Genomic DNA, 71,918 nt, shown 5'->3' on the forward strand with positions numbered 1-71,918 from the left:
TCATCTATTTAAGAATGTGCACACCTATGTTTCTTTACATTTACTCTCAAAAAGTACAGAGGCTGAGTAATCATACTGGGAGTGCCCAGAGGATGGGCTTCATGTTTTTAACTCTGATTTTTTTTAAAGATTTTATTTATTTATTCATGAGAGAGAGAGAGAGAAAGAGAGAGAGAGGCAGAGACACAGGCAGAGGGAGAAGCAGGCTCCTTGCAGGGAGCCCGACGTGGGACTCGATCCCAGGACTCCAGGATCATGCCCTGGGCCGAAGGCAGGCACTAAACCACTGAGCCACCCGGGCTGCCCTTAACTCTGATTTTAATTTCTACAGCTGACCTCTTGCAAAAGCCAACTGCCCACTAGACAGCTCCACAAAAATGTGTTGTAGGCACATGTGTTGTTGTTGGACCTATGTTCAAAACAGAACTCTTGATTCTCCTCCCTCTCAAACCTGCATTTTGTCCTCCTCTATCTCCCCATTTCAGGAAATGCTATCTACCACCTGCTTAGGTCCAAAACCTCACTTCTTTCTTTTTAAAAGTGGAGATATAATTTGCATGCCATAAAATGCACCCTTAATTCTACAGTGTACAATTCAGTAGTTTTAAAAATATTCAGATTTTTGCAACCGTCACCGTGATCCATTTGAGAATGTTTTTAACACCCTAGAAAGAAACTCCCTATCCACGAGCAGTCACTCCCCACTTCCCTCTATCCCTACACCTAACCCCAGCCCACATCAACCACTAATCTACTTTTTCTATTGTTGAATAGAAATAAGACGATTATTGCTTAATCGATTATAGATTTGCCTATCCTGTACATTTTATTATAAACGCATCATACAATATGTGACTCTTTGTGCCTAGTTTACCCATATTATAGTATATATCAGTAATTCATTCCTTTTTATTGCAGAATACTCCATTGTATGGATACATCACAATTTTTTTTGATCCATTCATCAGCTGATAGGCATTTGGGTTGTTTCTACTTTTTGGCTATCGTGAATAACACTGCTGTGAACATTCGTGTGTCAGTTTTGCGTGGGTATATGCTATCAATTCTCTCTAGTATATACTTAGGAGTGGAGTTGCTGAATTCATATGGTAACCCTGTTCACAATTTTTTGAGGAACTGACAAAATGCTTTCCAAAAGTGGCTGCACCATTTTACATTCCTACCAACTATGTACAAGGGTTCCAATTTCTCTACCCTTTCACCAACACATTACTTATTTACTTATTTTTTTTTAATTACAACTGAACTGCCCCGGGGGATGTGAAGTGGTATCTCCTTGTGGCTTTAATTTGCATTTCCTTGATGACTGATTATATTGAGTATTTTTGCCTATGTTGTTGGTCATTTGTATACCTTCTCTGGAGCAAGATCTACTAAAATATTTTGCTCACTTTTATATTGGATTACTTGTCCACTTTTGTTATTGAGCTGTTGAGTACTTTACATACTCTGGATATAAGTTTCTTATCAGATATACGATTCAAATATTTTCTCTTATTCTCTGGGTAGTCTTTTCACCTTTTCACAGTGTTCTTTGAAGCAGAAAAAGTTTACTTTTGGTAAAGTTCGATTTATCAATTTTCCTTTTGGTTGCTTGTGTTTTGGATGTCATATCTAAGAAATCAGTATCTAATCCAATGTCACAAATATTTACATCTATATTTTCTTCTGTGGGTCTATACTTTCAGCACTTAAGTTTAGGTCTTTGATCTATGGAGCTAATTTCTATATATGGTGTGAGGTAGAAATCCAGCTTCATTTTTTTTAAAGATTTTATTTATTTATTCATGAGAGAAAGAGGCAGAGAGAGGCAGAGACACAGGCAGAGGGAGAAGCAGGCTCCATGCTGGGAGCCTGATGTGGACGATCTCAGGACTCCAGGATCGTGCCCTGGGCCAAAGGCAGCGCTAAACCACTGAGCCACCCAGGGATCCCCAAGCTTCATTTTTTTTTGCATGTGGAAATCTACTGTCCCAGCAGGATTTGTTGAAGACTCTTCTTCCCTCACTGGCTGGTCTTAGTTAGTATTTTTTTTCAAAAATCAATTGACCATAAATGTATAGATTTATTTCTGTACTCTGAAACTATTCCATTAATCCATAGATCTATCCCTAAGCTAGGACTACACAGTCTTGTTAGTATAGCTTTGCAGTCACTTTGGAAATAAAAAATTTCAACTTTGTTCTCTTTTCAAGATTGTTTTAGCTATTCTGGGTCACTTATTTTTTCATACCAATTTTGGGATTGGCCTATCAGTTTCTGGGGGGAAAAAGGGTGGCTTTTTAATAGGGATAGTGTTAAATCTGTAGATTCATTTGGGGAGTACTATTATTGTAGTAAGTCCTCTAACTGCATTTTTTGACATTTGCCTCACCCTCTCTCTGGTGACAAAGACCAGGAGTGCTCTCCCTTAGTGTAGGTGGGAAGTTCAAACTATACACAGAAACTTCACCCCAGTCCCACCTTCTAGCCGTCATTAAAATCCCAAGCCAGTGTCCCTTCCCTGCCCTCAAGCCAATTGCAGCCCAGTTTGGGAGTTACCCTTATAGATTTAACTGGTCCAAGTCGGAGTTTAGATAATTGGCATTTTCGACAGGAATGTAAGATTGGCAAAGGGCCAATCCTGCAAACGGCCCTTGGTCATATGTCTTGGCACAGACTTAGTCGTGTATGTCAAATTGAATCCTGTGCTTTAATTCAATTCTAGCAGATCACTGTCCCTCCTCCCCCACTAGCACAAGACCCTGAAACCTCCGCTAAATCCCTAAAAAATTTTTTGATAAACTGAAAGCCACTCTAGATCTCTGACACTGAAAAAAAAAAAAGCTACCGTCTTTCTCAGCATCCAAATATTAAAACTAGCCTCACATCTTCTAGGACTCTTCTGGGTTCTGGAAGCAGCACATTCTGCATTTGCAAATTTTGTTAAACTCACTTGTGCTGTTACTTGCACATCGCCCTCCTCAGGTGGGGGCCCCCCAACAAAAGGCTCTAAATCCATCGGAATTGCAATACAGACATTCCCAACGATGTCCCCAGAGAGTCCTTCACTACAGAGGCTTCAGCAATTTCCTCTCATGACTCCTGGGGCCTCTGGACCCTCTACGTTACCCATGGGCTTCAGATATAAGAAACTCCTTGGCCTCGCACTATAGGCCATTAGAGCTGCAACTGCAGGTTGCATACCATGAGATGCTGGAAATAGAAGCCGTCAGAGGCCCTGGCCTGTGACCTCATACCCAGCTGTCCATATATCTTGGGTCATAAAAGCAACACCCCGGCAATAATTTCGGCATGGCCACCCAGGCTATTTTTTTGCCACAAAGCAGAGCTAACCCTGGGCCCTCTCACATCCCATCTACAATAGGGGGTGGCCTTTCCTGTCCTCAGTCCCCTTCCCAGATGCCTCGGTGCTGAAGGTCACCCCTCTCTCGTACCCCTTGAAGTCACTTGCCATCAGCTGAGTACATAGCAAGGGGAGTTCATATGCTTTACAGATGGCATCACCACCGTGACACCTGCTAGAGTTCCATGGGGAGCTGCTGTTTCTTATCCCTTAACCAGGATCTCCCTGAAGAATACTAGGACCCAGGGTTCAAGCACAGCTGACCCTAAACTTCAGACTCATCTTAGCACTGAAGGCCCTGACCAACAAGTGACCCCTGTGTATATTCTTTGACTCTTGAGCCAGATTGCCCCTTTTAGAGTAAAGAACTCTGGGAATCTCTTGTCTCACGGATACTCAAAACATAACTCAAGAGCATAAATATCTCTCTTACTTGCTAAAGCCACAACACAAGATCTCTTTCCAAGATACTCCTCTCCTTCAGAGTTCCAGATCTTATTAATAATCAAGATGATTATTGATACTCATTGATACTCATTAAGATACTCATTGCACTTCTCAAATACATAGTTCTGGGCCCTTGAACGGGCATTCAACCAAATTCCCACCTCCCCTACCTGCTTCAAGCTACAGACCTCATAATGACTTCAACAAGTTCAAATTCGATTAAATGCAACATGGCATATGTCAGCCATCAATCAAACATCTGAGGTGAATTGTAATAACATGCCTACAGTTTTTGATGTTTGACTGCTGACAGCTTTTAAGCCTCACCTCTCCTCTTCCTGACATGCCCCACATCTGGGTGAGTAATGAGAGCCTCAATTCTTTTTCCTTTAGAAAAAGAGGCTGGAGGGGGAGGATGTACAAACCACACAGTGAAAGCATCACTCTGGTTGTACTCCCTAACCACCAGAAGAAACCAAGCCTGTCTTCATTCTCTGCTCTCTCAAGACATTTTCAGACCTATGTGGGCACCACCTTGGTCTCCCCAGAAAGTCTCATTATAGGATCCACCTTTTCATACCCTCTTGGGGTGTGTGGGGTGTCATCAGACTGGATATTGGAATCAAATTTATCCCACCACGTGTCCACAACAGCAATCCTGATGGTATTAAGTCTTAATCTACGAACACAGATATATTTCGGTTTTTTTAGGCCCTCTTTCTCTCAAATTATTGTTCTATATTTTAAAAAAGGAAAATCAAATAATAATAGTGTTATGGAACTTTCAGTGTACAGATGGTCCTTGGCTTACAGGGGCTTGACTTAGAATTTTTTTACTTCATGATGGTGTGAAAGCAACATACATTCAGTAGAAACCATTTTGAGTTTTGAGTTTTCCGGGGTGAGCGATACTGTATAATACTGGTGATGCTGAGCAGCAGCAGTGAGCCCTGGCTCCCAGTCAGCCATGCCATCATGATGGTAATCACAACAGGGGCAAGGCTTCCAGAGCCACAGGCCCACTTGACCCTTAACTAGCCATGTGATCCAAGTCACTGTTTAATCGTTCCAAGTATTCATGTAAACTGGGATTCCCTTTCAGGGGGCTCTTTGGAGGAATGAACGGGGATGTATGGTAGAACACAGAGTAGGTGGCAAACAGATGTCAGGCCTGGGGCAGGGAGGTGTCATCTAGGTAAGTGTGATTCCTGGTTGAGAAGACAGTGGCCGGCTGGAGACTGGGGGGCTAGGCAAAACCTGGGGGACATCTGCAGTCTGGGCCTGGCATTGATCCGGGCCTGGCATTGAGGAGGGAAGGGCATGACTCCCTCCAAGCCCGCTAGTGGTCCTGGGTCCACCAGGCACAGGCGCCAGACCTGCCAACTGTGGCAGTGCCCCACCCCCGTACCCTCAGCCCCAGACACAGAGCAAACAGAAACTGAGGCATCTTCCATTGCACTTTAATCAAAATTCCACCATCAGAAGAGTTCTTGTAGCATACAACGTTAGGATGGGCATGTCAACTTGGTCCTACACATGGAATTTCCACAGATTTGCACTTCAAACATGTATGAAAAATAAAATATATAATATTTAGCTTTATAAATTTCCCCACTTTGTCACTTTGTCCTTAAAATAAATTACTATCTCTATCCAATAATTTAAGCAGTCTGGAGTCATTAAGCAAATATCAGCCAAATGACTTCCATTTCCTGAAAAAGTTCTGGGGGAAATACTTGAGACAGTCAAATGCTTACAGGAATCAACGTGAATTAAAACTAGCACATTCCTCACAGTGGGGCGAGACATCAAAAATGGAAGGCTGCTAATGGCTGTTCTTCTCTGTTGGGAAAAAATAAATCCCCCCTGGCCATATCGAATGGTTATAGAAGCTGCAACTGAACTTTTGGCACCGTGGAGAAAAGAGGCTTTTCAAAGAAGCCATTCCCAGCGCTGATTCCATCAAAGCATCAGTCTGAGGGAGAGGTGACGGACTGGGAGGGACAGCTGCCTCGGCCCTCCTCCAGAACTCCTTATGGGTTCTGCTCCCAGCCCCCTCCACCTTGGCAAAGGCAGGGCCATGTCTGGGCACCCTGCCCTCCTCCATCCTCCAGCGGAAGAGTTCCTCACGGCGTAAAGAACACCAAGAGAAAAGTCCTTCTGTGGGCGGCGGGGGCTGCTTTGCTGCGTGCTCAAGGGACAGCAGGGTACACTTATCACACAAGGGACACAGATACTCCAGCAGGATGGCCGCACAGCCTTTAAAAGGGACAGATGGAAGGTGCACACGAGACATCGGGGATCCAGGAGGGCGGGCAAAGCTACAGTGCACTAGCAATTTCAGGGGCTCTGCATGGAGCCTCAGGGGCCTCGATCCCCCTGCGCCCCCGTCCCTCCCCCAGTAGGCAGTCAGATTTGCCCACCTGCAGCTCAGGGCTTCTTCCCCCTCCCCCCTGACCACAACACAATCTCAGGAAAGAACAAAGAATCCAGTGACAAGCGCTGCCACAGAGCCTCGGCCTTTGAGATTCCCTGGGAATGAGCTTTGGGGGCCCCAGCCCATTCTGGCAGGGGCTTTGTACACAGTTTAACTGGGGGAGGAGGTGGCCTTGCACTTCCGATGGCAATAGCCCAGCCCTGGCCTCCTAGACAGAGCAGAAAGTAGCTACAAGTCAAGGAGACGCTCCTCGCAGGTCTCCACAGGCCACTTCGAAGCCCCTCCAAACACATCAACATTGTTGTCCACCCAGGGTATGATGTTGCCGGGCATGTTCGTGGAGCAGTTGGCAATGTTGATAATTTCCTGTGCACGAAGGACGCGGTCCCAGATGTTGAACTGGCTGAGCTCCCCCACGAACGCCTGCGTAGCATCGAACCTGCCCCCAACAGTGTCCTGGAAGGAGGTGAAACAGAACCTCATTGGCGTAGGTCAAAAAGCAGACATCCACTAATTCTGGACTGTGAACGGCCAGCCACTGGGAAGGGATGCCAACTATAGAGGGAGAGGTGGAGCCTGAGGCGGTTTCCCAACTCCCTCCAATGCTGGCCACTCCCCCACCCACCCCCCACCCCCTTCCTGCACATTCCGGAGCTCTGGACACCTCAAAGCTAGAGTAGAAAGACATGTGCCCAAGGTCCCAAAGCTAGCATGAAATTCAGGTGTCCGGACTCCCAGCCTCTCCCAGGGAGGAAGTGAGGCAAGGAGCCAGCTGTCAGCAAATCTCAAACACAGGCTGAAACATCAACTCTTACCTGCCCAGGAGCAAACAAACTCCTTACGGTTTTGTCTCCCAGGGGGGTTTCTTGAGGGCAGCTTCTGAAGTCACTTTCCCACCCCCATCTCGCCCAAAGGGCTGAGCACCCCACAGTATGCCCTAAGTGCCCCAAAACACAGAGCCAGCAGTTCCTGGAAGATGCCAGATCAGCCCCTGGCACCCTGAATCAATGCTGTGCCTGGTAGAGGGCAAATGCCTGAAGAGAACCCAGTCACTCCATGACAGCATGACCCCAGAGACACTCCTGATCACCTGTGTTGGACTCCATTCTGGAATCTCTCTGAACCCACCACACCATCCTGGTCCCCCACCCTCTGCCCCTCAGGCCACAAGACAGACAGCACATGGGGCTCTCAAGCCACACTAGCCACATCTGCCAGGCAGACAGCAGGATGGGGAATGGGGGTGGGGGGGGTGGGGGTGACAAGGAGATGGGTGTGGGGTGGGCGAAGGGAAGAGGGGCAGCCTGCAAGCACAGCCCTGTGGGCTTGGCTGGCTAGTGCATGCCCATCTCACACCCCCTGCACTCACCTGTTCCTGCCCAAGGATCAGTACACCCCCTGGCTTGATGGGGTGCCAGGGAGCCAGGTTCTCCCCAGTGCCGAGTTTCTCCCCATCCTGGAAAGCTTCCCACATGCCGTCCCGTGTCGTCCAGGTGATACAGATATGGTGCCACTTGCCATCACTGACAAACAGGGGCAGCTGTGCAACCTGTGGATACCAACACGCAGGTGAGGGCCCCCATAGGGTCTCCAGAAGTCTGACCTGCAGAGGTCCCAGAGGTCTGCTGCTCCCATCAGGCAGGGCCCCTGCTGGTCTCCCCTTCTCTATGTGGACAACATGGGCAAATCTGTCCCTTGGGAAACAGACTAGGCATCTACACTCTAGGCAGGGGCTAAAATTCTATTACGGCGCTTGGGGACTGTGTGTTTATGTACTCCTGTGCAGGAGACCAAAACCCTGCAATTATGTGGGAGTGTGTGCTGGAGGGTACACACAGGGACCCTCATTGAGAACCAGAGGGAGGGCATCTCTGACCGACGTCATGTCCCGGTAGTACTACAGACCCGCCCAGCTGGGTGCCATCCTGTTGTTACTGCTGGTGTCCTAGCAACACAGGGAACTGGCTGTTTACGTGCCACCTAACCCAAGAGGAAAACAAGGTTCTGGGCCATGTTGTGTTCAAGGGCATTATTTAGAACAATTAATCCCTGGTTAATTGTCAATCCCTGGGACATGGTCACCACTAGAAGGGGCCCAGCAGGGAGATTCCACAGCACTTCCCACTTAAACTACACCCAGGCCGGTTGGAAAATAGCAGAGTGAGGAGCCAGGGTAGAGGCAGCAGGGAACTGGAGCATCCATGCAGATGCTTGGTTCTAGTGAGGATACATTTGTTTGGTGACACTGAATCTGACTTCAGAATGAAGTTTAAGTGGGGCTCCTGGAGGTCTTGCAGGTGCCCAGGGTGGAGTCCTTGAGAAGATCACACTCTTGAATGTCAAAACCAGCCAGTCTGTTAGAAAGGGACATTTACTCTGGTCAAAGCCAGACTACAGGGACAGAAGAGATGAGTGGCTGTCATGGGTGGAGGAGGGGCAGGAGTGGACTACAAAGGGGAACAAGGAGATTTGGTGGGGGGAGGGAGAGGAATGAAACACTTACAGATTTTAATTGTGGTGGTCACACAACCACATGCAGCTATAAAAACTGGTCAGACTGTTCACCAAAAACTCTTAAGTTTTACTGTATATATATTTTATCTCAATAGACCACCCAAAAAGATACACTGATAAATATCCCACAGAGGGAGACACACATATCTGATCCTCTAATCTGTATGGCCCTGGGAATAGCCACAGGGACCTGAGTTCTAGTCCTTCTGTGATGTCTGGCCTGGACCCCATGGCCACTTCTAGGCCAGACTAGGGGTAGCTAGACGGGGTCCAGGGCAGACTTCACAGCTTGGATCTCTACAAGCTATAGATGCCCACCCCTACCTGGTCAGCTGGCCAGGGTGAGGCTGAGTCAGTGCAGAGCTGTCCCCACCCCAAGGAGGATAGCCCTAGCTGGCAGTCAGATGCTATCACATCCCGCAATGGGGGTGGTGGCAGTCCAAGCAGGCCTCACCTTGTCATTGATGAGCAGCTCAATGGGGTTGTTACCCCATTCTATCAGCACAATCTCATTGGCCTGCCCGGGTACCGCATAAGAGAACGGGGTGCCAATGCCCGGCAAAGCGCTGGATCGCAGCCACAGGCAAATGGTGAAGGCATACAGTTCAGGCAGTGTTTTCTTGATCTTGCCATACAGGTAGTTTGTCCGGAGAGGGAGGGAGACCTTGAATGCATCGGGAGACTTGAAAGCACTGTTGCCTGGAGGGTGGGGAACAGAGGCCAAGGGGGTTAGTCTACTCCCTGCCAGAGCAGCCCAGCGACAGTTCAGCTGGACCCCAACTTCCCCCCACGCTGGTCCTTCAAACAATAGGGCATCAGCTACTGGGAAGCCCCTGTTGAAAGTGCTACAAGTCTAGGAATTAACAAGAGCATCCTTGCTCTGGAAAGCTTGAGGAAGGGGGTAAGGCAAGCTAGATCTAACTTTCTGGTTAAATTAAGCCAGAAAACCCTTCTTCACCTCTTTTCTTGAAATCCTGGTCCCTGCAGCTCCTTTAGCCAGGACAGGGGCACAGTCCCGCTGGATTGAGCTTAGAGGCAGGAAGTCTTAGCAGGGACCCAGGGACTCAATGCACACTCAAGCCTGTAAACCCCTGTCACTTCTCACCCTAAAGAACCACTGCCACCCAGGCAGAGTCCACATTGGTGTCTGCACACTACAACTAACTCAGAAGTGGCTTTTTGGACTAAATCCCTCCCATGAACCACTCTGCACATAATTTGCCCTTGCCTCAAGAGAAGATTGTGTCTGTTGAGCATTTCCTACAGTTTGGAACCAGTTAGAGGCAGAGAAATAGAGAGGTAACCTTCCTGGGGAGGTTAATGACCCTGGTCAGAGTCTTGAGCCTTTGGGGCCCACCTAGGACAGATGAGCCTCCCACCCCCAACTGTCCTCAATTAAATGGTGCCTCCATGGTCTTTGAAAGCGACGGATACTCTTAAACAAGTCTAATTTTTAGTAGTTTTGATTTAAGCTCAAAATTAACGACAAAAATAAACACATGGAAGCCGATTCCCTGTCTCCAATTATCATAGATTCTGAAGTGTGCAGAGTATCACCTGATTCTGTGAGCTGTCATAGCAGAAACACCAAATGAGATGCTTCTGATGAAGGAGCCCAAACACCCTTCACTTGTTCACAAGTATTTATCAGCTATCCATGAGGGGCCGGCTGGACTCAGTGTGAAAAACAGGCAGCTCTCTGGACCCAGAGCTGATGGAACCAAAGTGCCTGTGTCTTGAGTGGATGAATCAGCCCCTTCTGTAGAATGGAAGCCAGAATGGATGAGCCTTCCTCCACTGCAGTGGAGAAACTCATTTGCTTTCATAGTAACAAACACATGAGAAGCTCTTGGGTGCCACGGTTCACACCCATCCAAGGAAGACCCGCAAAGAAAAGCCAAGGGCCCAGCATCACCCCTTCAACCTCTCTGAAATAGGCAGTAGAGAAATACTAGAATCTGGGTTCCGTGGGTACTGTTCACTCATATCTGCTGCGTGCACAGTCTTGCCTGGCCCATCCTGACCTCCCAGTCTTCAGAGCCACCGGGTACCTTGCAAAGGCTGGGAAGACTTGGTCACCCTGGGGGAGCCACAGGGGACCTGGCAGGGTACAGGCTGGGACTGACCCCATGTTAGGCTGAGGGAGACTAGAAAGCCCCACCCTTGATCCTGGAGGCTGTACAGTATAGCCAAGGCAGCGAGGCTCAGAGAGGTGGGGTGACTGACCCCTGGCCACAAATCTAATGAATGACAGAGCAGGGAGCTGAAGTCCCTCTTTCGACCACGTGTAGCTGCTAATATTTAATTTGCAAATGGTCATGTTCTTCACGAAGGCATGATTAGCTAATAAAGAGAAATGGCTTCTATCCTTGCAGGTGGGCAGTCCTGCTGATTTAATAAGGCTCGGTGTCGGTAATATCATTAGCTAGGTGACAACAGATAGGTTTAATTAGACCTGGGAGAGCCAAGGGGCAGAGGACGGGCCCACACCCCGAAAGCTGGTGCCCTCTATTTATACCAACAGCTTGGAGGTTCAGAGGAATCTTCGTCAAAACCAATTAAGGCATTAAAAAGCCTGACCAATAAATCAGAGGCTGCAGGTGGCAGACAAGTGAAAACGGGGGGCAGCTGGGGCCAAAAAGAAAAGGGTTTTCTCTTCTCAGTGGCAACGTTTATGTCAACTTGAAGGTGGGCTGTGCCTGGCCAGCTGGCCCGGAACCTACAGACCCCTGCATATGAGCAGGGTCCTATGACAAAGAAAACAAGCACCCCTGGGGTCAGGCAGCACAAGCATTCACATGTAGCGCTGGCTGCTCACCCTGGGCTCTGGGGAGCCTCCTGCTCAGCAGGGCTGGAGCCAACATGCCGCTCCAGGCTGTAGCTCCCGGGCCTCTCATGCTCTGGGGTCCCCACCAAGTTCAGCCCCAGCTCTGTTGGACACGTGAATACACGTATCACTTAGCTCTCTCAGTCCTTCATCTATAGCTAATACCGACCTCACACGGTTGTTGTAAGGGTTACAAGAAGATACAGAGTGCAGAAGTCACAGCCTGGTGCCTGGCCCAGAACAGGCGCTTCCCGGGCCGGAGATGCTGGACAGAGGCCAGAGTCCCCAAAGCCCCCTACTTTGCATATGCCTGAGGTCCATTTCCTCTGGGCTCCGCAGAATGCTTTGAGGAACTGTGTATGTTCCTCTCATGGTCTAGATTTAGGGGCGGGGAGTTTATATATCCCTTTACTCTCTCCACAAATAAACTCAGAATGACCCAGAAGACAAACTGGTTGGCAAATGATCACTTTGCTCATCCCAGGGCTGGATGGAGCACGCTGAAGGATTCCAGAGTTCTCAAGGTGGGTGAGTACCGGGTCCTGGCGGCTCATAAGCAGGCCAGTCAGAGGCCCTGGCCTATGGAGCCAGGCCCTAGTGAGACCATAGACCACCTCTCTGTGCCAGATGAGCTGAGAGCTCCCTGTAAAACCTAGGTATCCAGAGTGTGGGTGCTGGAATCGGTCTGGGCATGGGAGGGACAGTCACAAGGTGGCAGCTCCTGGGTGGTCAAAGCCATGTGGCTGCTCACTAGCTGCCAGCCCAGGCCCCACCTCTGTTCCCCTCCCCAGAGGACACCCTCCAGCTGAAAGCTTTGGAGCATTTTTCTCATCTGCGTAACAGATATAAGAGAAGCCCTATCTCACAGGGGTGATGTGCTTGGCACGCTGCCTGGCACCACTCCACTCTAACTCAGCAGGTTATTAACCTACATCCTGGTAGCAATTAAGCCACCATGCCAAGCAAGGTACACAGCCACCAAGTTCTCTGGTGAAGCTCTCTTTTCATTCTACAGCTATCCCAGGCAAGATACTAAGGGACTGTAGTGTGCCTGTTCGGGACCCCTGCATGTCCCCAGGTTCCACTGTGGGGGAGGCAGGGGAAAGGCAAGGCAAGTGCCACCCTCACCTTGGACCCAATACGGCCATTCTGTTCTCCTGTCTGCAAGGCTCTGCCTTCAGGGAAGGCTCTTGAGACCTAATGAGTTTCCTGAGGTCACCCAGCAACGGAGGTGAGGCAGAGAGGACGTTTTTTCAGAAACTCAAGAATCCAAGTCTAACAGCTAAGTCACCCACCCCTTTCTGAGAAGGACAAGGAAGGAAGAAGAAACTTTTCTGGAGGAAGAAAACAGGAAAGTATGAAGGAGACCCTGTGACTTCTGGGGAGCTGCTCTAAAATGGAACAGAAATACCTTCCCCTTGATCATCTGGCTGTCCTCTGCAGGCATCACTAAAGGCCTAACTGGACGTTCTCCTATCAGTTCATAAAATGGAGTAATGAGAAACTGTCTTTGTCACATTGGTGAATCTGAAAAGATTACAATCTCATAGCCACTACCAGCAAACTTAAAACTTCACTCCTGGGCCACCTGGCAGTCTCGGGGGTTGACGATGCAGTGTGGATTACTTAGGGCCCTTTGATCCCTCCTTTCCTGTGCCCTGTGGAAGGAATTTACCCACCATAGTGTGATACTCAGAATCCACTTCCAGGACTAGCTAAAAAGTGGCTGAAAGGTCCACATGGCAGGAGGACAGGGTTAGATTGTTTGTCCAAGCTGGTCCTGAGGGCACTGGCTTTCCCGTGGATAACACCAGCGGGCTGGGGGTGGGGCTCATTCCTGAGAGGACCATCCTCAATCACGCTTATTGTTTGTTCAAACAGCCACAAGTCACCTCCTCGAGGTGCCATGTCTCTGCAGACACCCCCTGGGTCTGCCTGCAAGGGATGGAAGCCAGGCCACTCCCAGCAACAATAGGCCCCTTAGGGTGTCCAAATCGGAAGATGTGTCGACATGGCCGTTAAGCTGGGCAACTGTAAGGCAGAAACCCTAAACCTCTGTGTCCGGGAGATGCTTCAAGCTGAAAAAACAACACTTAATTTGAGAAGCAGAGAAGGCAAAGTGGAGAGCTGCCGGACTGGTAAGGAACGCTGTGGTTTTCCGCACCTAGGACAGGGAGGTTCAGAGCGGACCCAAGAGCAGCCTCAGAGCTGGTCCCAGCAAACAGCAGCAGAGCTGAGTGCCAAGAGTCAGCAAGCAGGGGTCATGACTCCCAAAGGCCCTAGCGGCCAGTCTGTAAGGCCACCCCCACAATTCCCCCTTCTCTGCTGCTGCCTATTTGGCCCTCACACTGCAGCCCAACACCAAGACAATGGGGTGGGGGGCTGGGAGGGACACCAGCCAGAGGGCAACAGAGGAGCTCACCCAGAACTCACCCCGCTCCAGCTCCGTCACCCTCTGCAGCAGAGCGTTCAGGGCGCTCTCGGTTTTCTGTCGGTGAGCGGAGGTCTCATTGTGGAGCAGGGACTTCTCATCCTCTAGCTCCGCCACTTTGCGCAGCAGCTGCCTCTCCAGCTCCCCCAGCCGCTGCTGGAGCACCTCTCGGAAGTCGCTGGGCAGCACTGCATTGGACACATTCACTCGGAGCTGGTGCTTTTACATGGGGAGAGGGACACATAAGGGAGAAGTATTAAGGCCATTTAGAAAGAAATTGTGAAATGTAGCTCTGAAAGCTCAACCACACCAGGGAGAAGCTTCCAGAACGGGAGTACTAAATCGTGCTGTTGGCACGAAGGGGAGCACTACATTGATGCTTTTTTCTTGTTTGTACGGGAAGGATTTCAAAGTCAAACAAGAATTACTTTGTGGCAGTATCTGAAACTTATGAATTTCATTTTCCTTCCCTTGATAAAAAGTAAAAAATTTAAGCACTGTCTATCATTCTCGGGTAAAGACAACACAGTTGAGATTAAAAAACAACAACAACAAAACAGTTAACCAAATGGTACTCAAAGCTTCCATCTAGATGTGAAAACAGCCCCCAAGCCCTGACATGGCACAAAGGTGAATAACTACGCTTGCAGAGATGTTACTGGGAAATGAGAGACCTAAAACACGACAGTTCTGAATTCCAGGAATCTCTGCTTTGAATGCTGTTTCTAAATCCTCACTTCCTATGTCTTTTACTCCTCGACCATCATGCTGGCTCTGGAGGCAGTCTGCCACTGCCTCGCCATGAATCCTTGGCAAGCTATTCACCCCCCTTTCTAAGCATTCCAAATGGTAAAATGCAGTTAAGAGGATCTGCCTCAAAAGACTGCCGCAAGGGTTAAAATTAGATAACACGCCCGGTGTATATTTAGTAAACTAGAAATGTTAGCTGCTATTAATCATGAGGATTCAAGCAATAATACAGATGCTGGAAATACTGTATTTAGCCTTCATGCCACAGGAAATCCTCAAATAATTTCGCAATAATCACCACCTGTAATTGAAACCTAGTTTTGCTAATGAAGCATTTTGGTAAACGTTTCTGATAGAAACGTCCCCGCTTCTTAAAAAGGGTTCGAAAGTACAGATGGAAGTTAAATGAGGATTTGTCTTGCAAAGTTCCAAACTGCAGACACCTTCCAAGAGGGAAACGGAATGAGGTCCCTTCCCCCAAAGCAGCCAGTAAGGGCACCTTAGAACCGCGCGATTGGCGGACAGAGCGGCTTTGAAGTTAAAACCAGCTTTCCATCAAGGCGCCCACCAGTGTGTGGCCCGGGACCCGCCCGCGCTCGCCTTCCCGCCGACACCCTCTGGTCTCAGCCGGCTCGGGTCCAGCCCGACCTGATGTATTCAAGGAAACGCGGGACGCCCGGGGCAGCTGACCGCACGCGGCAGCCTCGGGTCACCCGGCACAGCCTCCGGGAGCGCGTCCGGCCCCGGGGGACGGGGAGATTTCCCCGAAGGGAGAAGAGGCCGTCCCGGTCCGCTCACCCGGACCTCGGGAGGTGACCGGCCACTCGGCGGACAGTCCGGGGGTGGGGGCACGTTTAACCCTTTCCGTCCAGCTAGAGGCGCGGTGGGGGCGGGATGTGAGCCCCGCCAGTGAGTTCTGGAGCCCGACCGAGAAACCGCCTGAGCCCAAGACCAGCTCGCTAGTGGCCGGCACCGCCTGGCGGGCAGGACCACGCGCCCCATCTCCGCCCCGCGCCTCGGACCCTCCCCACCTCGCATCCCCGCACCCGGCTACCTCGAGGCTCTCCAGGCGGTCCTTGAGGGTCTGCAGCGAGCGGCTGAGCTGCTCCACGACGTGGCCCGGGTCCCGCGGCAGATCGCCCATGGTGTCCTTGCCCGTGGCCGCCCGCCCCGGCGCCTTGCCGCCCGCCAGCCCCTCGCAGCGCGCCAGCTTGCCCGTGAGCTCGCGGATGGCCTCGCGCTGCGCGCCCAGCGTCTCCTTCTGCTGCACGACGGTTTCGCGCAGCTGCAACACCGCGGCCCGCAGCTCCTCCTCGGGGCTCAGCGCGCCGCCCTGCATGGGCATCGCGGGCAACGGGCAACCGGCGCGCGCCGCCTCCGGGGGCAGCGCGGTGCACACGAAGCGGCTGCCGGGCGCCGGGCCGTCCTGGGCGGCGGCGGCGGCGGCCACGGCGAGCGCCACGCCGGCGGCCAGCAGCACCAGCATCCCCCCGCCGCAGCGCTCACTCCAGCATCGGCCGTCGGGGCGCGCGGCGTAGGCGGCTCCTCCGCGGGCTGCGGCGGGGCGCGCAGCTCGAGGGCAGCCCTAGCGCGGGAGCCGCGGCCCTCACGCAGCCCGCCCGGCGCAGCGCTCTGGTCCGAACGGGCCCGCGCGCCCTTTCTTAAGCTGGGGGTGGGGGGGGCCGGCGCGTGGGGCGCAGCGCCGCGAGCTCTGATTGGCCCGGCTGGGCGCGCGTCAGCGAGGGGGCGGGGCGGGGGCGCCCTCTCTCGGCTGGCGGGCGGGCGGGCGCGTGTGTGGGCCCGAGCCGGGGGCGCGAGCGCGGGGTCCCGGCTCCCCGCGCTCCCCAGGAAGAGAGCACGGAGGTAAAACGAGAAAAAAAAAAATAATGCCAGCAAAGCCGCCCCAGGTGCCTTCTCGAGCCCCGGCCGGCGAGTCCAGGTGTCCCTCGGACCCGCCCGAGGACGCGAGCGTCGCGGTCTGAAGAGAAGCCGGCGGCTTTCCCGGAGCGGCTTCTGGAGCGGCGCCAGGCCTCGCTTCAGTCACTCCCGAGTGAGAGGAGTGGGGGGCAGCCCCAGAGGACCTCCAACTCGCGGCTGCCGTCGAGAGCCCCCCGCGGGCCGCGCGGGCCTCCTTGGCAGGACCGCGCCCGCCGCCTCGCCGTGAAGGCGGGAAGGAGACGCGCGACGGCCGCCCTCCCCCCGCCCCCCCGCGTGCACGTCCGCCTCCCGGTCTCCCGCCGCCCCCGGCCGCCGGGGAGGACTTCTCAGGGCGGCGGGGACCGGAAACGCGCGGAGGGGGCGCCCGCACTGCCTGGCGCGCACGCCGCCCCCACCTGGGGAGACTGGGCGGGCGGGGCGGGGCGGCCCAAGTCGCGCGGCCGCCCGCGGAGCTGTCCGGGGCTGGGCGGCCGGCAGCCCGGCAGGTGCTGACCTTACCCTGCGAGCCCTGTGCCCCGGGGGCTCCTTGAGCCCGGCCCTCGCTGTGCTCCCGCGCTGTGAAGCAGGGCCCCACCCTCGAGAGCTCGCCGCTCGAAGCTCCGGTTTCCCAAGGCGAGGCCCCTGTCCCCACGTTCTTGGAGAGCCCAGATATGGACAGAAACCCCGAAAGGCAGGGGCAGATTTGTTTGAAAAATCTTGGCGGTGGCTTGCCAACAAGTTCGGAGAGATTTTGGTGCACAGCTACAGACTGAGCTGGTTGACTTGCACATTCTAAGTGGAAACTTTATTTTTTTTTTCCCTCTGTGTTTTTCAGAAATCCTGTTTGCAAGGTCATTAATCACCTTATCCATTATCCCAGGAACAAATGGATTTGTCGCTTGAGCTCAGAAGCCGAGGTTGATTCTGAAAACAAATTGTATCAAAATAAATGAAATTATTATGATAATATAAAATAGACCACAGTGATTAATCTCCAGAAACCAAATTTTGACCTGTTTTGCACTTCAAAACAATAGCTTCTGTTATGTAAATACTTGTGGGGTTTTCAAGGACAACATTTACTAAATTACAAGAAAAGTTCTTTTCGTGAAAAATCTCCCCGTGGATAAACATTAGAGATAGAAAATCCGGTCTACACAACACCCAAGGCAGAGGACAATGGAAGTGATGGTGGTTCAGGTAAGAATATTCGAATATTCTTTCAGGAAAGGTATGAGGTGGGGATGAGGGGGAGTGGGTAATGGGCTAAGGCCACCGTTGGTCCCTATCACCAGGAAATATAGCAGCTTTGCGTAGTATGTATGACCTTGAACAGGCTCATTCCTCCTACCTCATTTCAGCTCCCTGAAAACTCCAAAAGTTCCCGTGAGCCCATATATCCACAGATTGCAAAATAATGAAGGCAGTAAGGTTGCAGAGCATGTTATAAAATATTACATTTTTGATGATTCCGTAAGGCACTAAATCCAGACACGTTCAGATTTACCCAGATGAAGATTTGACTTTTCAGTTTTCACACATAGGTTGATGTAGGTTGTTTTTGTTTGTTTGTTTTTTGTTTTTTATTTTTTAACTGAGACCTAGGTGGATCTTTTTTTTTTTTTTTTTTTTTTTTGACCTAGGTGGCTCTTAACTGGAAACAGAGTAGCATAGCCTACGTTCTTCCAAATATCCATTCTTGACGCAGACTGATACATTGATACTTGCAACCACTTGAAATAGATGCTCCTTCCTTTAATAAATAGTCAAGTGTATTTCCAGAATTCTAATTTTCTCCTGAACAAAGAAAGCAGCATATAAGAAGATATAAAAATAACAAAGCAGATATCCCAAAATAATTACTCTTAAATTGCTCAAAAGAGATTCTGATATGAGAAATGATCAGTGAAATTGCCTAAGATGGAGAGACCGAGGCATTTTAAAAGATGTTATTTCCTTTGGAGGCAGTATAATTAGAGGGCTTAGTTCACAAGGGTATTATATGCTATTTAGGGTTTGATTTTGTTTTCCTAGCACAGGGGAAAAGTCTGTTGGCTTAGAAACAGAGGGACTGAGTCTTAATGCCAACTCTGTCACTAGCCGGGTGATTTGGGGCAAGTCATTTCTCTTCCTTGGACCTCAGTTTTCTGTGTATGACATAAGGAGCATAGACTAGACTCTCCAAAGACCCCTTCTGGCTATGCTCAAGAGCTGATAGCTTGAAAAAAAAAATCACTGTTCCATGTGACGAATATTCTGGAGCCTTGTCCTTTGTGTTAATGAACCACCTGTAGCCAAGGATGAGTTAGGGAAGGTAGGGTGTTTGTGAAGGTAAACCTTCACACAAATATGCCCGGTAGCTGTGGTTGAGACCTGTTACTGAGACAGGAAAGCTTGCCCTCGGTTTACTCACAGCACAAGATTGCCTACCTGAAGGATCCTATATATCTGACTCACACTATCCATAAGGACTGTTCTATGAGTGGCAGAGACCAGGGCCCACAGATTTTCCTCCACTTGAAAAGTCGTGCAGATCTGCAGCAGTGAATCAGCTCCACCTAATCTCTTTAGTGTAACTGATGCTGCAGCATAGTAACCACCCACTCATTCACTATGTCTCCTGGCTCCCAGGTCAGCTGCGAGCCCAGTATGGACTTCAGCCGTGTGCTGGAAATCCTGATGAGCTCATTCCGCCTCCATTTTATTGCCCCATCTGTTTGGTTCCCTTGTTCTTCTCACATGCATTTTTATCTTGGTCTTCTGGGAAATGTGCTAATTTCCACCATGGTGTCAGAGGATCCCATCTTATACTTTCTTACATTTCTTCCTCCTCTTTCTCAGTGCCACTTGGGAAGTCAAGAATGGGGGTGTGAGCTCAATAACAGAATCCAAGGACAGCTTTTTGCGAACATGACTCAGGAACTGGCCTCACTGCTGAATTTCAATTGGGAGGAGAGCTAAGAATGTGATGTTTTGGGGGTGTTTTTGTTTGTTTTTTTCTTTTCTTTTTCTTTTTTTGTAGGATTCAGTGCAGATACAACAGAATTTGGAGGCTCCAGTGAATTGTAACAAATACTCTTTAATGCCTAAAATGCTAAGACCTTTTCAAGAGTGAATTTTTCACTAAACTGAACTCACTGCGTGGTAGAGTAGAAAATGCTTGAGCTTGGGAGGCTTGTTTCAGCTCTTGTTTCAATCCTAGTTTTATAACTTGCCATTTGACCTTGAGAGGATAGCTTAACCTCTCTGAGCCTCATTTTTCTTATCTCTAACACCAAAGCTAAGATTACTACAAAGTATTATTGTCAAGCTTAGTGAGATAATGTATGTGAACATGTTTGGCATATAGCAGGTGCACAAGAGATGCTAATTGTCCTTTTCTTCTCCTTTTCCCCACTGTATTCAGAGCTGAATTGTGTAAGTTCTTTTGGAAACAAAGTTTAAATTTTTCCTTTATTTTCTACAATATTCATTTGGAATTAAATAAAGCAAGAATTCTTGAGAAAGAATGGAATACCTGTTTGGAGGAAAGGCAAGGGATGAGAACTCTAGGAAAATTTGCTGGTGTCTCAGAGAAAGTTAACCTATCCTACTGTGTGTGTATGTGTGTGTGCCTGTGTGTGTATTAAAATAAAGCTTTGTATTTTTAAACTTTAATCATAAGATTCAGTCAATATTATAGTGATAATTTATATCACTAGACCATGTGCCTGAACCCAACTGAAAGATTTGTGGTCAACATTTCAGTGACTCTGAGTTTGTATTGTTATGGGATCTCAATAGAGTTGAGGTCCCCAAATACAGCAAATGTTCTTTCTTCAGTGCATCTGGGTTCTTCTTGAATAACATATTTCTGGTTTAATTTGGGGAGTGTGTGATATGAGACATTGAGTTTCCAGCAGTGTTCTTGTACAAGTATATGATCACATGGCTGGAAAGCCATGATTTGGAGATGATTGTGAATACTACCCAACAGATTTCAACAAACAGAAAAGGCTTTTGGTGGTACCCTCTGATTTCAAGTGATAGAACAAGTTGCTGGATAAACTAGGGATATTATCTTAGCTCAGTTTTTAAAAGTAAAGGATAGTAGACTAGTGATGGAAGGAGGGTAGAGGAAGGTTTACTTGAAGAAAATACTTGAAGAATATAGTTTGAATTATTCTGTATTAGGAAATACTTAGAAAGTGCCTCACTTTTACACAAGTTTCACAAGTAGTGAAATTGATCTATATCTGATTAAGATTTGTAGCTCAGGGCAGCCCGAGTGGCTCAGCGGTTTAGCGCCGCCTTCAGCCCAGGGCCTGATCCTGGAGACCTGGGATCGAGTCCCACATCAGGCTTCCTGCATGGAGCCTGCTTCTCCCTCTGCCTGTGTCTCTGCCTCTTTCTCTCTCTGTGTGTCTCTCATGAATAGATAAATAAAATCTTAAAAAAAAAAAAAAAAAGATTTGTAGCTCACTCTTCCGTATAGTTTAGGCACACGGTTAGCTTGCTTAAATCTTTGACAGTGAGAGTCAGAAGAGATTTTATAGAATTTTGAAGACTAGGAAACAGCTTATGAGATGGTAAAAGGTCATATGGCTACCTAACAGCAGGACCAAGCTGGAACTCAGGTTCTTGGGTTCCTAATCAAGGGGTCTTTCTTCTGTACCACTCCCTACTTTACTCATTAACCCTTTAAAATGCTTGACTTCTTCAAAGTCAACACCACACCAGATCCAACATCCATTTTTCTATAATTCTCCTGGAACTCATTACAGCTTTCAACATTGTTGGCTACAGCTTTTTTTTTTTTTTAAGATTTTATTTATTTATTCATGAGAGACACACATAGAGAGAGAGGCAGAGACACAGGCAGAGGGAGAAGCAGGCTCCATGCAGGGAACCCAATGCGGGACTCGATTCTAAGTCTCCAGAATCATGCCCGGAGCTGAAGGTGGCACGAAACCACTGAGCCACCTGGGCTGCTCAGCTATGGCTTTTTTAAAAATTATTAAAACTTTTCCATTGTTGGTTTCTATAATATTATGTTTTTCTGGATTTCTTCTTTGTTTTCAGAGCATGCCTGCCTTCTTTCCTTCCTTCTTTCTTTCCTTCCTTCCTTCCTTCCTTCCTTCCTTCCTTCCTTCTTTCCTTCCTTCCCTTTCTTCCCGCCTTCTTTCCTTCCTTCTTTCTTTCCTACCTTCCTTCCTTTCTTCCCTGGGTCTTTTTCCATTACCTACTCCCTCAATACATGAGCCCAAAGTTGAGTTGTCCTCTCTCTCTCCTTTCTCTCACTATTCTCTCTACCTTAACAAGTTTTATGCTTTTAGCTATGATCTCTAGGTTAGTAACTCTATCTCTGATCTGTACAGAGCTCCAGAACAAAATCAATTGCATGCTGGACATGTCAAGAAAATACTACCACCACTTCTAACTCAACATGTCCTCAACTAAATTCAGTGTTCTCTTCATCATCCCTCTTTCCTTCCTCCTGTATTCCCTGTTGTGATGTATCAGTGCTTTCCAAGTCATCTGAAGTGAAAACTTTGGAGTTACCTATGTCTCCTCTCCCACCCTCCAAGTCCATTCAAATTCTAGTCAGTGTCTAAGTTCCAGGTGTCCTTCTACATTATGTCAGCTCCACATTCACTGCTACAACCTCATCGCTCCTGTTCTAAACTATACAACAGCTTCCTAGCTAGATCCTCCAACTCTTTCATCTCCATTTCAGCATACATTGTGTTGCCAGGTCACCTTTCCTGAAGCACAGTCGTGAAGCATTTAGCTTCTCTACTCAGAAGACCTCTGTGTTTCCGAACACAAATTTGTAAACTCTTCAGTCTCCATTATGTGCCCTCCAGTTTCCTATCCAACCTCATTTTCTGCTATCTTCCTTGATCACTTCATGCTAATCCCAGGAAACTATTTGGTGCTTTTCACACACTATCCACACTTTCCATTCTCTAGATTTGGAGCCCACATTGTTTCCTATGTCAAATGACCTTTCTGCCAATTCTAGAACCACATAACCCATTCATCCTTCACAGCTGTGCACACATTACCTTCTTCACGAAGTTTACTCTGATTTTGCTCAATCCAAAGTGAAATAGTGAAGAACAGTAGTTTATCTTTGCATTCTTTATTTCTTTTACTATTTGTGTCTGTATTATAATTATTTTCTCTGCTGGACTACAAGCTCCTTGAGAGCAACACCTAGGTCTAATATACATTCTCTTTTCAAAAAATATCTTGTTGGATATGCACAACAGTGATAGTGCTGTGGGAGAGAAACAAGATTTTGCTCAATGTGTGGTTTGTTTTACGATTTTGCAGGAAGAAAGTCACTGTGTTAGATTGGCAGGGGACATCTTCATGGAGAAGTTGGGAATCAAATTGGCCCTTAGAAGATATCGTGGAAGGTGTACTTGATAGGAGATGTTGGTATCTGAAGGAGCAGACAAGAGAAGGAAAAGTCAAAGCCATTGGAGAAAAACATAAGTTAGTAATGTCTGACTTTTAGTCCTCTGTTCAAATCTGTTCTCTGTTTCCAAGGATACCTTAGGATAAATTTATCTTGTTTCTGGTAGATATCATTCAGGTAGCCTCCATAGGGAAAGACAGGGTCATTATTTTGGCCAGGTGACCAGAGTAGCTACTTGCAAGAATGAACAAAGTGTAAGTAGTAACAATGTTCAGTTTTTAATTGAGCAAAAGGAAAGTGGGAATTTGTATCTGAAATGTCTACACATTCCAGACTTTCTGAAATTCTCCCAGATGGATACCCAGATGGAAGTGTTACAGAAATGGTGGAGGGAGGGTTAGCATTTTTTTCTGCTGGCTGTATAACACCACTTGGTGGGGGTTAAGGTGAAATTTAAAAGAATGAACCTCTCTCCTGGCACTATCAGATGTTCTGAGCCCTAAGAGCAATTGATGATAGGAGGTCAGAGCTAAAACAAGTTCTCCAGTGTTGTTGATTCTCAACATGCTAGGTGCAGTGCTTCCTTGAGCTTTGAGCTAAAATTCTTATTGCCTCTTTCATTTCAGCTGAATTATTTATTCCCCCTGGAATCTTGATGTTCATACCTGGAACAGCCTCTCCTTAGCTAAATGAAAGGTGCAAAGAGACTGCATGTTTTAGATTGCTAATCAGAGAGGAATTGTACTATTACCACCCTCTATCAGAAAATATGTTCATCCATGTTCCAGATGTCCCATTGCCATCTCCACTCAGCCCTAGACCACATGAAGTGAATTGAACCCTTCATGTACATTGGCTGCTTTTGTTGCAGAGGTGGCAGGTTTTTCCAACCAGATTCTTTCTTCTTTTGCTATGTGATTCAGTCTAGCTAATGAATAGCCCATCTGAGTGGAAGGGGGTGGAGAATATTTCTCTTAAACATAGCAGCCTAAAAAAACAAAACAAAACAAAAACAAACAAACAAAAAAAACATAGTCTAAATAAATAAATTCTACTAAGGTTTTTTTTTCCTCTTCAAGAAGATCCAGTTAAGTGATCTTTATTTCACTGCCCAACTCAAATGAATCCCAGTTGGAATTCATTACAAAATATTTAAAAACTCTTAAAGTGAAGGAAAAATCTTTGGTGGAAAGATACTGTGTTATGATTGGTTTTTAAGTCTAGCTTCCTGAAAACTACATAAGGTAGTAAAAGGGTTATGAGAACAAAGGCGTAATGCTGTATTGCAGCCTTGAGTCTTTGGATTTGACAGATAAGGTCAATTTAATGCCAAAAGAAAAAAACCTCTCATGGCATATGAAAGCAAAAAGAATCGGAGTCAATGTGTAGCATTTTAGGTCAAAACTTAGACTTCATTCTCTTTACTGTGTTTTATATTTTTCTTTGCTATTTTGGCACTAAAAAGAATTCTATTTCCAAACCCTATAACAAAATAAATATGCATTGAGTATGCTACTTGAAACTGCAGCTCATGTTTTGATGTTTAATATTTATTTTTAACAAATAAGCAGTAGCATGAGTCCTGGTTTGGAAAGCACCTAAGACAAGAAATATAAAGAATATATGTGTTTACTAGGTGATATGGTAGGGTCGGTAGTGAGGTGCGAAGACTACAATTTCCTCGAAAATTGAGATCACTGTTAATCCTCAAATTATTACATAAATATAATTCACAATGCTTCAAGTCTTGAAGATTATACTCACAGAGTAAACTGGCCAGGAAATATTATCTCAACTGATAATGATAAGGGATAAATACTTTGTTTTTATTTACTTCTTTTTTTGTTTTTATTTACTTCTGTCTCCAACTCTAGAATAGTGCCTGGCAGACTGTAAATGCTCAGTATTTACTGTGAAAGATGTGTTGTTGGGGGATGCCTGGATGGCTCAGCATTAAGCATCTACCTTTGGCTCAGGGCGTGATCCTGGAGTCCCAGGATCAAGTCCCACGTGGGGCTCCCTGCGTGGAGCCTCTCTCCCTCTGCTTATGTCTCTGCCTCTCTCTCTCTCTCTCTCTCTCTCTCTGTGTGTGTGTGTCTTTCATTAATGAATAAATAAAATCTTAAAAAAAAGAGAAAGATGTGTTGTTGTAGAGGGGCTATATGCCTCACAAAACATCATTCCCATGAATAGGTAGCATACCGATATGGAGTAAAAGATTCCTAATTTCTTGATCTAGATGGTTTATTGATAGCTTAATTTGCTTCTGAAAACTATAGGTGAGACTACTATATTGCAGTTTTAACTATATATTGGAAATATTTGAGTCCAAGAAAAACAACAGAAACTGAAGTCCTTGCAACTTTGACTCCCTCTTGGGGAATTAGAGAATGGAAAAATAGCCTCGATCCAGAGAATAAAAACTTTAAAAGGGCATCCTTTGAGGAGAAGGAGCAGAAAACAGAACAGGCCTGAAAAGGCTTTCCCACTAGAATAAGCCTCAACTATTCTTTCTACATCATTGCAATTAACACGCCTTATCGAACCTCAGTTACCATCCAAGACACATAGATGTACATGTAACAGACCTTGTAAATGAAATCTTGGAAACACAAAGCAAAAGAATAAGAACATTTACCTCCAGCATTGCTTATATTCTGGTCGCCATAATTCTAGAGCTATAATGTTTACTCTAGGCACAGCACTTAGACAATCTTTGGGTTGACCTGGGAGTTATTCTTATGACCTCCGTACCCCTGTGGGCCAATATTGACAATTGGTAGATAGAAGTGATGCCAAGGAAGTTTTGTTGAATCATTCATCATCGTCATAAGCTCATGCCTTTAGGAGGCTATTTTATCAAATCTAAAACAAATGCATTGTGAAGAGCTAGCACATTGATCTGTTTCATGATTAGTATCTGAGCTGATGGTTTGGAAAAGAATGATACTGAAACTCAGTTTCACAATATGCCTTATTGTTGGAAGAAATGAAAGCAACTGGGAAAGTAAATGGCAGAATGAGGAGAATGGCCTGGCTAGAGAAATTGCATCTTTTCTAGTACCTGTGGAAAGACTAGGGAATATGGTTTAAGAATTTCTGGCTGTGAAACAAGAACTTAGAGGTCATGTCAAGCAGTTTGATGATCTAAAAGCTCAGCTTGAGCCCTGTTATATAATGACAGTTTTTGTTCCAGACAGAACATCCAATCCTTGAACATAACTAATACTAAATAAATTCACTGTGGAAATGGATCCTGTTCCTTAGGTCATTATCCCATACATTGGATGAAGATAAATTATGTCATCAAATTCTGTCACTGGAACATCCCTATCTTTTGGGATCTAGGCCAATAATAAATCAATTCCCTGGACAGGCAAGTGTGGCCTCAGTCTACTTCTTATTTTTCTAAGTTCTTGATTTACCTAGTAATTTCATATAGCCTTGTCAGGGTCTTTGGTGTTTTTAAGGAATTTTTAAAAATGCAGCTTTTAGTTGTTTTCAATGAGAGGATTGGTCCAAATAACCAAGTTACCTAACTCTGTTGAGCTCAGATTGCTCAAACTCATTACACTAAGAAGGGAGAAGATGAATGGATACTAGGCATATGTGAGGATCTGATAAGGAATGCATCCTTTCTTTTCCCTTTCCTGTCACCAAAATTTACCCAGAATCAAAAAAGATGATAGTTAAAGAGAACTTCAGGTGTCCTTTAGAACAACTCCCAGATTTCAGTATTGAAAATATTGAGGTCCAAAAAAATAAAGAAGCTAACCTAAAGTTGCATAGTTAACTTTGGTACAGTTCAAACAAAAACTTCTGACTTCTCACCCAGCATAATACCCATCTCACCTTGATTACTTCTCTCTCCATCTCATCTGCAAGGATATATCAAAGATCAATTATATTACCTTTTCTATGTTCCATCTATGGGCTACAGTTATTTATTTTTTAGGTAATCTAAAATAAGCCATTGAGGTCATTGGAGTCCAAAAAGAGAAGACATGGGATGCCTGGGTGGCTCAGCATCTGCTTTTGGCTCAGGACATGATCCTGGGGTCCTGGGATCGAGTCCCACATCAGGCTCCCTGAGAGGAGCCTGCTTCTCCCTCTGCCTATGTCTCTGCCTCTCTCTCTGTCTTCATGAATAAATAAATAAAATATTAAAAAAAAAAAAAAAACAAAGGAGAAGACAGAGAAAGGAAACAGAAAAAATGCTTGGAGAAATAATGGCTTAAAAATTTCCAAAATTGATGAAAATGGTAAATTCATAGATTTACGAAGTTCAATGAACCCCAAGCACAATAAACATAAATGAAACTATACTAAGATACATCATACTTAAATTTCTTAAAATCTCTGATGAGAAATCATACAAGCAGCTGGAATATCTTTAAATTAATTAATGAAAGAAAATCTGTCAATGTAGAATTCTACAATCCAGTGAAAATATCTTTCAAAATCTAAAGCAAAATATAACATTTCAGACATACAAAAACCAAAAAAAAAAAGGAAAGAAAAAAAAAGTTGTCACCAGATGATCCACAGTATAAGAAATATTAAAGGTAATCTTCAGGCATAAGAAAAATTATTCCAAGTGATAATGTGGGTAATGAAAGAATAATGAACACCAGAAATGGTAACTGGAGACTATATGATTATCTACAGAGAAAATCTTGCGGAATCTGTGAAAGAGCTACTAGAACGAGTAAGTGAATTTAAGAAGACTTTAGGATTCAAGAGAAACAGATCCAAGTGTGTGATATTTCTATATACTAGCAGCAGTTAGAGAAATTTAAAAATCTATGATAGCAACAAAACTATGCTTAGAAATATATGTATCAAAAGATGTGCAAGAGTAGTACATTAAAAACTGTGAAATACTGCTGAAAAGAATTAAAACCTAAATAAATGGAGAAATATGCCATGTTTGTGGATTGGAAGACTCACCATTGTTAAGATGTCAGTTCTCCCCAAAATGACCTATAGATTCAATGCAATCCTAATAAAAACTCTAGCACGCTATTTTGTAGAAATTGATAATCTACCTCTAAATTTAATATGAGAATTCAGAGGACCTAGAGAACGGCTAAAACACTTCTGAAAAAAAGAACAAAGTTGGAGGACTTCCATTATGTGATTTCAGGTCTTTCTTTTAATTCATGAGAGACACACAGAGAGAGACAAAACATAGGCAGAGGGAGAAGCAGGCTCCCTATAAGGAGCCTGATGGGGACTTAATTCCAGACCTGTGGATCACACCTTGAGCCAAAGGCAGATGATTCCCGCTGAGCCACCCAGGCATCCCTCAGGTCTTATTTTAAAGCAACAGTAATCAGGATAATGTTGTTTTGGAGTAATAAGCAAAAAGACCAATGGAACAGAATAGTCCAGAAACAGAAACCACATCTATAGTCAATTGATTTTACACAAGGGGGCTAAGTTCAGTGGAGAAGTTGTTTTTTTCTTTAAGATTGATTTATTTATTTGAGAGAGAGAGAGAATGCGTGCGGGTGCGCGCTCAGGCACGTGAGGAGAGGGGAGGGGCAGAGGGAGAGAGAAACTTCAGCTTGATCACAGGGCTTGATCTTACTAGGAGAGATCACCACCTGAGCTGTAATCAAGAGTCTGATGTTTAATTGTGCCACCCAGGCGTCTCAGGAAAGTTTTTTCTTAAATATTTTATATCTAATGCCAAAAGCAAATGAACTTTGACCTGTATCTCACATCATATTAAAAAAAATAATTCAAAATGGACCATAGGTCTAAATATAAAGCCTAAAGCTATCAAACTTCTAGGAGAAACATAGGACAAAATCTTTGTGATCTTGGATTAGGCAAAGATTTAGATATGACTCCAATAGATTTAGATATGACTCCAATTTCACAATCCATTTTTTAACAGTAATACATAGGATTTCACAAAAATTAGGAACTTGTGCTCTTTAAAAGACACTGTTAAAAGAATTTTTTTTAAGTCCTAGAATTGGAGAAAATATTTTTCAAACTAGAGATCTGACCAAGTCCTTATATCCAGAATATATAAAAATTCTTAAAACTTAATAATAAGAAAATAAATGACCTAATTAATAAATGGCAAAAGATTTAAGCAGATGCTTCACCAAAGAGTATATACAGATGGCTAATAAGCACATGAAAAGATAGACAACATCATTAGTCATTGAGGAAATGCAAATTTAAACCACAGGATGCCTCTACGCATCCACTGAAATGTCTAAAATTAAAAAAGACTGACCACACCAAGTGTTGGCAAGGGTGAACTCTCGTGGGACACCTGGGTGGCTCAGTGGTTAAGCATCTGCCTTTGGCTCAGGTTGTGACCCCGGGATCCGGGGATTGAATCCCATATCGGGCTCCCTGCAGGGAGCCTGCTTCTCCTTCTGCCTGTGTCTCTGCCTCTCTCTCTCTGTGTCTCTCATGAGTAAATAAATCTTTTTTTTTAAAGGGTGAACTCTTGTGTACTGGTATAGGAGTGTAAAATGGTACAACCACTGTGGAAAAGTTTGACAGTTTCTTAAAAAGTTAAACTTATGCCTAATATATGAACCAGCAACTCTAATTCAAGGTATTTACCACAGAGATGAAAGCTGTGTTCATACAAAGACTTGTATGTGAATATCTATAACAGCTTTGTGTCTAACAGAAAGTGGAAACAATCCAAAAGTTCATCAATAAGTGGTTGAATAAATAAATAGTGGTAAATACTCAGCAGCAAGATGGAATGAATTATCCATATGTGTAACAATATGAATGAATCTCAAAATAATTATGCTGGCTGAAAGGAGACAGAGAAAGAGTAATACTCATAATCATTTATATAAAATTCTACAAAACACAAAATTAAAACAGGTCAGCAGGGGGAACTGAAGAATGGGGAGAGGCTAAGAAGGATTACAGATGGTCAAAAGGAAACTTGGGAATAATGAGTGTATTCATTATCTTGATTGTGGTAATGGTTTCGTTTGTATATACATATGAAAAACTTACCAGGAGCACCTGAGTGGTTCAGTGTCACTTAAGTGTCCAACTCTTGATTTAGCTCAAGTCATGATCTTAGGGTCATGAGATGGAGCCCTGAGTCAGGCTCTGTGCTGGACATGGAGTCTGCTTGAGACTCTCTTCCTCTCCCCCTGCCACCCCCCCCAATAAAACAAAACAAAACAAAAAACTCACCCAACTGTACAGTTCAAATAACGTGAGGCTTATTTCATGTAAATTATACTGCGATAAAGCTTAATAAAAAATAAATATGCTGGGGTGCCTGAGTGGCTCAGTCCGTTAAACATCTGCCTTTTGCTCAGGTCATGATGGTCCTGGGATTGAGCCCCACATCAGACTCTCTGCTCAGCAGAGATTATGTCTCTCCCTCTCCATCTGCCTCTCCTTCACATCATGCTCTCTCTTGCTCTCTTTCATGCTCTCTCTCTCAAATAAATAAATAAAATCTTTAAAAATAAATAAATATGCCAGTGATCATGTATACATGTGATGCAATACAAATAAATGTATGTGTGAGATCATACTTTCATATATACGGGAATATGTACATCTAAGTAATGTAAGCATCTGATATGTACATATAGGTTAACAGACATGCTTGAGAAGCCATAAATATACATTTGAGATTGCATATCACATGATAGGACATTTGTAATGGCCCATCACAGAAACGTGATTTTAACAGAGGAAAACTCAAGAACAAATTTTCATCCAATAAGCATGAATTTCCTTCCTCCCTCTTGAACTTAGGATCCTGGCTCATGACATGAGTAACTTGTTTCCTACTGTGAACTACCTTGTCTTATTCCTCACTTTGATCTCAATAAGGAAAACACCTTGACCTCGAGCCTTCCCTGGTTCTCAGACACGGAGGCTGAAAATCTAATGCCTTATTCACATAGTACACCATTTGTTCTGGGACATTGCAGGTTAAGCCAAGAGGATTTCTCTCTGAAACAAAATACTTTCAGTAAAGCTGCGAAGAAGCAGCTTAGAGAAGCACATTGGGTAAAGATACAGAATTTTTTTAAAGAAAATAATTCTTTGTTTTCTGCAAGAGGCCAAGGCCAGGACTTGAGTTAGTACAAACCCACAAGGAAGAATAGATGAGCAATGCTCAATTCATTTGGACCTTGACTGATTTTTTTCAAGGTTAAGTAAAACTGATCCTTAGAGAACATTCCTGACATAATACAGAATAAACCAGTTACATAAACTTGTAAAAGTTTTCTCTCTCTCTCTCTCTCTCTCTCTCTCTCTCTCTCTCACACACACACACACACACACACACACACACATGCAGGCACACACACATTCTCTCCCCGCCCCACCCCCTGCCCCCCAGTAAATTTGTAAAGGAATACCTCTGGGCAACATTTCTTCATCTGTAAAATGAAGAGTTGCATTATCTCTAAGGCCCATGAGAGAGCATCCAGCTTGCAAATGCAATGAGATATACTGCTCAGTTGATCACTGTGGTTCTAGCAAAGCCAAAAGTAGGCAATATTTTAAGACACAGACTAAAAAGCTTCCCTAGTGTTGTGCTGTGTGATGTCAGAAAGTTGAAGAGTTTTTAAAATCTAGTAAAGCAACCTGTTTTTAAGATCTGAGTGATATCAGAGAGCTGATCTTTCTGATTTTAAAAAGGGATTAAAATAATATCTCCTTGAGTGAGTCTCAAGCCTTGCTATACATTAGAATCACTTGGGATTTAGTTATTGCAAAGATGGGGCAGTGGGGTGTTCTGTTGTTTCTTTTTTTTTTTAATATTTATTTATTTATTCATGAGACACAGAGAGAGAGAGAGGCAGAGACACAGGCAGAGGGAGAAGCAGGCTCCATGCAGGGAGCCCAATGTGGGACTCAATCCTGTGTCTCCCGGGTCTCCAGGATCACGCTCTGGGCTAAAGGCGGCGCTAAACTGCTGAGCCACTGGGGCTGCCCTGTTCTGTTGTTTCTGTTGCTGCTTCAGCACTCCAGGCAAATCAGTGAGGGTGAGAACGCTTCTTTTATTCCATGCCTAATATAAGGATAGAAGCAGGTACTTGAATATTTGGATCTTTCTGGCTTTGTTCAGGTCCAGCCTAAATCTAAGACGACATCTGGAGGTTAGGGTGATTTCTTCCCTGAAACCTTAGGCCCTCCAACCCCTGGATGGGTTATACAGGTCTCTGTGTAAATTATAAAAGGTCAGTTAGTGCAAAGCAAATACATCTTCAACATTTAAAAACAAATTTCTTACAAGTAATATTTGTTCTTTGTAATAATTCAAATAATTCAGGAGTAAGTAAGTAAAAATGTAATAGTGTCCCTCCCTATCCCCCCCCTTCCCCACCTCCCTAACACAATTCCCCTCAGGTAATAATTAACAGCTGGAAGTATATCCATCCACACCATATATTAAAATACATGTGCAAGGGGCACCTGGGTGGCTCAGTAGTTGAGCATCTGCCTTCGGCTCAGATTGTGATCCTGGGGTCCTGGGATCGAGTCTCCTGCATCGGGCTCCCCTCAGGGAGTCTGCTTCTCTCTCTGCCTATGTCTCTGCCTCTCTCTGTATGTCTCTCGTGAATAAATAAATAAAATCTTTAAAAAAAAATAAAATACATATACAAGCACATGCAAATATATGAAGTCATATATCATGGTTTTGTTCTTTTTTTCCTTTCTTCCTTTGTTGATACTGAAACTAGGGTTTTTTTCCACCCTCAATGTGCTTTATTCACTTAATCTATATCATGAGATTTCAGTTAAGCCTGGTGGATTAAATACCCTCCTGCAACCTCACTTAAAATGGCAGCCAAGGGACTGAAAAGGACATGAGCTGCAAGGATAAAGAGCACAGCAAAGGGGAAGAGAACAATAAAATCTGGGACCTGGAAAGCAAAATGGAGGAGCCGAAAATGTCTTAGGAACCTGGAGAAATGAAAACAGAAGATTGGAGAAAGTCTCCAAATCGCTGCTTTCCAATTCAAAATCTCAGGCTGTGGAGGTCATGGGCCAGGTGCTTCTAGAAAGTGGATGTGCAGGAGATGCCAGAGACCGGATGAGAGCCTGCACATGAGCTCCTGATCAGTAGAGCCCTGTCCCACTCTGAACAACCGTGTGCCCCCCACCCCTGGGCCCCAGCAGAAGCCAGGAGGACTAGTTCTCAAGTGTGAGCAGGCATCAGAATCCCCTGGATATTTTTGCGCCACTCCCAGGATTTCTGGTGCAGTGGGTCAGCCTGGGGCCTGGCAATTTGCATTTCTAACATATTTCTAGGCCATGTTGATACTAGACACTATACAATGAGAACCACTGGGCTGGCTAGAGATTTCCTTTCTGATTCCAGACATGGGCATGCAGGGCAAAGTTAAGGGTGCAGCCAGCCTACAGAAAACAAGGGTCATATTAGTACTGACACTGACTGGGAGACCCTCAGCCCTTTCTTCCAGGAGGGTCTCAGGATGTGAGTAGCCAGATGCCTACCCTCCAAACTGGGAGATGGAGTGTCCTTTCTGAGGAATCTGATTACTCCAGAGGAAAAATATATCCTATATTGGTAGTTGTGAACTCCCCAGTGAAGGGGATGGTCCCCCCACTCCCACCCTCCCTCTGCAGAGGTTCTCCCCCCTGTACAATAGAATCATCTGGAAAGGGAGATCTGGGTGGCTCAGTGGTTGAGCACCTTCCTTTGGCTCAGGGCATGATTCCAGGGTCCTGGGATCGAGTCCCACATCAGGCTCCCTGCATGGAGTCTGCTTCTCTCTCTGCCTATGTCTCTGCCTCTGTGTGTGTGTGTCTCTCATGAATAGATAAAATATTTTTTAAAAAATCATCTGGAAAGCATTTAAAAATATGAATGACAAGGCCCCAACCAATTAAATCAGATGCTTCAGGGGTGGGACTTTGGCATTTGTATTGATTTTAAAGGCCCCCAGGTGATGTGAACGTACAGCGCAGGGTGAGAACCACTTCTAGTGCAGATCACCAGTCAATAAGCTATAGCCACACACACAGAAACACGTCTGAGTGCTTCACTCCTAAGTATGAGTTGGCAGTCACCAAATGTCTGAGGAATCTGTACTATGAAAGTCAGAAACTGAGACAATAGAAGGAAAAAACTTAGAGGAAATAAGTAATGCAAAGAGCAGAAGAAGAGTTTTTTAAAAGCTGTAAATTATATCTTCAAAGATAAAAGAAGACATTCCATTCATGAAAAAAAGAACAGGATATTACCAAAAAATGTTCAGAGACTAAAAAAGAGCTTTTGCAAATTAAAAATATTCTGATTGAAATACAATTTTCCATAAAAGGTGTGGTGGTTTAGTTGAAGAAATATTCCTTGAACAGAACCAGAAAAGAAAGATGGAAAATGAAGAAATAAGACCTCAGTCGGAGAGACCCAAAACCTAAGTAGTAGATGTTCCAGAAAGAACAAAGACAATTGAGGGAGGGTTATTAAAGTAATAATTCAAAAGAATGGCCCCCAGAGTAGATGGGTGGTTACTTAGAGCTGTGGGGGAGACCAGGGAATGATTGCAAATGGGCACAAGGTTTGTCTTGGAGGTGATGGAAACGTTCCAAAATTAGATTATGAGATAGCTGCACAACTCCATAAATATACTAAAAACTATTGAACTGTATCTTTTCAATGGGCGAATTTTATGGTGTGTAGATTATATCTCAATAAAGCTATTTTTCTTTTTTTAATATTTTATTTATTTATTCATGAGAGACACAGAGAGAGAGGCAGAGACACGGACAGAGGGAGAAGCAGGCTCCATACAGGGAGCCTGATGTGGGACTCGATCCCAGGACTCCAGGATCATGACCTGGGCCAAAGGCAAGGGACTAAACCACTGAGCCACCCCGGGATCCCCTTAATAAAGCTATTTTTCTAAATGTTCCAAGAAATCTCAGTGCTCAGATTGGGGGGACCAGCAAGAAAAGAGTGCCCAAAGAGACCTACACTAAGGCACATAATCATGTAATTTCAGAATACCGGAGACAAAGAGAAATCCCTAGAAGCAAAACTCCCGAGGAAACAGGCAATTCACACACAAAGGTTCGGGAATTGGAATGGCGCATACTTCTCAGCTGTGACACTTAACTCTACAAGGCAGTGCAGCATCACCTTCAGAATTCTGTAGAAACATTATTTCCAGCCTGGAACTCTACCTAACAAAGGATGAAGAATGTCTGAAACCCATTGGCTAATGCCCAAGTGAATGAGGAGACACAGACTTTATTCTGAAAGTCCATAACGTTATACATTTCGTTTTGTTCAGGCAAAAGTGTGACTGATGCTCACATTGAAGCAGGTGCACTGCAGCCTGCTAGCTGGAGAGACCAGTCAGTTCTCAGGGGGAGCTCTGTTTTCTATCTCCATGAATCCAGTACCTCTCATCATGTGAAAAATAACTGTGTTTGGGCACCTGGATGGCTCAGTCGGTTAAGTGAAGTGTCCGACTCTTGGTTTCAGCTTAGGCCACCATCTCAGAGTCCTGGGATCAAGCCCTGAGTCTGCTTCTGTGCTCAGCACAGTCTGCTGGAAATTATCTCCCTCTCCCTCTGCTCCTCCCTCTGCACTCTTTCTCTCTGTCAAATAAATAAAAATCTTAAAAAAAAAAAAAGAAACTGTGTTAAATTGTGAATATGATCCTGAGAAAGAAAGCCCCCAGCCAGAAGTGGCATTGTATAGAGTTTAAAAATCCCAGTTTTAGATTACAGAGCCTGTGTTCAAATCCTCATGGCATCACTATCTTCTTGTAACTTGGGGCCAGTTACCTAACCACTGAGATTTAATTTCCTCTCCCCTAAAATGGGATGGATACTCTCTTTTCATGAGGTTGTTGTGAGGATTAGATGAAATACTATGTTTGTTAAATTGAGGGCATGGTGCCTGGTACAAAGCCACACTCATTAGTTACTAGTAGTAATAGTAATCCTATTGCTAGTAGTGGTAGCAATAAAATGAAGATGTCTAATAAAGTGATGCCATTGAGCAATTTGGATTTGGTAGCTCACAAATGCCAAAGATGTGTACATGCTTAGGGTTCAGTTTGCCCCTTATTATACCAATATTCTGTCGAAAACAAAAACAAACAAAAACAACCTATATATATTTTTTCATCCATATTGAGATAGATTTTTCATTCTACTCATGTTCTTTTAGAAAAAGGCCTAATAGCTTATATATATCTCTATCTGTAACTATTTCTGAAACACAGCTTCAAGGTTTGAAAGCCTTCTCTTTCTATTTCTCATTGTTAACATCATACTTATGGCATCTCGAAAAGATTCAAGTACACAGTTTATAGGTGTGATTTGTCTATACCAGGTGTATATATTAAGAGAAGAACAGAGAGGGAGCATGAGTTAGGAGATGATCCTATACTAATGGCAATTCATGGCTTTAGAGTTTGTCCTTTACTGCATTGCAACACTGTAAACATATCAGGCAAAATACCTGGTTAATGTCTGGAAGCAATTCAGATACAAACATCTGCTGTCGAGAGGTAGCAAAAGCAGGGCTCCTGGGTAGTTCAGTGGTTGAGCATCTGCCTTTGGTTCAGGTTGTGATCCCGGGGTCCTGGGATTCCCACATCAGGTTCCCTGCAGGGAACCTGCTTCTCCCTCTGCCTATGTCTCTACCTCTCTGTGTGTGTGTCTCATGAGCAAATAAATAAAATCTTTAAAAAAAAAAGGTAACAAAAACACTCCAAATAAGAGTGAACACATCTGCACATATGATTTTGTGTTTGCTTGGCATCTGGCACCTTGGTGTAAGAAGAGAAGGATTCCTTGTCAACCAGCACATGGCAGGGCACAGCTGTTGTCCTCGAGTGGGGGTCACTGAGGGCCTGTGAGCCTGGGAATGGCAACAGACAAGAGAGGTGTTATCTCTCCTCTTTTAATGGATTTCTATGCCCTTGATCCACAGAGGGGGCGGAAACGCTGTCTTCCTCCCCCACCCCCCACCCGGGTCTGCGCATGGGCTTGTCCATGTCAGTTTGGCATCTCCACCACCCACTCATCCCCTCAGGAAACACATACTAGACACCACTCAAGTGTTGAGAGATTATGCTTGAAAAACACAGACCTACAACATAATTGCTTACAGGAACATGCCCCCCCACACACACACACACCTACCCACAAACACACCCACACACATATTCTGATCTTCTAATTTACAGACGGCACTTTAAAACATCTGCAGAAATTTCTTAGGTGCTTTGTCATTTGATACCCATAACAACCCTGCATGGGGCATCACCTCTTTCTTTCTTGTATATAAAGATGCCAGAGCAGTAAATGGCTGGCCAAGACTGCATTCTTACGTATAGTAAATTCTTTAATCCTCGTGACAGTCCAATTCTACAGAGAAGGAAACTGGGGCACAAAACAATAGATGGCTGCCCAGAGAGGTCATGTTACATTCAGAAGGCATTCTGTGCTCTAAAGGATCCTACTTTGAGTTCCTTTTTTTTTTTTTTTTCCTACTAAAGACCAAAGTATTCTGCCAAATTATTTATGTCTTTTTACTAACTGAAGGACTTGTTAGCAAACACCACCTAGATGCCTACTCTGGATGCAGCCCTGACAGTGTGGAGCTATTGTGAGGAGCAGGTCCAGTGAGAAAAGGGTGATCCCTCTATTCTACAACTCCCACGTGGTCGGAGAGACAAGATAGTGCTGTGACTACCCAGGCTTTCTCAGAGTGATGAGCATCCCCGTTTTTGCCTCTGTCATTTTTGGGAAGTGAAATCTACATATCTGCTTTCTGTAAGGAACTTTCCTTACATCTGTGTATCAGTGTCATGTAGGCTTCCAGAATACCTCTAATTCCAGTGTTTCAGCCTCCGTGCATTAGTCTGGTTCATATCCTGAATTCTGCTGGAGACTTCAACCTGTGCCCTTTGGCCTAAACCTTCAGGGTCCTAACCTGTCCAATCTCTCTCTCCTTCCTCAGGAATCACTTCAATTCCCTGACTACTTGGTTGGCTTTCTTTGAGATTCCTTCCAGATATCTGGCCTTTTCACCCTGGAGTTCCTGCATCCAGAGTGGCTCTTCTGTAAAGGTCAGTGTTGAATCCCATTTCCGCTGGGTGAGTTCACCTTTGTCACATGCTTGATAGATACCACTGGCCTTTGTGCTCAGAGAGGATCTGCCCTTGAAAACTAGTTCCACTCTCTGTCTAAGCCTGTTTGACCAAAAGTGTAATTACCTTTAGTGGTTTATTTCCATATTTTCTTTCTCTTAAATTGTCGACATGTGCCCCCCACCCCAGTGGCCATATATTTATTCATTTGTTTAGGAGACTATGCACCAGGCACCCCACAAGGATCTAGAAATACAACAGTGAACAAGACAGCCATGGTCATTGTCCTCTCAGGGAGACTGAATAGCAAACAATTAAAACACATTATGAACAGCATGGTGGCAGAAGTACAGTAAGTATGAGAACCATAGAAGAGGAACACCAGCTAACACTGGAGAATCAGGGAAGACTTCTAAGAGAAAGTAAAAAGTAGGAAGTAAAGGATAAAGAAGTGAGCCAGTTGGAGGTGTTTGAGGGAGTGGTCATGGGAAGGGATGAGGTGGGGGCAGAAGGGGTGTCCCAGGCAGACACCCTTCACTTCCTCCCACCCTGGGCACACATGAACGCATACCACATGCACAGGCCTGGTACAGCTATAAAATTAAAGGACTTTCCTAAGGTCAGAAACAAGACATTCAAGAGAAGCGTTGAAAAATGAGGCCACAAAGGTAAGCAGAGGCCAGATCATACAAAATTTTATGAGCCATGTTAAGGCAACTGGACATTATTCTGAGGATATTGGGAGGCCATAAGAAGGTTTTAGGTATGTTGGCCATCATGTGATCAGATTTGCATTTTGGAAACGTCCCTAGCTGCAGTGTGGAGGGGCCCAGGGATAAGGGAGGTAATGAGGCATCATCTGCATTAACCAAAGAAGAGTGTGCCATGCATGTACCTTTCGGGCCAGGACACTTGTTCCTCTACTGCTCAGGGAGGTGACCTTCCTCAGTTTTCAGCTGAGAACCTCTCTGGGAACTGTCCTCAGCTGCCTCAGCAAAAGTCACACTGTTCCCCAGGGCAGCCACATTCAATGACAGGTCAATGGGTCAGTCTCAGGGTTTGGGCCTGGTTGTCTCAAGGCAGGTTGAATGACTATGAAAGGCTATCCAGCGCTAGAGCTGCAATGGAGTAGCCTGAGGCCACGTCACAGCTCAGCGCCTTCAGCCTGCAGTCCCCCACATGTGTGGGGTTCTAGGCTCCCCAGTAAATTTCCTGACCACAAATCTCAGACTCTCAGAACCTGTTCCCTGGGACACTGTGCCTAAGACACTGGGATCAGGTCCAAGGAAGAAGACTCTGAAGTGGGATGTTGGCCCTTAGTCACCCACCAGTGGGATGGCCTAAGGCTGTACCAGTGAAAGATGGAGCTCTGCTGGTTCTGAGGTGCCGAGGGTAAAACTGGGAGACATTCATGAAGGTGAATGGGGCTTGGTTGGGGATATGAGTCCTGGCAGGGGAAATATCTCCAGCTCTTGAGACGTGATGGGCTTAGAATAATATTATAGTGAAATGAATGATCCCAATGAAATGAAATGCTTTTTAATGGGTGTGATTGATGCCTTAGAAAAAGACCATAAAAAGCAGAGTATGAAATTTGGAGGGCCTCTTCAACAGCATATAAAGAGACTCTTATCTGCTGCATCCACAAGGTGGGAAAAGTCAGGCCCAGGACTTTGTCGTGGGAGTGGCCCCAATCCTCCAAAATGGATTGAGTTCTTAACCTCCGCAGATCTGCTGTATCAATTCAGGAGCTGAGGTGGGAAGGAGGCACCCTGAGGACTGAGATGGTGTCATTCTGGTGGATGCACTTGACAACCTTGAAGCCCCAGATCCCTCGAAACCCCATGACCCTGCTCCGGTGAGCCACCCCTCCAGCTAGAGGTTAGCTGGAAGACCATGCAGACAGAAGCAGTTGCCTTTCAAAGCCCTGTATACTCCTCTCAGGATGTACACCTGCCTCTCCTCCCAGCACCAAACCAAAATCAGGGGTCAAGTCTTAACAACACAGCTGGGGAAGTGTAAGACACCTGCCAAAGGATGGAAGTGACTGTCCCCAGGAGAAGAGTTCATAGGGCCTGGATCCTGGAGGTATGGACCACCCAGGGATAGGGGCACAAGATTGCACAAGGGAGAGTTTGTTGATGTGGAAGCACTTCTATATCCATATACCACATGTGACCCCTGGGAGAAAGTGCCAAAGTGCTGCAAAGATAGATCTTGGAAGCTTGGAGACAGCAGTGGTACACATCAGATGAAGCAGAAATTTCCGTGCCACTGTGGCAGATGAGGAAGCAAGAGTCAAAGGCTTGGAGGTGCACATTCCCCAGTACGCTAACTGCGTACGGAAACCCAGCTTCAAAAAACAACTTAAAATGGCCAGGAAGGTATGTTCATTTTAATAGCTCAAGATGAATTTGCCTCCACTTCCAATTCTTTTTTTGGGGGGGGGGGATTTTCAATTTACAAGAAACTCCATCTTAGTTCACTTGAGGAAAAATGACTTTTGTGGCTCATGATCATTCTGAACATGGAGTATTTACTAAAAGAAATTTTCTTTCTTAAGAGGACTTAGTAAGCAGATTGTTCAATTTTTCTTTTTCAGAAAAAGCTCTCTGCTATATCTTTCTTGAGAACAAATTTGCTTAATTCTTATCTTCCTGGCTGGTGAAAAGGTTTACCCTGGATAGCATTGCTGCTTGGTTTTCATTTTTCTGTTTTCCTAGCTGGGCCACGTAATTCCTCTCCTTGTAATTTTCCTTAGTAGCTGTGTGAATCACACACTAAGCATCTTTTGAGTCATTTCCTATTAGTTAGGCTTCCAGGTAACATTTTAATTTTATCAATGGTATTGTATCTTCTATTTTATTTATTTCTCAGTTTTAATTCCAGTATAGTGAACATACAGTGTTAAATTGGTTTCAGGTATATAATACAGCAATTCAGCAATTCTGTACATTCCTCAGTGCTCATTGATTCCCATCACTTATTTCCCCCATCCTCCCACCTCCTGTCTGGTCACCATCACTGTGTTCTCTATAGGTAAGAGTCTCTTTCTTGGTTTGACTCTCTTTTTTTCCTTTGCTCATTTGTTTTGTTTCTTAAATTCCACATATGAGTGAAATCATATGGTATCTGTCTTTCTCTGACTGATTTCACTTAACATTATACCCTCTAGATCCATCCATGTCATTGCAAAAGGCAAGATTCATTCTTTTTATGGCTGAATAATAATCCATTGTATATAATTACCATATCTTCTTTATTCATTCATCTACCAATGGTGTTTTAGACCATATCAAATAATAATACCAATACAAGAACCCCACAATGTTAACAGACACTTAATGAGCAATCATTGTGTATCAGGCACTGTTTTCAGGACTTTCCATGGTCAGCAGCCTTGAATGTAGAACCCTGATCCTCCAGGCAAGGAAGGAACCTCTCATGACAGAAGGTAGACAGATTGGGAAGCTTCAACTCCAGGTTAAAGATGTAGAAACTGAGCCAGAGGCCATCCAGTCTATCTGGGAACCATGCCCACAATGGGTGGCTCAACCTTTCCCAGGCAGTCCTGGTCAGGTGGGGCTTGGTGTCCACACACCTGAAGGTTTGGGACTTGGAAGTCTAGCAATATCCATTGCCAGCCCCCAATAAATAATGAGGCAGGTTTTGTGAGGTCACCAGCCATATGTGGAAATTTAGGTAGCCCAGATTCTAGCCCTATCCAGGAACAAGTAACTTTACCCCCTGGGACTCAGTCTCCCCGTCCATAAGAAGAGCGCATAGACCAGATCAGGAATTGCATAGTAGTGGGCTATGGGACCCTAGAAGCCCGCAGGTGTGTTTTATTGAGGCTATAAGGCCTTGTTTTGTATTGATCTGGTTTTTCAGGGTGTTGTAATTTTGCATTTGTTTAAGAGAGTCAGCTCAGACACTGGGCCCACACCTCCTTATTGCCATAAGCCTGATTTATCCATGTATGTGCTCCCTGGCACATATCTCAGCAGGCTTTGAATTTGTGGATTTAGCATTAAGTTGTCTCTGAGACCCATGTCACTTGTGTTTACTTCCCCCTGGACTCCCCTGAGGAGATGCAAGACCCTAGGAGGGCAGAGGGGAGGAGGGAACTAGAGCGGTTTGCTGGTTCTGCATGTTCTTAGTGTCCTGGGATCATAGACACTTGGCTGGCCTTGCCCAGGACTGCCCACTGCACAGTGCCAGGGAGAGGGAGGCAGCGATGTGTTCTGATTGGGAAAATGGAGATGGGTGTGAGGTTCTGCTCTCATTATGACTGTGAGCAATGGTCGGCATGCCCACAATGAGAAGGAGACTTTCCCATATTCAGTGGAAATCATCATTGTTCACTTACTCATTTGTTCATTTATTCATCAGCAACCAGCAGAAGCTAGTGCCTATGCTTTTTGGCCGAGTCTACAGTTACAGTTACCACACTGGGCAAGTGGGAGCTACCTGTGGTCTTCAACCCCATTCTCCCGGGAGCAGATCAGCCTTGACTGTGCTGGTGTCAACCTTGACAGATCCAGTTCACTGCTCTTTTTTGCTGTCTGTGGTTGTCATAGTTATGAGGCTTCAGTGCCCCCCGATTCCCCCTGTTTGTGATGAAGGGGCTCAAACTTACTTCTGGGGCCAAGGAACATGTTGCCAATTGCATACATAGAATTCACCCTGGGATTGCAATACCAATGCCAGTTTGGCCCTGAAAGGTCCTGGAGAGTACCAAGGGCCCAAAGTCTTGAACGTGTATGAATGACCTTGACTTTCTTCCTTGTGGTCCCTCTTCACTTACTTATTCCATGCCCAGCTCTATGACTGACATAATCAGGGCTGGTATTATCCCTCAAACAATATGACATTTCAAAACACCCAGGCATCAGGTGGACCGAGATAATGTCAGGGAAGCTCAATAGGGTTCCTCTCAAGCCCTAATGAGAAACACAAAGGAGCAAATTATGGAGACTTTCTATAGAGCCTTCTGGTGAGTGCAGGAAGGGGGTGGGGAAAGAATACTATCAGTAATAAGAGCCTTTTTGAGAGGAACCAGTGTTATCCATCCGCTCTTGAATCCAGATTGAGTTTTGTAGGTGAGAGAACTCTCTTCTCTCTTGGTAGATTTCTCTGTGTGAGCTTAGGGAAAACATTTCAAGACGAAGAGAGAATTAGATCAGCAAATGACAATGTATGTGTACCCCTGGCAGAGAAGCCCATAAATGAATTTCGTGCCTTTGTTTTGGCTCTCAGCTAGAATACCCTGTTTAATGTTTTTAACAGCATTATTTAAGCTGTACCATTTTACAAGCTATTCTTAAGGTCAGAACTTTTTATAATTGTTTGTGTCCACAGAACTCCTCTAAGGTACAGTAGGATTAAAATTGTTTATAGGGGGTGCTGAGTCCTTAAAGATATAATGCACAAGCTGATTTTTTAAAAGACACTATGTATTTTCATATTATTGTGACATAAAATACTAGGAAGCTAAGGCTACTTGAGAAATTATTTTATTCTTTTCTTGCAGACCTTGTAGCATCAAGCATTATGCCTTATACATACATAGTAGGCACTCAGTGGATGTTAAGTTGTATTAAGTTTATCAAATATTTATTAACTCTTCTACATTTAATTATATAGTTTTGCTAGAGTAGGAATAGTACTCTAATAGCTTTATTCCAATTCCAGTTTTGCAAGGTAGACTTAATTTGCTTAATTTACCCCAAATAGCTCGAAAAATTATGAAATATTTTGTCATTAATGTAATCATCGTGAAATAGACCTAGGCTGAATGTTTCTCCTCTGCAGTGCAGCTCATATGTAGTTTAAAGTTAAATTGGCAGACTCCTTAAGCAGATTTTTACAATAACATTCTTTTTTTTTTTTTTTTTTTTTTACAATAACATTCTCCTTGGTTATCAGACGGCAGTAGTTCAGATCCTTTGGAGTCCCAGCCATCTTAGAGCTCAAGATAAGTTTGTGAGCATTGCGAAGCAAAAGAAAAAAAAGAAAGAGATTCACCATCTAGCCAGCTGCGTAAAGAAGAAATCCATTCCCACCTGTCTGCATTTGATTGAACCTCCATGAACCGCCAATGCCACGCACCCTGGAGGAACCAGATTAAAGACCTACAGGAGACATCATATAGATCTTCTTAGACAGGTGCTTTTCACACCTCTGCAGTTTATCTAAGGCTCACTTCACAAAGACTTGGAGGGAGCCCTGCCCTTCCTGAAGCACATGAAGTAAAATAAACCCAGAGCTAAAGGTAAGATGCTCAAGACTCAAACTCAGAATTGTGTGAATGACAGACAGAAGGGAGATAGGCAGCCTCCTTTTACTAAAACCCTCTATCTCTGACGTTTCCCATATTCAGTGGAAATCATCATTGTTCACTTATTTGTTCATTTATTCACTCAGCCCATTTGAATGGAGTGCCTACTGTGTGCAGGGTGCCATGCTGGGAGCATACACAATCTCTGGCAGGACTGTGGAAATGACTCTCTACCCTATAAGTTATGTCTGGCCCTATAGGTGTGATAACTGTGTGGATCCATCTCATTGCTTACACCCAATTATTTGGAAGGATAAGAGTCCTTAAATCTAGTCTGCCCAGTCATCTCAAATACTTTAGGTGAGGGTAGATGTGTAATCCAATAGATAAAATCTCACTTAGACCAAATATGTTTGTGATTCAAACTTCTAATAAAAATCTTAAAATTCCAGAAGTGAACTGTTACAGATCAGATTGTGTCCCCCAGAATTCATTTGTTGAAGCTCTAACCCCCAATATGACTATTTGGAGATTAGGCCTTTGGAAAGGCAATTAAAGTTAAATGAGGTTGTAAGGGTAGGACCCTAATCTGATAGAACTAGTGTTTTTATAAGAAGAGGAAGAGACACGGTAGATCTCTCTTTCCACATGTGCACAGGAGAGAGGCCATGTGGGGACACAGCAGGATAGTGACTGTCTACAAGCCAGGAGGGAAAGGTCTCAACAGAAACCAACCCTAATGGCACCTTATCTTAGATTCAGCTTCCGGAACTTCGAGAAAACAAATTTCTGTCATTTAAGCCTAGTTTGTAGTATTTTATTATGGCAGCTAGAGCAGACTGATACAGAAAGAGTGCAAAAATCCCCAAACTGTTTTCACAAGATTATGGCACATTGCCAAACACACAGAGCAGACAATAGGCATTTGCCAACTGAGTGGTAAAGAGATGACTCAGGGGACTCCTGGGCCATGAGGTCATGTGGCAGACTAGGAAATGGGCCCAGTTCCCAAGTAATGACCTCTCCTCTGTCTAGAACCTGCAGCTGCTCATCTAATTTAGGCCCTCTCTACTTTATGGGAAGGTTCCATAAAGGTTAGATGATGACCCTAAAACAGCTTAAACTTGAAAATAAAAATGAGAACACTTGATCTTTTCCTCTGCATGCTCTTCCCCAACATACTTCATTCTTCAGCTGAAGAGTAGAGGCAGAATGACAAGTCAGGGTCACCTGTACTTCTTGACCTGCTGTTCATGGCAACCCCCTCATAAAGAAGAAGATACATGGCTTGTTCTTTGGTGCCATGAGAGTTACAAATTACAATTCCTTTGGATATTGGGAGAAGGCCTGCACTGAGCAAAATTACAAAGGATTTGCTTATTTTCAGCGTCTCTTCTTCCTACCCCACATGTGCCAACTGCTTCCAGGTTGCCTGGATATCTCGCAGCACACTTGATCTGATGAAATAATCCTCAATAAAGTCTTAGACATTAACATTAAGTGACTAATACTGGCCACACCATAGGCTGGGTTTAACAGAGTTTATACACAGTTTACTTTCTGGGTTTCCTACCTGAAATGTGAGTAACTTCTAGCAGGTTAATAATGGCATTTAAGCTAGAGACATGGTCCCAATGGCCAGACTTTCTGAATAAGAAGCATACACAAAAAATGAGCAAAAGTTAAGGTGCTTTTTCCACCCAAGTGTTATTTCTATTAAAACAGAAGGTTTGGGGGCACCTAGGTGGCTTAGTTGGTTAAGCATCTGCCTTTGGCTCAGGTCATGATCCCGGGGTCCTGGGATCAAGCTCCAGGTCAGGCACTCTGCTTCAGCAGGGAGTCTGCTTCTCCCTCTGCCCTTTCCCCAGCTCATGCAAGCTCGCTCTCTCTCTCTCCCTCAAATAAATAAATAAATAAATAAATAATCTTTTAAAAACCCAGAAAGTTTTATTAAAATAGTCTATTAGCTAATAGGAATATTACTAATATTCACATGGTTTGTCTTTGGAAGGATGATCTATAACTCAGAGCATAATTTAAAAAAATACAAGTATTTTGCTCAGTGACTATTTACTATCTCCACCGTTTGGTTATATTGCAAATTTGAGGAGAATAGCACAAGCTAACTCAGCCATTTGGAGGATTGTAGGAGGAAACCTGAAATTTTCCATACTTCCTGAACGCCCTGAAGCCTGTTTTACTATAAATCTGTCTTATCCCACACTAACACTTTCATTTGTACTTTACATTCTACCTGTTATTCCAGGAGGCATCTTCCCTACTCTCAGCTAACTGAACTTCTGCTTTTTATAAAAATTTAAAATGTACTTTTAATTATTTTTAAATGCTAAAGGTCATTTTAAGCTAAAATGTCATATTTTAAAATATATTTAAACAGTGGCACCTGGCAGACTCAATTGGTACAGCATGTGACTCTTGATCTTAGGATTGTGAGTTTGAGCCCCACGTTAAGTGTAGAGATTAGTTTTTTTTAATCTTTAAAAATAATAAATAAAATAGGGGTGCCTGGGTGGCTCAGTCAGTTAAGCATTCAACTCTTGATTTCAGCTCGGGTCATGATCTTAGAGTCATGAGATCAAACCCCACATTGCACCAGCAGAGCCTGCTTAAGATTCTCTCTCTCTCTCTTTCTCTCTCTGTCCCTCCCCTCTTGCTCTCTCTTTCTCAAATAATTTTTAAAAATAAATTAAATTTAAATTTAAAAATTAAGGGCAGCCCAGGTGGCTCAGCGGTTTAGCACTGCCTTCAGCCCAGGGTGTGATCCTGGAGACCTGGGATCGAGTCCCAAGTCAGGGGAGCCTGCTTCTCCCTTTACCTGTGTCTCTGCCTCTCCCTCTCTGTGTGTCTCTCATGAATAAATAAATAAAATTTAAAAAAAAAGATTGCTTAAAAATTTTTTTAAATTAAATAAATAAAATAAAAATATATTTTAACAGATTTCCAATTAAAGTTGGCAGGGTAAAGGCCATTTTTACTCTACCCCCTTTACTTAAAACCCACCAAAATCAAGAACAGGGGCAGCCCCAGTGGCGCAGTGGTTTAGCACCGCCTGCAGCCTGGGGCATGATCCTGGAGACCTGGAATCGAGTCCCGCGTCGGGCTCCCTGCATGGAGCCCGCTTCTCCCTCTGCCTGTGTCTCTGTCTCTCTCTGTCTCTGTCTCTCTTTCTCTCTGTGTGTGTGTCTCTATGAATAAATAAAATTAAAAAAAAAACAAGAACAATAAAACATGAGGTAGAAGGGACATAATCTTTAATGAAGCAAAGCAGCAGCTACCACCCACCCCACAGACTTAGGAAGCATCCCCATGAAACACTGTGATATTAGGTTTAGATGCAGGACCCACCTTTGTAAGCAAGTTACAGATGTCCTCAAGGATACAGGTCACATGCTTGTTTAAAAAAAAATAGGTAGAAAGATGTCTTTAAAGATTTTTTAAAGATAAGGATAAAATTAGATTCCTCATACTTATTATCATATATAAGAATAAACTCCAACTGGGTTGGCTACCTAAAATGCTATCTGAACCTCAAGAAACAAGTGTTGGCAAGAAAGTAGAGAAAAAGGAACCTTTGCACACTGTTGGTGGGAATGCAAATGGTGCAGCAACTGTGGAAAACAATATGGAGGTTCCTCTAAAAATTAAAAATAGAACTACCATATGATAGTATGAAAAAATTCAGAAACACTAATTTGAAAAGATGTATGCACACTTTTGTTTATTGCCGCATTATTTACAATAGCCAAATTATGGAAACAGCCCAAGTATCCATCAATAGATGGATAAATAAAGAAGATGCAGTGCATATATATACAATGGAATATTACTCAGCCATAAAAAGAATGAAATCTTGCCATTTACAATGACATGGATAGAGCTAGAGAGTATAATGCCAAGTGAAATAAGTCAGTCAGACAAAGACAAATACCATGTGATTTCACTTACATGTGAAATTTAAGAAACAAAACAAATGAACAAATCAAAAAAGAGACAAGCCAAGAAACAGACTCTTAACTATAGAGAGCAAAGTGATGGTTACCAGAGGAAGGTGGATGGGGAGTGATAGATGAAATAAGTGAAGCGGATTAAGAGTACACTTACCATAATGAGCGCTGAGTAATGTATAAAACTGCTGAATCACTGTATTGCACACCCAAAACTAATGTAACACTATATGCTAACTACACTAAAATTAAATTTTTACTTTTTTTAAATTAAAAAGCTATATAAATCTAAATTTATCTAAATAAAACCCTACAAAGTACTAAAATAAAACATGGATAGTATCCAGTAAATTAGTGTTATAATAAATATATGGATTAAGCTAAAAAAATTTTTAAATAAAAAAAAAACACATGAATGGATTCCTCTTGAACCTGGATGCAGACAAAGGCTTTTAACTATGACTCAAAACCTAGATGCAATAGAAGAAAAATTAATAAATTTCATGAAAGAAGGCTTCCCTGCATATATAAAGTTAAAAGGCAACTAACAACCTTGGAAAATTATTTCAATATATTTCACAGATAATGAGTTAATATATCTAATAAAAAATAACTATTTATAATCAAAGGAAAGAACTTTAAAAACTATAAAAGATAAATGGACAAAAACATGAACCAACAATTCACAGAAAAAGACAAACATGGCCCTCATGGGTATAAAGATATGTTCAACCTCATTCATGATAAGAGAAATGCAAATTAAAACTACATTGAGATACCACTTTTCATCATTGGATTGACAGAAATTAAGAAGCCTAACAACACTCTGTGTTGGTATGACTGCAGGGAAATAGGCTCTTTTACAGATTCCTAATGGGAGTACAAATCCTCACAATCCTCATTAAGGGAATTTGTCTAGCTAACAACACTACATATGCTTTTACCTCTAGACCCAACAATTCCAATTCTGATAATTTTCCCTGAAAATACACTCCAACAATAGAAAATACTGGAAACAGGGGCACCTTGGTGGCTCAGTAGTTGAGCATCTGCCTTTGGCTCAGGTTGTGATCCCGGGGCCCTGGAATTGAGTCTTGCATCAGGCGTCCCACAGGGAGCCTGCTTCTCGCTCTGCCTATGTCTCTACCTCTCTCTGTGTCTGTCATGAATAAATAAAATCTTTAAAAAAAAAAAAAAAGAAAATACTGAAAACAACCTAATTGTACACATGGCAGAGTGATAGAATAAAGTATGGTGTATCCACACAGTGGAGTACTATGCAGCTATAAAAATGAAGATCTCTATGAACTGATTGAGAGTAATTTCTAGGATGTATTGTTAAGCTTAAAAAAAAGTAAAGCATAAAAAATTGTCCACAGTATGCCATCTTTTGTGTAAAGAAGAGAGTAAATTAGAAAATATGTATCTATCTGCTCATTTGACCAAAGAGAAATACAGGAAAGATAAACTAGAGACTAGTGAGCCTGGTTACCTACAGGGTACTATTGGGAATGGAGAGACAAGGGTAGAGGGAATGAGAAGAAGAATGACACTTTATTGAATAGAAATTTTGTTGAGTCGTGTCTTTGGAATCACCTTAATACTTCACACAGAAAGAAAGAGTTTAAGAAGGAAGGGAGGAAAGGAGGAAGGAAGTGAAGAAGGAAGGAAGGAAATCAGCAGAGATGGGGGAGGAATTCTAAAATTTAATACAAACAAAAACAAGCAGAACCATAATTCAAGTGAGTAACATGACCACACTGAAATGGAGGGAAAAGAACTAACCCAATTAACTTTTGAACACAGTATTTGGACTAAATATCCTTGGACTAAAAAACAAAAAACTCTAAATAAATATTGAACTCCAATTAGTAGGCTTCATTTTCTCAGAGGCATGAGCTAGAAATTCTGAAATTACTTTCTGAATATTCTAAGATTGAACTAATAAGTACATCTATTGTGGATAATGGATATCAGGTTTGTCAATGTCAGAAAAAGGAGTTACAAAAAATATGGAAAGAGATAAGGATGGAATGAACTCTATGGTATTATGTTGAAATTGGAGGTATGAATGTAAACTTGTGAGTTTTAGTCTAGTTGGATATAGACATGGATATAGATTGTGAGGGTATGTATATGTATGCATGCATGTATGTATGTACATATGATGATTCAAATATCTAAAATCACAGTTCTGTTTGCTGAGAGAAGTACTAACACCCCACCGGCAATGAACACACCTAGGGCCCAAATCTTGGTTTCTAAATACTATTCTCCACCAATGAACCAGGGCTCTTTGGAAAAATAGTTGGCCCCAGGCTAGAAAGGAAAAATGCAAGATAAGCCTAGACTGTCATGTGCGAAGAGGGAAAGAAAGCAATAGTAAAAAAATGCTCAAGGAATTATCAACATATGTCAAAAGGACACAGTAGCCAGCTTGAAACCATACCTGGTGGCAAAGTAGAGGACAAGTTAAGCATTAAAATAAATGATAATGGCAAAGGATTATAACCTATTGAATCCATGAATCCACATTGATATAAATAAATAATAGGGGGAGGAAAAGTTCTCTTGTTTTATATATTTGATTTTGTTATGTTTATGTGTTGATTTTTCAGTAGCTTTATGGAGACATAATACACCTACTAGACAATTCACTTATTTAAAGTATACGGTTTAGTGGCTATAGTATATTCATAGAGTCATGCAGCCATCACCACCTCTAATTTGAGAACATATTATCACCCTAAAAAGAAACCCTCTCCCCATTAGCAGTCAGCCTTCACTCCTCCTCACCCTTCACTTCTCACCACACTGCTTAGCCCCAGGCAACCACTACTCTACTCTCTCTTTTTGTAGATTTTTCTGCTCTGAATATGTCATGTGAATGGATTCATATAATATGCAGTCATTTGTCACTGACTTCTCTCACTTTATGTTTTCAACGTTGATCCATGTTGTAGCATGCGTCATTACATTACCCTTTTTTATTGCCAAATAATATTCCATTATATGGATGTACAATATTTTGTTTATCCATTCATCACTTGATGGGCATATGAACTGTTTCCACTATTTAGCTATTATGAATAAATATGCCATGAACTATGTGTCCAAATTTTTATGTGTACTAACTCACGGCAATTCATGTAAAAATATTTTTGTGGATATGTGTTTTCATTTCTCTTGGGTAGATTCCTCCAGCAGTGATTTTGCTGGCATATGGTAACTGTGTTTAACATTTTGAGGAACGACCAAACTGTTTTCCACAGCAGCTTCACTACTTTTACATTTCGCATTTTACATTCCCACTAGCAATGTAGGAGTGTTCCAGCTTCTCCTTATCCTGTTATAATCTGTCTTTCTGGTGACAGCTGTCCTGCTGAGTGTGAAATGGTATCTCATTGTAATTTTCAATTATATTTTACTAATGACTAATGATGCTGAGCATCTTTTCATATACTTATTGTCCATTTGTATGTCTTCTTTGGAAAAATTCCTATCCAGATCCTTTTTCATTTTTTATTGGGTTATTGATCTTTTTTATTATTGAGTTGTAGAGGTTCTTCATGTATTCTGTATATAAGCCACTTACCAGGTATATGATTTGAAAATATTTTCTCCCATTCTGTGGATGAGTGGTCTTTTCACTTTCTTGAGGGCATCATTTGCAGCACAAATGTTTTTAATTTTGATGAAGTCTAGTTATCCATATTTTCTTTCATCATTTGTATTTTTGGTGTCATACCTAAGAAACCATTGCCTAACCCAAGGTCATGAAGATTTACTCTTATGTTTCCTTCTAATAGTTTTATTTTTAACTCTAACATTTAGGTCTTTGATCCGTTTTTATTTTTTTTTTTTTTGAGGATGGTATGATATAGGGATCCAACTTCATGCTTTTGCTTATGGATATCCAGTTGTTCCAGCACCATTTTTGAAAAGATTATTCTTGCCCCACTGAATTGTCTTAGCACTCTTGTGGAAAATCAAGTGACCATGAATTTAAAAGTTTATATCTGGACTTTCAATTCTGCACTATTGATCTGTATATTTATCCTTTTGCCAGTACCACATTGTCTTGATTAATGTAGCTTTGAAGTAAGTTTTAAAATTAAAAAAGTGTTAGTTACCCAACTTTGTTCTTCTTTTCCAAGATTTTTTTGACTGCCCTGGGACCCTGAGAAAGTTCAGTTTTGAAGTCAGCTTAATTCTTGTTAATTTCTGCCACACACACACACACACACACACACACACGCCAGCTGGGAGTCACATAGAGATTGTGTTGAATCTTTTGATCAAATTGGGGAAATATTACCATCTTAACAATACTAAGTTTTCTGATTTATGAACATCTTTTTATTTATTTAGACAACCTTTCATTTCAGAAACCTTTTTTTTAAACTATAGTAGTATGTCAACTTATAATTGCAGAAGAAATGATGATATTAAAAGATCGTCATGTGGCAGTCATCCTAGTAATGATTGATTTGGATAAGAATCATCAATGAATTCTAAAACTAGTGGGTTAAAGTTTGAGAGGTAAAAATAAATAAATAAATAAATAAATAAATAAATAAATAAATAAGTAAGTAAGTTTGAGAGGTAATAAGGTATTTACATAATCTCAAAGTGAGGAGTCAAAAGATATTTATTAATTAAGGGGAGAATGAAATAGTACCTTAATGGGAAAAATGATGTAGGCACCACCCTAACCTTACTCTCCAAATCCTCAGGCCAGAATCCTCTGATAGAAAGACTGTTGTTAACTCCATTCTACAGATGAGGCAACTAAGGCCTATAGAGACAGAATAACTTAGCACAAGGTCATGCAGCTAATAATTGGGGAAGTTTTTCTGATTCCAAAGCCTGTGTTCTTAATTGCAATGTTATACTGAACATTTTATTTCTGCCAACTAGTCTATTGTGTCAATAATTGATTTAAGTGGAGAAATGTCAGTATTGTTCTGAATGAAAGTCATTTATGCATCAATAAAAGTAACAAATAATGGCTCTTTATGCAAATGTCCTCCTTGGACTGTTAGCCAGGAAAGAGTATCTCTCTTGAGAACATTTGTCTGCGTTGTTTTATCAGACAATGAGGATTATACAACTCATTTCTCTTTTTTCTTCTCTGCCAGGGGACTTAAGCTAAAATAAATGCTCAAGTGAAGTAACCTATTTGGGTGCTTGGAAAAGTCTATTTCTAATTTGAGGGAGCTGTATTATTCTCATTAGTTGTCCTCTTTATGCTGTGTTTAATTTTGTAAGCAACCTCAAATCCTATTTAGAAGTCAATAGGACATAAATAACAAATTAGTTAATGTGAATATGCTAAACACTGTTGAATTGTACACTTTAATAGGTGGATTGTCTGGTCTGTATAACTCAACAAAGCTGTTTTAAAAATGAGTAAATTCATTAACAAAGTTTACAGATACAAAGAAAGGTCAGGAGAGGGGTCATGAAGCTGTCAAAGAAGATCCTGTACTGGGAGAGGAGTCACACAGCTCTGGAAATCAGGGAGGTTTTAATGATGAGAAATGCAGGGTTAGGTTGTTGCAAACAGGGGCATTCAGCTCCTGGATGAGTCTGAAGACTGACCACTGTGTACCATGGACTTGACATCTTTCCAATTGTCTGGCCTATGGGCTCAGTTCTTGAAAAGGCAGGGTGGTGGGGTGAGCAATGCCTCACATATCAAGCGGAGAGATGTGGAGCTGATTTTCCAAGCCAGGGGTTGTGAACTAGCAGCTGTCATGGCATATCCGGCCACAGATTGTTTTCTCTGGCCCACACACTATTTTGACAAATTTTTAAATTAGTTGCCAACATTACAAATTGGAAAACTCATGCAAAAATCTAGATTTCCAGCTTATCTGGGAAAATCAGAAAACCTGTCCACATAGCCTGTATTCTCACTTCACAAGAGTATCCTGGGGTTGAGAAGCATTTGTTTGCTGCAACCAGGCATGTGTGTGCTTTTGGTCAGTCTCACTTTCCTCAATTGGTCATGCTTCCTGCCTGGTCCCTGTGAGCATTTAAGTTTGTGACAGTCATCCAGGCAAGGAAGAGCTGGTGACATTTTGTGAGAATAGAGGAAAACACTGATGCTTTATGTTTTATGATGCCGATTCATAGGATGGACTGAAGGGGAGAGAGGAGATGATAAGCAGAGAGACAAGTAGGAGTTCAGAATTAAGATAAAAAGAAAACTATTTGAGGGAAGGAATAGGCAAGAATCCAGAAATGACTGAAATCAGGAGATGGAAATTTCCCCATGTGCAGAGCAGTCTCAGAGTTGCTGGGGAGAAGACATTTCAGAGTTCATTTGTTGGGCACTTGGGGGTGTAATACTGTAAGCCAGCCACCCTTCATTGTGCAAAGGCCAGTACTTGCCACTTCTTCCTTATCCCTCGGGTGTATCCGGATCAGGCTCCTACCATTGTAACTGAACTGAGTTCACTCCTTGGTGATAGAGACCATACCAGGGGGAATTATCACATGAAGGAAACTTTATTTGCAACAGAAATGAGAATCGCGGGGAATAAATTCCAAGGCCATGACTTCCTGAGTGGGGGTGAGTGGCTTGTTTTATTTAGGAGTAGGATAAATCTTCAGAAAGGGGAGATTTGTCATCATATGTAATGGAGAGCATAATGTTGTTGCGTGGGCTTACTTAGAAAACATGCCTATGCATGTACCCTATGTTATGTTAATGAAGCTTATGTTCCTCTTTGGATGGAGATTTTAACATTACAATGATGTAGACATAACTGTTGGGCACTCCATGGTCCATCTATGTAGATGTGACTCAACCATCAAGCTCAAATTGGTCTGAGCCACCAGAGGTCTTCCTGTTGTTTTCCTCTAAAAGATAAGGTTAACATTTTTGTGAAGAAGATGAAGGGGTCAGTGGGCTCTTGCTGGTGGCAATTTTAACCTCCTTAACCCTATGGGACATGGTTTCACCTTGTCACCTCCAATGGGCCAACTCTGTCTGGCTGACATAGAGATTCAGCCTCAGTGCATGTCTCTGTCTTAGTGAATTGCTACACATATTAACTGCTAATTGAGTCACACCTTTCTGCTTCTTGTGATTTAGCAAACATCCCCATCCTTGTTTTGGAATACCATATCCTTGGTCAGCTGGTACATCCTTCTTCTCCATTAGTGAAAAATCTCCTTGTCTCACTCCACTGTGGTTTCTCCTCCATTCCCCTTGTTCCTTCCCATTCAGAATGAATAACCCAAAATTCTGTTTCTGTTTTGGATGAAGAAAGGCAGGAAGAATGTCACTCCTACCCTAACAACAAGAAAATTGTAACTTTTATTGAACCTATCAGAAAAATGAGGTTGTAGGGCAACCAAGTAGCCTGAAAACTAAGGAAAGATGGGCCCTTTAAGGAAAAATGAGACTCAGACACTGAATCATTTGTGACAGAGCACAGGAAGAAAAGGCATCAGGTGCCATACAAATGGGTAAGAAGAATTCAGGTAATAAAAAAACTTTAACTTCTAAAAACCAAAGGAGGGTTTATATGAGCATATAAAATCATGGGGGCAAACTCCCACTTGAAAGCTCTGCTCTACAAACCACTACTGTGTGCTCACACAAAAGACTAGACATAGGATAGGAAACTGGAGCATACCTCACAACGTAGAGGGCTGCCGCTGTGGCAGAGGCACAAAACTCAGTATTCAACTGTTGCCCTCCTTGGAATAAAGCCCTAAAGTCCTGAGAGATATTGGGCAGAAAACTCTGTCATCCCCAGAACATAGTTGAAGATCCATCACAGGTGGCATTAGGGTAAAAGAAGAAACTCTGCCCTTGAGGTAGAGTCAGAAGGAAATCATTCTGAGCCCAGAATCCTATACTAATACCCTTAGATGTCTCCTACTGCTGGTAAAGGAACAGGAAACTCTCTCCATTGTAAGACCCACCAAAGTTATAAGGCAGAGTTTGGCTGCCACAGGAAAGTAGGCTGGATCACTGAAAAAGCCTCACCCCCAAGACCCAGGGACACAGGGCCTGCCTGTGTCAAAACTAGATCAGGAAACAGAATATTTTTGTTCACCACCTCCAGACTAGCACAGCAGTCTACTGTACGGGGGAAGGACAAGAACATGGACCCCCTCTTTTAGTTGCAGACACACAGAGAATACTGAAAGCTGACAACGTTCAGAAATGATTAAAAATGATGACGACAACAACAACAACCCTCTGCACCCCAGCCACCACCCTAAACATAAAGCATCTCTAGAAAAACTTGAAGTTGGTGGTACACTGAAAGTAACCCCATCAACACCAAAAACCAAACCCAATTTTATTCCTGACTAAATTGACTCAACCCCCACATCAGGAGCCAAGCAGAAGAAAAGCCTTGTGCATTTGCAGGCATATGTATTTATTTTAGTCTACTATTCTACATACTGTGTCTGGCATTCAACCAAAAATTACAAGACATGCAAAAAAGGAAGTGAAAACAACTCCCCGCCAAGAGACACAGCAATCAAAAGAAACAGACTCAGAGATGACCCAGATCAGTTAGAACTCTGTGACAGAGATTTTAAAATAACTTTAAAGAATATGGTGAATGCTCTGGTCAAAAAGGTGAAGAACATTCATGAACAGTTGAGAAATTTTAGCAGAGGGATGGACACTATAAGAAAGAGTCAAATGTAAGAGATAGGATTTAAAAAATAGTAATAAAGAGAAGTGAAATGCCTTCAAAGGGTTCATCAGAATACATCACACTGCAGAGAAAAGAAAAATGAACTTTTAAGAGAGGTCAATGGAAATTCTCCAAACTAAAACACAAAGAAGAGGTTTAAAAAGAAAAAAAATTTTTTAAAGGATAGAGCATCCAGTAGATATGGGACAATTTAAAAATGGTCTAACGTAAGTGTAATTGAAATCTCAGAAGGTAAAGAGAGAGGCAGTGAGGCAGAGTAAATATTTGAGGAAATAATAGCCAATAATTTTCTAAAAATAAAATGACATCAAGTTACAAATCCAAGAAGATCTGAGGACCACATCAGAATAAATAGCCTATCCCCAAAATATTAACAAACAAAATAGTCAAACTTCTGCGAACCAATGAGAAGGACAATATCTTGAAGGCAGCTAGAGGAAAACAGACACATTATATACAGAGACATAATTATGAGACTTTTCATCAGAAACAATGGAAGCCAGAAGATAATGGAGTAATACCTTGAAAGTATTGAGAGAAAAAAATCTGTTACCTCAGAATTCTCTCTCAAAAAATAAACATGGGATGCCTTGGTGGCTCTGTCAGTTAAGCATCCAAGTCTTGATATCAGCTCAGGTCTTGATCTTGGCGTCATATGAGTTCAAGCTCTGCATTAAAAAAAAATAAAAATAAACATAAGATAAAGACTTTCCTAGACAAACAAAAGCAGAGAGAATTCATTATCTGCAGATGTATAGTATGAGAAATGTTAAAGAAAATCCTTCAAGAAGAATATGGTATCAGACAGTAATTTGGATCTGCACAAAGAAATTAAGATCTCCAAAAATAGTTTTTAAATAAGGTGAATATTTTTTAAACTTTTTTCTTGGGATGCCTTGGTGGCTCAGTGGTTGAGCATCTGCCTTCCACTCAGGGTGTGATCCCAGGGTCCTGGGATCAAGTCCTGCATCGGGCTCCTCTCCAGGAGCCTACTTCTCCCTCTGCCTGTGTCTCTGCCTCTCTCTCTGTCTCTCATGAATAGATAAATAAAAATCTTTTAAAAATAAAAAAATAACTTTTTTCTTATTTTAATCTATCCAAAGCAAAATAATTGTAATATATTGTGACAAAAGATTTGTGTGTATAAGATATAAAGGACTCTAAGCACACACGCACACACGTACACATACATACACACATAAGAAAACACAAACAAACCAATTTTTTTAATGGGCCAAAGTTTTGAGCAGTTTACCAAAGAAAATATACATATGGCAAATAAGTACATGAAAAGATGCTCAACATCATTAGTCATCAGGGAAATGCAAATTCAAACCACAGCATGATGCTGCCGCACACCTATTGGAATGGCTTCAGACAGACAAAAATACGGCAACACTGAATGCCTGTACAGATGAGACAGCTGAAGCTCTGGTACATTGTGGGGGTTTGGGATTGGTTTATATGGGGGTTTTTTTTGCTTTTGTTTTATTATTTATAAAATGAGTTTACTTGTAATTTAAATACAAACTCCCTTTTATTTTCTACAATAAACATTCTAAGATTAAATGAATAATCTTCTTGGCTAACTACTGTATTCTGGGAGGTATTAAGCAAGGACTTTTTAGTTAACATTGTTGTTTCTATGCTTTTTTTATTTTTTATTTGAGTGTAGATGACGTACAATGTTACATTAGCTTCAGGTGGACAACATAGTGGCTGAACAAGTTTAAGCATTATTCTGTGCTCCCCACAAGTGTAGTTACCATCTGTCACCATATGACACTATTACAATATCATCCACTATATTCCTTATGCTGTGCCTTTTATTCCAGTGATTTATTTACTCTGTAACTGGAAGCCTGTATCTGTATCTGCCTTTCACCCATTTGCCTATCTCCCACAATCCGCCTCTCCTCTGACAGCCATCAGTTTGTTTTCTGTGTTTATAGGTCTGATTCTGCTTTTTGTTTGTTCATTTATTCATTTGTTTTTTTATTTTTTAGATTCCACATATGAGTGAAATCATATGGTATTTGTCTTTCTCAGCCTGACTTATTTCACTTAGCATAATACATTGTTGGCAGGAATACCAAACAGTATAGCCCTTCTGGAAAACAGTTTGAAAGTTTCTTATAAAGTTAAACATATCCTTATCATAAGACCAACAGATCTCACTCCTAGATATTTACTCAAGAGAAATGAAAACTTATGATCACATAAAATTTGAAAATGAATACTTATGGTAGCTTGATTCATAATCACCAAAAAATACTGGAAACCATCCAAATGTCTTCAACTAGGAAAAGGATAAACAAACTTCAGTTCTTCCATGCTAAGGAATACGATGTAGCAATAAAAAGGAATGCACTAGTGACCACCAGAATAACAAGGTTAAATCTCAAGTGCATTGTTGACAGTGCATTGTTGATGGACAGAAGGCAGACTCTAAGGCTACATATTGTGTGACTCCATTTATGTGATATTCTGGAAAGGCAAAATTATAGGAACAGAAAACAGAACAGAGATGCCAGAGGCAGGAGATGGGTAGAAGGGTTGACTATTTGAGGGGCATGAGGGAACTTTTTGGGAATTGGTGGTATGGTTACACAACTCTGTGCTTTTGTTGAAACTCTACCAACAATATGCTTAAAAGGGTGCATTTTGCTCTATGTAAAGTATACCTTAATTGGAAAAATAGACAAACCAGGCACTGTTAGCTTCTGTCTCGGGGTCATCCTGTTGAGAAGCTGCTGGTCTGAATAATGGCTCCAAGTCTCCCCTGCATAGACATTCTGGACAGGAGAGGACTGAAAAACAGCAATTCAACCAGAAGGTATCAAGTACCTACTATTGATGAGACAGGTCAAGGCAGTGTATAGGAAAATTGACTTATGTTTATTCAACACCTTTTTGTTTTTATCTGAGCTCACTGCAGGGTGTCATCCATGCAAAACCTTATAAAGGGCTTATCCTGCCAACCATCCATCCTTGCCCCTGGTGGGAGGGACACAGTCTTCTTGCAGGGCTGACTGGATGGCAGCTCTGCCTGAGAATCAAAAATGGAGCCCTCTTAGCGGCTTCACAAACTAGGGTGAACCAGAGCAAATCAACTTCTGTCTCCTATGCACAGCATAATAACATTTTTCTGTATGTGGAATTTGGTTAAAATGGGATTTGAGGTCTTGAAGGGGCAGAGTGGGAAGAAGGAGGCATTGGAAATGGTTTGGGGCACAGTCCAGGACTGGACAGGCCTGGGTGACAGTGAGGGGGCAGTGGAGGCTTGTCAGGCAGAGTATCTTGTTTGAGTGTATTCCAAGTGGCACTATTTAGTGGGCTCCAGGCATTCCTCAGCCATAGCTAAAGACTTGCCCAAACACAACCCACTCCAAAAGGGGCACCAGATTTCTTTCCCTGTTGCTGGTGCAGACCTGCCTTGGAGACCTACCTATGCCTTAGTGAAGTGTCAGTGCCTGGACATGCTCAGGAAATGCTTGATGAGGGCATGAGTGAATGGCCTGGTTTCTCTAGACAAAAATCATCTCTAGAAAGAGTTTGTACATCCAGAGGCCAAAATAGTCAGGCAGAAGCCTTGGCTCACAGGAGGATCTGACCCCTCTCTACAAGTCTTACATAGGGCCAATATGACTCATGGAGCCAGAGCCCCTCTCTCAAGCCACATGGGTCTTTATCATGATAGGGAGGTTGGGGGAAGTGACCATGGAGAGAGTTTTCCCTTGACCTCAGCTCTGCCCATTCTCCTCTGTTCCAAGAAAGGAAAAGGAAGAGCAGAATAGAAACCCAGTCCAGTAGGGCCAGAGCCAGCCAAGGGGACTGTCTGAGCATTGCTTACTAGGCCATAATTCAAGGATTCCTATGGTCACTAAGAGTACATCCACAGTGTTGCTAGTGGATCAAACCACATACCAGTGCACCCAGAGCTGAGACCAAGAGCCAGTCAGATGCAGGGATGAGCAAAGATCAGCCAGGCCAAGCAAAGTTTGTAGGATGGAGTGAGGCCAGTATGTGGCCTGCCTCCCATCCCCAAGCTCCAGACCAGGTGTTCCTCCCAATGGGGCTGCAGCCACTGGAGTTGGGCTCTGGTTATCAGGGCATCAGGGTCATAATAGGCCTCTAGAATCTTGGTCTGCTTGCCTGGCCTTGCTGGAAGGGTCCTGGTCTGTGGTACAATGATCCCAGGCCCATCCCTACCCCTCAGAACATTTATACCACACCCAGGCTTTTGGACCCTCTGTGACACACAGCCTGACTTCCCATCCTCATGTCTCCCACATTCCCAGCTTGTGTCCTGTGCTCTAGCCACATAGATCAGTTTGCCTTGCCATTCCCCAAGTTCATCCTGGATATCTCCCCAACCTCTTTGTACTACTCCCTGTCTCATTCTCTGTACATACAATGCTCCACTTCCATCTTTGCTTAATGAAATTCTATCCATCCTCCAAAGTTTATCTTGGATAATGCATCCCCCACAAAGCTTTTCTGATCCTGTTGATTCAGTGGTCATCAACTGGTAATGGGGGAGACCATAATTACACCCCACCCTCTAATCCCTTTCACTATGATCCTGCCATTGGAAATGATGAGATTTGATACCATATATCTTCCTCTCACCAGACTGAGAGCTACTGCTGTAACCAGACATTATTCCATCTTCGTGGTAGATGGTAGTGGATGGCTACATCATATTACAGTGATTTGTGAACTTGGCTTTGAGGAGTTTCCTTCTGGCTGCACGGCACTGTGGCTTAAGGAATGCTGGCTGTCCATGATGCCACAAAGAGGCCCATAGACAAGGCCTTGAGGCCTTCACCATGGTATAGCAGTCTACCACACACTAGCCTCCCATGATGAACCTTGCCAGCATCTCAGAGAGGATCAGCCTAGGCCTGTTTCCTCTTAACCCCTCACAAGAGACTAATGTGTATATCCATAAGTTGGATATACTGGTGGTATATCCTTATAATTTATACCCTTATAATTTATGAGGAGATCAAAGTACTAAATAATATTAACAGAGGCCTGACCAGCTACTTATCTCCCTATAAGAGAAGAGTACAGAAGCTAATTATAAGTAGGAGGTGATTTAGAGAGCCAGGAACCAAAGAAGGGAACAGTTAAGCCACTTCATGATTGTATTGTTTACCACATTAGGTTCTGTGTATCAGTCAGGTTTCTGCACCGTTGATGCTGTGTAACAAACCTAATATCTCACTGGCCTAAAACACCATGTTCATTTCCCATTCGCAAGTTTGCAGGTGGACTCTGGAGGCATTATTTTGGCCTGCATTTTGGGTTCAGGTCAGCTCCACATTCTGGGAGCCAAACTGAAGAGGTTCCTGGGACAAACTCTTCTCATGGTGAATGGCAGAACCATAAGAGGTGGGCAAAGCCTCTGCTTACATTGCGGCCACTGACAGTCCACTGGCTGAAGCAAGCCAAGGCTAAAGACAACAGAGCTGGGAATAGACTCACCGCAGGGAAGACATGGCAAGGGCAGACAAGGAAGGAAGCATTGTGTACAAATAATGCAATCTGCCACCCACAGGTAGCCCTCTGGGCCACAGGGTGCCAAATCTCCAATAGTGCTGGGGTGGGTGGAGGAGGGGGTCCTCTCCAATGACTTTCTTTCAGCTCAACATAATCTTTCTTTATATAAGTTACGCATTAAATCCAATTACAGTCCTGCTGACTGAGGACTCTCTCTTAAGGTGACTTTGCCTACTCAGCTCTGATGCAGGAGGTCTTGAGTCCATAATTCAGCTCTCCAAGGTGAATCTTCTTTCCTTCCTCCTCTGTTCTTTAGGGATGCCTCACTACTGCCCCCAGGTAGCTCCTCCACAAGAAGGCCAGTCTTTGAGGGCAGGCACCATGTGTTATTCATCTTAGAATTTGCTATGGTTGGAATGTTTGTGTGCCCCCCCCCAAATTCATTTGTTGAAACCTGCCCCCAAGGTGATGGTGTTGAGAGATGAGGCCATTAAGAGGTGATTAAGTCATAACAGCTGTGCCCTCGTGAATGGGAGCAGTGCCCTAATAAAAGGGGCTCCATAGATCATCCTAGCCCCTTCCACCATGCAAGGACATAGGAAGATGACACAGTCTATGAACCAGGCAGCTCTTACTAAACACCAAACCTGCCAGTACTATGATCCTGGACTTCCCAGCCTCCAGAACTAGAAGAAATAAATGTGGGTTGTTTATAAGCCACCCAGTCTGTGGCATCTTGTAAAAGCAACCTGAATGGATTAAGGTAGAATTTCTTCAACTATCTCAACATACCTATATGGAATTGAGCATTGGTTTCCAGGAGCTTCAGGACAAATGATGTGAGAGCACCCATTTTCATTGTCTGTGTCCCCACTGAACTCCATGAGAAGGGTGGTATTTTGATCAAGGTATCTGCAGTGCCTGGAAGGGTGATTGTCACAAAGATATGTATAATAAATACCTGTGAGTAAATGAATAAGTGAGTCGGTGAATTCTTGCTCTGTTCCCCCCCCATCGCCAGCTGCCTCTCAGCCTGATAGCCTGAGAATTGTCAAGGACATCCCCTAGATCATTGTCCCTGCCACAACTCTGCCAAACAGGCACTTCTCACGGGAGGACAGAACGGAACGTTCTCTCTCAACACCTTTTCCCACTGGTTTTTGCGTTTGCCTCCCTCAGACTCAACAATGGTTGATTCAAGGCCATGAGTCATGCTGATCTGAGTGTGAATTAATGGGGGCTGTTGTACGGACGTCACCAGAATCACACCCACTGACAAGGTGCTGCTCTCTTGTTTGCTCAGAGACCAACAAAGAAATGGCCTTCTGGCTATCCAGGGGGCCAGAATCCCCACCCCAACCCCCATCTTCCACAGGTAATGTGCAGATGAGCCTCTGCCTTCTGTCCCCATGGCTTATTCATGATGTCTGCTCCCAGCCTCAGTGTGCAGCTCTGCTCAGGCATGCCACTCAAGGAGGCCATTGTGTCCTGTTCATCTTTGCAGAGTGCTGTTTCTGTGAGCAGGCACAGTGCCTGTTGCCCAAGAACCGTTCAGAAGCAAACACCAGAATCTCAACTGACTGTTCTGTTCAGCTCCTACTCATTTTTGCTACACATTCAATAAGTGAGAAAAAGGTGCCCTCTCCATCTCTGAACACTGATGGGAAGGGGGAGGAGAATCCCTCCTGTCACAGCACATTTCCTTTCCTGTTCCTTGTTTGAGGTTAATTGGTGTCCACTAGGGTCTGCTGGTGCATTTTTTTAAAGCATTGTAGTGGTCAAGGGGCATTTATTGATAATAGGAAATCAGATAGAAATGAGAAACAATTATTATCTTCCTGGGAGCCCTTGGGATCCCAGCTGCAACTCCAGCAAGGCACCCAAGGTGACCACGTTGTGACTATTCGTTGGCTGAGAGGCCTGGGTTTCTGCCATCAAGTCAATCACTGCCTCTAGCCATGACAGGACAGGGACAGAAATTAACTGCCCCAGATGGCAGCACTTGGTAAAGCCCCTAGGAAGCAGGGGACTACTTTGCATATCAGGCTCGCTTTTATCAAAAAGGAAGAAGTGGGGGGAGAATGTGGTGTTGGGGTTATCAGAAGAAGTCTCTGTTCTGCTTGGACTCTTTTGCACTCCCTTCTCTTTTCTTTTTTAAGATTTTATTTATTTATTCATGAGAGACACACAGAGAGGGGGGGGGTGGGGCAGAGACACAGGCAGAGGGAGAAGCAGGCTCCATGCAGGAAGCCTGATGTGGGACTCGATCCCGGATCTCCAGGATCACACCCTGGGCTGAACGCGGTGCTAAACCACCGAGCCACCAGGCTGCCCTCCTTTCTTTTTTCTTTTTTTTTTTTCCCTTTCTTTTTTCTAAAGGTACACTTGACTCTACCTCTCTCTCTCTATGTCTCTCATGAATGAATAAATAAAAAATAAATAAATAAAGGTATACTTGACACAGCACAGTGGGCAGCAGCCAAGGACAACAGTATCACAAGCACAGAGCACTTTACAGCTTCCATTGTCACATCTGTTATATTTTTGATTCCTCATTGCTGTTTACATAGGTGTCATCACTGTGCCCATTTTATAGATGAGAAAACTGAGGCTCATTGAGGTTAAAGGAATCATCTATGGCTAACCATCCAATGAATGGTGAAACAGAGACCCAGTTCTGTCTTGGCTCAGCCTATCCCATGTGGATCATTTCCATTGACCCCACACAGAAAAAGGGAGGGTGATGCTGTGAGCCTGAGACTATGTTAATACCCAGCCAGATGGGAGAGGCTCCTCCTGGCTGTGAGCTGTGGGTGCACATCACCAAGGCTGCCATCATCTGGTAGGAGAAAGCAATATAAGGGATGCTTGGGAACGAAGGCATCATCTTCTCTGCACGGGGCAGGATCCCTGGGCCTTCTGTAAAATCATGTTCATGTTCAGACTGGTTGCCAAGGGCATAGCCTATTATTCCGCTCTGGCAGCTCGTTAATACCCATTAACTTTGCTACCTGGAAAGTGCATCCCCGACCTCCCACCAGAGTAGTCCCCTCCACCTCTCCTCAAGTTTTTCCCTATTTCCAAATTAATCCACATTCTGCCACCACTGCAGTAATTGGGGGCAAACACTTCAAAACCTTACACTGTGTGAAGATGGAATATTTTTTTAAAAATTGCTTCCCCAACCAGGTGCCCCTAATGGAATCAGAAAACTAAGCTCCTCTCTCCCGTCTTTCAGAAGTACCTTATAGGCTCTCAGCTTCCTTTGTCAGGGGAGTCATTTTGTTTCTGTCAAGAATGTGTCTTGTCTTACAGTGAGCCAGTGTTTGGGGGTGGGGGGAAAGAGGTTGGCCAGAAATAAAGAGATCTAGGCTTCTTTTGTTCTTTGCAGACAGATCCCTGAGAACTTTCCAGTGCTGGCCGAGAAAAGGAAAATCTATCTGGTTATGAGACTAGTCTGTTAATTTTGTTAAGCCTACAAAGCAAGTTCTTTATCAGATTGTGGTTTGTTTTTGTTTTGTTTTGTTTTAGTGATAATTGCCATACCGTCTGGCCCTGACAGAAAGGAACTCAGCATTAGAAATAGCTGTGGTGCCAATGTCCTAATGACACAGGGGTAGTGGGGCTTTGGGGGGGAGAGGTGGGGAGACAAATGTCAATTAGCACAGACTTGAATATGAGCCAGAAATGTCTCCAAGCAAAGGCCAGTAGCTGTGGGTCAGGGGTTCCCCCAACACGCACACAGTTTTGTTTTGCCTGCTCTTAGATGAGCTAACCTAAAGAAATTGAAATAGGAGCTACAACACACACTCACACACACACACACACACACACACACCATCATTAGTGGTTCCTCTGGAACTCGGGAATTGTCACATTCTCGAGAGCCAGAGTGACCTCCAGACATCCCAAAGTTCATTAACATTATTTAAATATGACTGTCACAGCTGGGTTCCTCCTCCCCAGCCTGAACTCATTCCTCTCGCTTCCCAAACAGAATAGGCCCAGCGGATTCTTCTGGGAATTGCCTGGTCTCCCTTTGTTGCCATGGTTCAGGATCCATAGTTTGGACCCCACTGTCTTCAAGGGCCTCTGCGGTCCTGGTGGCAGCAGCAGTAGCAGCATCCTCTCTTGTCTTCCCCGATGCCCTGGGCTCTGTCCACCCCACCCCCCCAGGCCTCTCACAGAACTCCTTTTGCCTGGAGGGAGGTGGGGCTCACCATGTTGGTTGTCAGGAAACAGGGGTTAATGAGGCACCCTGGATTTCAGTTCTGAGGTTGGTGGTGTGTAGGGTGCGCGACTTCCTCATAAAGAATGCCTGTGGGCTTCCTGCTCTGTGGCACTTGCTTCCTGAGGTGGTTCACCCCGGGGATTTTCTGTAGTGCAGTTACAGACCCTCCGGGAGTGGGGAGCAGCCCCCTCTTCCACCTAAGGCAGAATGTAAAAAAAAGCCAAAGGGAAGCTTCTGCTGTTCTCTGAAGCAACAAGTCTCCCTGGGGCTGAGTTCTCTCCAGACTCTTGCTGGCGCTTCTGCCAGAGGACCTGGACTCAAGCTATGCAAAGGTGCTCCAAGGAAACCAGGAAGTCCTCTTGCACTGCGGTGTGGGCAGGACAGACTGACACTCCTACACGGTAACTGACTCCACCTGAAGATTTATAAAGAGGACCAGACAGGTCAGTTACAGCGCTCCAAGGGATCACGGGGACAACTTGAGGACAAGACGCACATCCTGCTCTTCATTTCATTCATCTCCCATCAATCCATCCAGCCATCCAGCTGGGGGAGCCCCAGGGTGGGGTGGGGTGGGGGGGGGCAGAGCCCGTGGTTCAGCCCCGGTAGCACTTAGCATAACGCTCGGCTCACAGTAGGGGGTTAATTACTCTGCTAAACTTAGAAACTGCCAAACAGACTGGCCCTAATGCTTGCCAGAGCCTCAGACATCCTCAAATACATTCTTCTTGTTTCATTGGCATTATTAAAGGTGTACAAGCAACCCTCACTATTTAGTATTCTTCTGATGGGATATCAGAGAAACTCTATGAAATATAACTGAAAGGAGCAAACCAGATGTAACAGGATTTTCACTGCAAAAATTCCATTTCTTCTGGCCACTGATCTCCAATTCATGCCTCGAATTTTGTGTGGTCTTTTGGGGACAGCCTTTGAGGTCTTGACTGAGGCTGAAGCCAAATAGATCCTGATGCTCTGGACACGTGGAGGCCCTGAGGTAGGACCCCCAGAAGGTCCCCACAGCCTGAGCTTCCATCAGCCCTGGTGGGGGTAGAGGGGGGAGGCGGTGAAGGCAAGGCCTTCACTATTTGTCTCTGCTCATTATTTCCACTGAAATCAGGAGTCTTCAGAGTAGGATATTTGGATCAGCTGTTCTCCTGGGCTCCGTGTATGCATCTCATTGTCTAAAGCCAGAAAACAATGTACAAGAAATGGGAAACTGAATGTCTGAGTAGTGCTTGTCATTCACGAGGATAGGGCAGCAGCTCCCTTCATTTGAGGCACTAATGGATCAGGGTCTTGGTGCCTGGTGCTGTATCTGTTGGCCCTCCAAGCCCTCCTCAGGAACAATCCTCTATTGTGTGACTTAATTACATTATGTGAAACCACCTGACCCTGTATCCAGTGGTCCTGCCCTCAGAGCAAAAAAAGGAGAGGAGCTCTCCTGAGACCAAATTGTGTTCCTCATGTGCTTTGCTGGGCAGCAGCCGGGCCATATCTATCCCAGAGAGAGCCACCAGAAAAACTGAATTCCCTGATAGCAGAGGCTCACCCTCAGAGTACACAGCAGTGTGACTTCCCTTGGTTTCTGTGCAGGTGGCCCACCAGAGCCATTCCTATCCCAGGGACTGGGGAGGTGGCATGGTTTAGAAAGGCGTCATGCCAGGGCCATACTGAGCATCATCTCCTGACCAACCCAAGCTCATCCCCTGTGCCTGTGTCTTCTAACCAAATTTTCTAAGCCAGATACAAATATATTGAAGGTAACCTTGACTCTTGCCTCCTGCTCCATCCAATGGGAAATCCTCTCTGCTGGACCCAGCATCCCTCACCTGCTGCCTGTACCACCCTCCTCTTTGACCTGCTCCATCTCACTGCCACAGCCTGTCAGACACATCCAGTCCCATAAACCCATCTTGCCTACAGGTGTGGCTCTCAGTTTTCTCTGCTTTCTCTACTCAGGCCATTACTGCCTGGCCGCAGTTTACCCCTAAAGCCTCATTTGCTACCACCACCGCTCTCTGCACACACAACCAGTCCCAGTACCCTCTTGCTTTACCTCTGTTCCCCAAATATGCAATGGCCTTATCATGGCTGAGCACCCACACGCCTCCAGGGATAGTCAGAGCTTCTCAAGTTCCCCTCTACCTGGATGCTCCGTAACTCACCACCCCCTGAATGTCTCCCGTATGCCCCCTCAATCCTAATCTCTCAAAGGTAAGGGGCCACCACCCATCTCCATTTCCCCAGCGCTCAGCGCAGGGCCTGGCACCCAGGTGCAGCTCAGACAATGAAAGCTGGATAAAGAAGCCAGCGGCGATATAGAAGAGCTTGTGAGCCCTCCCCAAGCCAGGACCTGTGCGAACTTGAACCAGCTCCTGGCAGTAATGGAGGATGGAAGATTCACAAACAGCCTGGGGCTCACAGTGAACTAACAGCCTTCTCTTCACCTGCACCTCGTGAAAGTGGAGTCAGTATGCCTTCTAGGTTGGAGAAGATGGGGTGCCAAGTTGAGCAGTTGGTCAAGCACTCTGGGTGCCTGAGTCTCCCCACCTGGGGCAGATGGCCTACCACCACAAAAGCTCCAGGCCTGGTGCCGTCAGCTCCAAGGGCACCTAGGCAGAGGCGCCCACCTTCCCCTCTTCTTTCCTGCCAAAAGGCCCCTGTGCCTGAATTAACTAGGTAATAACAAGCCCTGATGTGGGCTCCATTTCTGACTGTGCACAAGTTTGCTGGAATCATGCAAAATGTCCTCCAGAAACCATCGAGAATGCCAAGTTCTTTGAGAGGCTCTTCATCTAGCTATTTCCTTCCCTGAGAGCTAGAAATGCACCCATGCATCGAATCAGAGGCTCTGCTGCTTCATTGAATATGCAGAGCTGTTTGTTCAGTCCTATGAACATGGAAAATAAGCCACTAGCTTCCTGGAGGCTCTGCTGCCTGCCCACCAACATCCCCTACCCTGGCATGTAACAGGACCAGACCTCCATGAAATAGCAGGCTTCAGTGACCTGTCCACCTGTGCATGCAATGAGCTCTGGCCACCTAAGCAGTCAGGCCGATCCCATCCCTTGTGCCACAAGTGACTGTTCCAGGTAACCCAGGGCTCAGCCAGTTGGCCCAAAACTTTCCTAACATTGTCTCAGAAGCAAATGGAAATAAGATCCATTATTTGGGATGACACATAAGGAAAATTGGCTAGGAACTTCCTGGGAAAAAAGCTTCTTTGCTTTTCTGATTCTACCATATGTCAAAAGGAAATATGGTAATGGTTGCAAGGGTTAAAATTCTGGAGGCCCCTTTACCCCCATGGGGGAAGGTATTTGAAGACAAAGCTGCCATCCGGGAAGGCACAGCCTGAAAAAAAACCAGGATGCTTGATAACATGGTTGAGCTGCTGAGTCAAAGCAACCCTGAAGTCCATCTTATCTCTGAATCTTCCCATTATGTGAGCCAGCCAATCCCCGTGGTGGTGGAACCAGTGTGAGACAATTTTCTTTTTCTAACAGTCCTACCAGATTCACTACTTCCTGGAAAATGGCTTCCTGCAGAGATGAGAGCTCTGCCTCTGTGTCTGGAGCCTCAGTTTCTCTATCAGCAAAAATGGTAGTTCATCAACCTTGCAGTGGAGTGGGAGAGTAAACATGATTGCTGAAAAGTTCCTAGCACATAGTACGTGTTCAACAAGTGGTATTTTCTTCCCTTGCCTTAGGCCACTTGAGAGTCAGTTATAGGATTTCATTATATAATGGCAAGAGTGATACTTATGTCCTTTCCTGAAATGGTTGCTTTCTGATCAAATAAAAGATATGTAAACATTGAGCAATACAAAAGCCTCCACCTGGTTAAGGCATAAATTTTGAAGACTTAGAGAGGCTCAGTGGCCTTGATCCACTTAGGCTTTTGTTATGCCTGCTACCTCCTCTGGGAAAGCCAAGAAGACATTTGCTTCCTCTGAGGAACATCAGCCCCTGAGGTTCTCCCAGGACCCTCCTCACAGGCACAGTAACTGCACATTGACTTGCTTATGTCCTGACCACACACTATGAGGACACGTAGTCTAGGACACAGGGCAGAGGCTGACCCTCTCTCAGAGGGAGAGAATCCCAAGGCCACTGCAAATGGCATCTTGGGAAAATCAGAAAACAGCATCTTTCCGGGCAGCTATTGATCAGTGGGCACTGGTCTGGCCTGCAGACAGTTGTCCCAGCCTCCCCGTCAAGGCCACGTGATTTCCTGTTGTCCTTCTCCCCTATTGTCCACCCATTTCTTTTTTTTTTAAGACTTTATTTATTTATTCATGAGAGACACAGAGAGATACAGGCAGAGACACAGGCAGAGGGAGGAGCAGGCTCCATGCAGAGAGCCTGATGTGGGACTCGATCCCGGGTCTCCAGGATCACATCCTGGGCCAAAGACAGGCGCTAAACCACTGAGCCATCCAGGCTGCCCTGTTCACCCATTTCAAGACTCCCTACCACATCTCAGTTTCTGCCGCATGGCTCTTCTGGTTCTCCCCTTTGCTCTCCACATTCCCACCCTTGGGCTAGCTCTGGGGGCTTTGAACACTGCCTGTCCTCCCCACCCTGTCTTTTGCTTCCATTTCCTTCCACATATCAGCTCCTTCCTCTCTCACTGTGGATGGGCTTTCTCCTTCTGGAAAAAAAAGATGCTCACCCACGGCAGCTCTGAACTCACATTCTCATAGCTTGGCAGCCCAAGAGGAAGGAATACAAATTTTAAAATCCCAGGGAAGCACTCTGATTGGCCTAGCTTGAATCATGTGTCCTTCCCTTGGACCAATCCCTGATTGGCAGCTCCCACTAGGATGGCCCCATCAGAGTGATCTGGTCATCCTAGGGAGTGCAGGAGGGCTCTGGATAGACAAAAAGGGAAGTCCCCTGCACCCCCAGAATAGGAACTCTGCTTAGCTTAAGGAGTGTCCCACATGGCAGGGCAGTCACCTGTCTTTCCCTCCATATGTCCCCAGCCACTCTGGCCCTCCCTCAGCAGCCCTGGCAGATGAGAGGAG

General features: G+C 44.0%; 1 protein-coding gene and 2 long non-coding RNA genes across 7 annotated transcripts; 1 reads left to right on the top strand and 2 right to left on the bottom strand.

The window, feature by feature from the left end:
- Positions 1-5,253: 5,253 nt before the first annotated feature.
- On the bottom strand, positions 5,254-16,333 carry NPTX2 (neuronal pentraxin 2). The gene is made up of 5 exons (XM_025426203.3): positions 15,828-16,333; positions 14,026-14,242; positions 9,220-9,464; positions 7,621-7,800; positions 5,254-6,707 (listed from the first exon to the last, which is right to left on the bottom strand). Exons 1-5 carry the CDS (start codon positions 16,257-16,259, stop codon positions 6,480-6,482), a joined length of 1,302 nt encoding a protein of 433 aa, XP_025281988.1. The 5' UTR covers positions 16,260-16,333; the 3' UTR covers positions 5,254-6,479.
- A 165-nt stretch (positions 16,334-16,498) lies between these two features.
- On the top strand, positions 16,499-53,628 carry LOC112646303 (uncharacterized). 4 transcript variants are annotated; one of them, XR_003127550.3, is made up of 4 exons: positions 16,499-17,890; positions 38,077-38,185; positions 39,771-40,590; positions 44,135-53,628. It is a non-coding gene; the product is annotated as an uncharacterized LOC112646303 (long non-coding RNA). The 4 variants fall into 4 exon arrangements; XR_003127553.3 differs by having other exon boundaries at positions 16,509-17,890; positions 39,955-40,590; XR_003127551.3 differs by having other exon boundaries at positions 16,510-17,890; positions 39,936-40,590.
- On the bottom strand, positions 22,799-35,262 carry LOC112646304 (uncharacterized). Of its 2 annotated transcripts, none has more exons than XR_003127556.3 (3): positions 35,213-35,262; positions 31,481-31,597; positions 22,799-23,120 (listed from the first exon to the last, which is right to left on the bottom strand). It is a non-coding gene; the product is annotated as an uncharacterized LOC112646304 (long non-coding RNA). The 2 variants fall into 2 exon arrangements; XR_003127555.3 differs by having other exon boundaries at positions 35,104-35,240.
- Positions 53,629-71,918: the final 18,290 nt, after the last annotated feature.

The sequence above is a fragment of the Canis lupus genome, chromosome 6 (assembly GCF_003254725.2).
Source record: "Canis lupus dingo isolate Sandy chromosome 6, ASM325472v2, whole genome shotgun sequence".
In the NCBI taxonomy this organism is placed as follows: Eukaryota; Metazoa; Chordata; class Mammalia; order Carnivora; family Canidae; genus Canis; species Canis lupus.

What these genes read in the sequence shown, in the direction of transcription:
- NPTX2 (XM_025426203.3), bottom strand. Translation starts at nt 16,259, where the DNA reads ATGCTGGTGCTGCTGGCCGCCGGCGTGGCGCTCGCCGTGGCCGCCGCC. An exon ending in ACCGCCTGGAGAGCCTCGAG is followed by an intron (nt 14,243 to 15,827) that starts GTAGCCGGGTGC and finishes CCCATGTAAAAG; the next exon opens with CACCAGCTCCGAGTGAATGT. An exon ending in TGATCCTTGGGCAGGAACAG is followed by an intron (nt 6,708 to 7,620) that starts GTGAGTGCAGGG and finishes ACCTCCTTCCAG; the next exon opens with GACACTGTTGGGGGCAGGTT.